The sequence below is a fragment of the Gadus chalcogrammus genome, chromosome 11 (genome assembly GCF_026213295.1).
Source record: "Gadus chalcogrammus isolate NIFS_2021 chromosome 11, NIFS_Gcha_1.0, whole genome shotgun sequence".
In the NCBI taxonomy this organism is placed as follows: Eukaryota; Metazoa; Chordata; class Actinopteri; order Gadiformes; family Gadidae; genus Gadus; species Gadus chalcogrammus.
This window is the reverse complement of record NC_079422.1, coordinates 163,155-235,243: the sequence shown is the minus strand read 5'-3', so window position 1 is coordinate 235,243 and position 72,089 is coordinate 163,155. Positions and strand designations below refer to the sequence as shown.

The 72,089-nt window shown below is 43.3% G+C and overlaps 2 protein-coding genes and 1 pseudogene across 3 annotated transcripts; 1 reads left to right on the top strand and 2 right to left on the bottom strand.

Annotated features, from left to right (window-relative positions):
* Positions 1–19,918: 19,918 nt before the first annotated feature.
* Positions 19,919–27,467, bottom strand: LOC130391397 (serum amyloid P-component-like). The gene is made up of 5 exons (XM_056601519.1): positions 26,591–27,467; positions 26,368–26,422; positions 26,029–26,131; positions 25,514–25,808; positions 19,919–25,384 (listed from the first exon to the last, which is right to left on the bottom strand). The coding sequence occupies exons 2-5, from the start codon at positions 26,420–26,422 to the stop codon at positions 25,115–25,117; spliced, it is 723 nt and encodes a 240-aa protein (XP_056457494.1). The 5' UTR covers positions 26,591–27,467; the 3' UTR covers positions 19,919–25,114.
* An 89-nt stretch (positions 27,468–27,556) lies between these two features.
* LOC130391391 (metalloreductase STEAP4-like) lies at positions 27,557–50,697 on the bottom strand (annotated as a pseudogene).
* Positions 50,698–54,125: 3,428 nt separating this feature from the next.
* On the top strand, positions 54,126–70,831 carry LOC130391398 (uncharacterized). 2 transcript variants are annotated; one of them, XM_056601520.1, is made up of 8 exons: positions 54,126–54,761; positions 60,595–62,110; positions 62,751–62,819; positions 63,490–63,558; positions 64,222–64,359; positions 64,449–64,610; positions 64,726–64,839; positions 69,116–69,347. In XM_056601520.1, the coding sequence occupies exons 2-8, from the start codon at positions 61,991–61,993 to the stop codon at positions 69,155–69,157; spliced, it is 714 nt and encodes a 237-aa protein (XP_056457495.1). In that variant the 5' UTR covers positions 54,126–54,761; positions 60,595–61,990; the 3' UTR covers positions 69,158–69,347. The 2 variants fall into 2 exon arrangements, 1 of the variants encoding a protein (XP_056457495.1); XR_008896888.1 differs by lacking the exon at positions 54,126–54,761 and adding exons at positions 69,468–69,539; positions 69,679–70,831 and having other exon boundaries at positions 60,001–60,663; positions 61,301–62,110; positions 62,751–69,208.
* The last annotated feature ends 1,258 nt before the right edge of the window (positions 70,832–72,089 follow it).

Sequence of the window (72,089 nt, the reverse complement as noted above, 5' to 3'; positions counted from 1 at the left end):
CGCAGCCGCAAGGGACGCCGCTGCCGCAGCCGCAAGGGACGCCGCTGCCGCAGCCGCAAGGGACGCCGCTGCCGCAGCAGGAGAGAAGGCCGCAGCGCGAGACCGGGACGTGACAGTGCCGTCGGCCTACGCAGACGTGGGGACGGGCCGGCCCTGCATGCTGGCGACATGTTGGGCAAAGGAAGCGTCCGGGTGCCCAACCGTACCTGCGAGGGTGATGTCCAAACAGACGCAGGCCATAGTGGACACTGGCAGCATGGTCACCCTCCTCCGGCCCGACCTGGCGGGGGGAAGGGAAGGGTCACCAATGGAGGTGACATGCGTACACGGGGACACACAAACATACAAGACCTGCCACGTGGTCGTCCGGACACCACAGGGGGTTTTCACGACTAGGGCAGGGGTCGTGCCACACCTCCCGGTGCCATTCCTAATTGGGAGGGACTGCCCGATTCTCCGTCGGCTTTGGGACCCGGCGCTGGAGTCCCGGGTCCGGAGAGATGCGGTCGCCACCGCGGCAGGAGGTGCAGTCGCCGCCGCGGCAGGAGGTGCAATCGCCGCCGCGGCAGGAGGTGCAGTCGCCGCCGCGGCAGGAGGTGCAGCCGCCGCCGGCGCGGCAGGAGGTGCAGCCGCCGCCGGCGCGGCAGGAGGTGCAGCCGCCGCCGGCGCGGCAGGAGGTGCAGCCGCCGCCGGCGCGGCAGGAGGTGCAGCCGCCGCCGGCGCGGCGAGAGATGCGGCCGCCGTCGCGGCAAGAGAAGCGGTTGCCGTCGCGGCGAGAGATGCGGTTGCCGTCGCGGCGAGAGATGCGGTTGCCGTCGCGGCGAGAGATGCGGCTGCCGTCGCGGCGAGAGATGCGGCTGCCGTCGCGGCGAGGGATGCGGCTGCCGTCGCGGCGAGGGATGCGGCGAGGGATGCGGCTGCCGTCGCGGCGAGAGATGCGGCTGCCGTCGCGGCGAGAGATGCGGCCGGCGCCGCGGCAAGGGATGCGGCCGGCGCCGCTGCGAGAGGAGCGGCCGCCACCGACACCCGGCCCCGGCGAGATACCATCCTGGGCGGGTCCCTCGGCTACCTGGGGCTTGGACAAAGGGTGGAGGAGTGTGGCATCCCGCCACGTGGTCCTCGGCCTGGACGGGCCCGGGGTACCGTGGAGGACGGGGTGTACCACCCCCACCCACCAGCCGGCGATGGAGAGCAGCGCTTTCGGCACCCCAGTCAGGGTGATTGGGGACACCTGGCCGAAAGCACGGGAGCCATTTTAAAAAGGAGGCACAGCACAGCACAGCACGGCTCGGGAGACCAGGAACAAGGACGTAGTAAGCGCTCTGGTCCACGAGCGGCTAGAGGCTCACGGAGACCCTAGAGACCGCGTCTTCATTGTATGATTTAAGTTGTCTGCAATAAATGCCTGCCATGGCTAAAAAACCTACGCCAAGCGAGTTTTGTCAGTGGAACCCGGCCCAACCTAGAACCGGGATACCACATATGGTGGAGAATGTAGGCACGAAGATCCCACTACGACCCCCCGCTAGAGACGCCGCCGCTGCCGCAAGGGACGCTGCCGCAAGGGACGCTGCCGCAGCCGCAGGGGACGTCGCCGCCGCCGCCAGAGACGTCACCGCTGCCGCAAGAGACGTTGCCGCTGCCGCCGCCGCAAGGGACGTCGCCGCTGCCGCCGCCGCAAGGGACGTCGCCGCTGCCGCCGCCGCAAGGGACGTCGCCGCCGCCGCCAGAGACGTCGCCGCTGCCGCAAGAGACGTTTGTCTTGGCAATTTCTGTATCAGATATTGCGTCTAGGCAGATGAGATATTTAGATGCAAAAAGCACACAATACTGTTGACAATTAGTGGTTATATATATTTGTATTAAAAGTATGAACAAAGATACATCACAACATGCATCAACAAACAACATAACAGGCATACATTACAATAATCTGGGGCCCCAGATGGGAGCTCCTCTTTGCGTGTTACTTCATTCTCTGAAGGTACGCTCAGACAAGTCCACTGAGTCTTCTAATCAATGAGTTCTTATTCGTTTGGGTTTATTAGGGGGTGGTCCCCCAATACCAAAAGCCTTTGTGTACCAGATGGTTATCTTTACAACTGCAGCTGTGGGGAATGCCATTGGAGGGGGTAGCGGCCGTGTCATCTAAACCCCTGGCTTGGTTGACGCTAGCCAGGGGGTCGAGAAAACAGGCCCACACATCAAAGGATTGCATGGAGGGTGATTTACATGACAAGAAACATAGGAAAGGGCAGGCAATAAAAATGCATCACTCTACCCTTGACGGTTTACACTTTAAATGACCCAAAAGGAGCCCAGAAGGCAGACACTATATAAAATTACACAGAATAGCAACAAAACTTAAATTCATATAGACCAAAACAATACAACATGTAGATTTTCCATCACACGTTGCCGCTGCCGCCGCCGCAAGAGACGTCGCCGCTGCCGCCGGTGCCGCAGCGGGAGACAAGGCCGCAGCGCGAGACCGGAACGGGACGGCGCCGCCGGCCGACGCGGACGTGGGGACGGGTCGGCCCTGTATGCTGGCAAACTGTTGGACGCAGGGTCCGTCCCGGAGCCCGACCATACCAGCGAGGGTTATGAACCAGGACACGCAGGCCATGGTGGCCCGACATGGCGGGAGGGAGGGGGGGAAACCCATCGAGGTGGCCTGCGTAAACGGGGACATACGGTCCTATAAGACCTGCCATGACCTATCGTGCTTTTATCGAATCGATTGTATCCTTTTCTTTGGTTTCATGGTTTGGAAGTCTCTCTATCACTCATACCACCCTGCCAACTATCTGTTTGAACTGCTGCCCTCAGGGAAACGTTACAGGTCCATCAGAACACGCACCACAAGATTCACAAACAGTTTCTATCCCAAAGCAGTCACCATACTTAACTCTGACCTGAAAATAAATCCACTAGTTCCGACAGTATTAATCCGTGACGTCCACATGTAATGCAATGCTCAGCACTTTACATATTTGTACTACTATTTTAAGGCATACTATTTTTAAAAAAAAATTTAGGCATACAATGGCACTAAGTTAACGGTATAGTGTATGACGACATGAATGTAGTGAGTGAACGAAATGTTGAATGTATTTTCTTTATTTATTTATTATTTATTATGTTACCTTTTTAAATGAGACCAGTACGTGAGTGCACTGAATTTCGTTGTACTTCTGTCCAATGACAAATAAATATATCCTATCCTATCCTAAGAACAGGAACTCTCTTAATAATAATAATAAATGAAATTTATATAGCGCTTAATATGGTACTCTAAGACGCTTAATCAGGTAGTGAAATGGTCCAGTAAGCTAATTGGTGAATCTCAGCCAAACCCGGCCTCCCTGTACACTAGACAGGTACAGCGGATAACCGAGTCTATTTTAAATCACCGTTTGCACCCTTAGCACAAGAGTTTCAGCTACTCCCTTCTGGAAAAAGGTTTTTCGTCCCAAGGTTTAAAACCAAGCGTTTTAAAAACAGCTTTGTTCCAGCTGCAATCACGCTGAAGAACAAGCTGTAGAAACTGCTAGATTTGCACAACATTAATTTTGTATGCGTTATTTATTTATTTGCTGATTTTTTAGATCAATTTATCAGGGTTTTATTATATTTTAATTATGTTGGTCAGTTTTAAGTGTCCAAATTTGGATTAGCACTGGAGCACTTTAATTGTTTTATCCACTGTATGTAACTGTCACATTTGTGTTTGTGTGTATGTGTTGTCCTAACTGTGTGACGGAAGCCAACTTTTAAACTGCAACACAAGTTCACCTACGGGTACGAATAAAATAACCTGAACCTGAACCTTCATTATTGGCCCTCATTTATCAAACAAGCGTACGACAGAAAACGTGCGTAAAATGGACGTACGCTCATTTCAACGTTGAGCTTGGCATTTATCAATTTGAACGTGAGCGCAGGCTGCGATGAAATCTCACGTCAGATCTGAGCTCGTGTACGCAAGTTTTTTTGGCGCAACATATGGGTATTTCACTGATGAATAGTGCAGCACAAGTAGCCCATGTTGCACATCTGTATTAATTACTAAATAAATTGGAATTAGCCCAGCCGTTCAAACAATTACAATCAAGTCAGGCCTAATTAAAAACAGTATTGCTATGAAAATAATTAGAATGTGACAGGTGAAATGTTTATTCAGCTGTCTATATAAACAGGAGCTTTGCCAAATAGGTGGTCGAGTCTCAGCGATGGCAGATCTGGCTCTGTTAGAGGACCTCAACGCACGTCTTAAGACGAGAGAGAGTTTTTCGGACCGCGCAGATTTTTTTATGGAGAGCGATGAATGGCTCTTGAGTCGTTTTCGTCTCCCAAGGCATCTCCTGATGGAGCTATGCAATGCTTTGGAGCCACAATTAAGGCGAGAAACTAGCCGATCAAATGCAATACCTGTGCCAGTGGAGGTGTGCTCTACCTTGGGTTTTTTGGCCACCAGGACCTTTCAGCGGGAGATCGGGGACAGGTCTGGTATTTCCCAGCCAAGTATTAGACGAACAATGCCAGCAGTTTTGGCAGCTATAATGTCCCTCTCCGAACGTTATATTAAATCCCCATATAATAACGATCAGCAAACTGGAATCAAACAGGATTTTTTTTGCTATTGCTAGGTTTCCAAATGTAATTGGTGCGGTTGAGTATACCCATGTGCGTATGAAGCCACCATCTATTAATGATTACGCGTACATCAACCGCAAAACTTACCATTCAGTTAATGTTCAGATTATTTGCGATGCCAGAATGTCAATCCTGAACATGGTAGCCCGATGGCCTGGGGGCACGCACGATTCTTTTATTTTCCAAAATAGCAACGTTGGGCATCGTCTACACCAGGGCGCACTACATGGTCAGAGTCATCTCGGTGAGTTACGCTGCAGTCGCACTGCACCGGCCTCCTCCCGTTTCTTACTTGGCCCGCTTCACAGCCGCAACACGTTTTTTGGTGCTCAGCTTCATGTCGGACCATTTTTTCTTCACCTTATTTGGAATAAAATAACTTTAACGCAATGCAAACAATAGCATATATGTGAAGCTGGATAACAGAAATTTTACATTTAATTTATTATTTAATTAACAAACCTCTTCCGTAGCCCGACGAACATTGGAAACACTATTCACTGCAACAGTTATTTCCTTCATATAGCATTCTTTTGCTTACCTTTAATGCCAGCTTTTAGGTTACCAAACAAAACCAGACGGTCCGCATCATGGTTCGCATCCACCAGTGACACGAGCGTCTCCATTTCGGTCTCGGAAAAATTCCTCTTTTTTTTTTACCGTTACCGGACGTTTCTCCATGTCGTAAAAGTTAGGGGCGAGACTTCTGAAGATGTGCTTTTATATGGGCGTGTTACGTTGATTACGATCGATCTCAGCCGCCGTATTTATCAACACCAAGATCCTTCGTACGCTGGGATTGGTGTGATACGAAAGTTTCGTGAATCTCACGTGGGTCCTATCGTAAGATGAATCAGGCGTTCAGATTTGCGCTCATTTCTACGTTCGTTTGATAAATGAGGGCCATTGTGTTCTTCTTAGTGTGATGTTTGAATATACTGGCCTGTTGCAATGTTGGTATAATCTTTGTATAATTACTGTTATAGAACTGTTACTGTTTCAATGTGACCCAGACCATATTTCTCATTCAACAAACATGTGTAGCTTATAATGTGTTGCAGGGCAGAGCAATTATATTCAATGGCTTAAAACAAACCCATCTGTAAAGATCAGTGAATGCATAGAAATCAATGACAAGTGATGTAGATGGTTTTCCCTCTGTGCAAGGTCATTAGCCCAAGTCCTACAAAAAAAATAACGACTGTAATAGCAGATGTTGAAGTTGTTAAATCGTTAACTAACAATTTGTATGAAACAATCGGTTAAGGTAAGTTAAGTGCTTGAGTCTAGACACTTTAGAGAACGTCTAGCGCGCAACTTGAATAAGCCATGTGCGATTTTACCCGGGCTCCAGCGCATCTTTCCTTACCAGGTACAGCCTCAGGTAGCCTAGGTCCATTCATACAGGAGCAAGCGAGAACGTTACCTTTTTCTGTCCTTGGGAAACGAAAAGACGGAACATCCGTTTCCACTGTTACTGCAGTTCATCTTTGCACATTTACAAGGCATTTCTTTTTTAAACTATCTTTATTTTCGAAAAATAAACAATGACAGATGAAATGATATTGAGCGGGACATTGACTGTATTATTTAAGGTGGTCATACCGTACCTACCATGTATAACACATTGAACACAAGAAATGGAAGAAATTCCATTTATGCCCATGTACTTTCACCATACATAACTATACAAAAAATAAAAGTGCCTGCAGGAAAATATAAATACAGTATGCAAAAATGAACTTCGACAGAAAGTCCTCCTTAAGATAATGTTTCTGATTGTGCTTCAGCTTCAGATGCCGTCAAGAGGGGTCTCTGGTCGTAATCAGTCGCAAGTCCGTCCCTGACCAATCAGCATTCATTAGCAGAATGCTAGCGTGTACGGCCAACAACGGCCCAAAGTGTATGAAATCGAAAGGACATAAGTACTCATTCATTTGACTTTTGACCTATAATCTATATTGAAGTTGCGGAATCTACAATAAAATTTGCGATATTTCAACCACAAGCAGGTGAAAGAGACATGTTTAGCCGTCTAGCCCCATAGACTCCCATTCAATCTGGACTCGCCCGCGATCACCCCCAGTGGATGTCTGATGGAACTACAACCAAGATCGGTACAATGGGGCGTATAGGAAGTGCCCAGGCTCTTCGTAGACGGGCTCTGGTAAAACCCTCCGTTTGTCGATGGCCATGCAAATTACCATGTGTTTTTCCATGCATGTGATTTTTTTACATTTATGTTAGTTTTGATGTGCCTTTCCCCGGACGTGATTGGTTGCTGCATCGGAAAGCCGAGGATCCAGGAAGACAAATTCCGGGGGGCTCAACATTCGCGGCAGCTTGTCTCGGATTTGCAGCTTGCCATTTAGGTCTTCAAATGCTTGTTAGCTACCAGGGAACTGGGCCAGGGTAAGGTTGTTAGAGGTTATCGAAAACCGACACGCAGTTACACCTTTGTTAAGAAACACTAGGCGCACGTGTATTTTGGGAGATTCTCTTTGGTTATATTCATTTCTTTGATTTGGACAGCACCCAATGGTCCTTTTCCTTTTGTAGTTTTGCCTCCTCTGTTAGTGTTTAATTGATTACCCCAAGCTCCGGGTTAAATAAACAACTTTAAGTTAACCAACGACATCTGGTTTTATGTTGCCACCCCTTCCCCTAGCGGGGGACGTAACAGTTTCCAAAGACTTCAAACTATCAGTGGCGAGTGTCGACCTTGACTCTCCAGAGTCCGCGCCACCAGTTGTTATTAGCGGCGGTGTCACGTTAAAATTGTACCGGGGGCGAAAATTGTACCGGCCTACGTCATCAGTTGTCAGGTTGCCAGGCAACAGTCACGCGGTGCTGTGTGTGTGTGTGTGTGTGTGTGTTGCGCTGGAGCGACGGCAGCAGAGAGAGCGCCTGAGAGCCTCTACGTCAGGGCTATTCAATTGGCGGCCCCAGGGCCGGGTCCGGCCCCTGAGGGATTTTGTACCGGCCCTTGGAGTGAAGTGTAGTTATTACATATGGGTAATGAAAAAAATAAAATAAAAAATTCTATGGTTAATTTTACATTCTTTTGTGCAGTAGGAGGCAGTATGCACCCAATTAAGCCGGTGGCAAAACAAGTAGAATATCAACCTGTTTCGGCCGGACATATATTTTGGGGGACCACACATGACCAATCAAAGAGGCCAATTCGCGCTCTAGTGCCGCTTTCTTTCAAGCCAAGCACGAAGTTTGATTTAAAATTGTCTCTCTCTACATTAAAAAAAAGAAAAGTTGACTCAGAGAACAGGCAGTTCAACAATGAATGGACAGAGAAATACGCGTTTATTGCCGTTGATGCGAATCCTGTGTGCTTAATCTGCAACGAGTGCCTCGCCGTGTGCAAAGAATATAATTTGAGAAGGCATCTCAAGACAACGCATGCTAATTTTGATGCTACTTTCCCACCGGGCTCTGCTGCTCGGAGGCAGAAGATAACGGGTGTGAGGGACCGGCGTGGTCGCCCCACGTATCTGGGATACGGCCAACTGGGAATTTCGAGTGTGGGCAAAAATGAGGGCAATGGACTGAGAACTAAGAAAAAGTGAAGTTTTAATGTCTCCAAAACATTCACAAAAAATTGAGCAACGTTTCAAATGAAAAGGAAATGACTGCATCCGTCAGCAAACATAAACTAAGAAAACATAACATAGCATAACCTAACCATACGTCTCTCGTACTGGCCTCACGTCAAGCCAGCACCACCTTCAGCCTCAAACACCAAATGAGGCGGCCCTTAAATAGGGAAATGCCAATTGGCCCAATCAAGGCCGTATGGGCCAGACCATTAGTTGGGGGGGAACATTCTTCACCTAAAGCTACATTACTATACTGCCCCCTACCGGGACGGAAGACTAACTTCCACCAGTCCAATCTAATATATATATATACACACACACACACACACACAATATAATAATAATAATAATAATAATAATAATAATAATAGCTCTAATGCGAGACAGTGAGAAGGGGGAGGATTTCACCTTCTCACAACGGGCCTTACATCTTGTTATGAGCAAAGACGTCGCATTTTGTTTCGGGCCTGTACGGATCAAGAGAGAGCAACTGCGGCATCATTACGAGTGGCATGGATATTGAGCAAAAAGAAAAAGCTGTTTACTGACTCAGAGATAGTCAAGGAGTGTATGCTGGCATCCATTGAGGAGGTGGTAACTGATGAGAAAACCCGAAAAAACATTATCGATTCGATCAAACAAATTCCAATTTCTGACACGTCAAATATGAGGAGAGTTGAGTCCCTTGCATCGGACGTTTCAGAGACGCTTTTGGACAAGCTGAGGATGGCAGAGGTGATGTCTTTGGCCGTGGATGAGTCGACTGATAACAGTGATGTTGCACAGCTGTGCCTCTATGTGTGGTTTTTTGATGGGGAATGTTTTCGTGAGGATCTGCTTGGACTAATTCCCATGGAGGGGCACACTACTGGTGAGATCCTGTTCACTAAATTGCTTGATTCTTTGAGGAGAATAACTTGGATTTGGCGCGTGTCAACATGTTGGTGACGGATGGTGCGCCCTCGATGGTGGGCAGGGATCAGGGGCTCGCCGGGAGGATGGCAGCAGCGGCTCCGCAGGTGAGATCGCAACATTGCCTCATCCACCAAAGCTTCCTGTGTGCCAAGCTCAGTGGTCAGTTAAAAGAGACCATGGACTCCGTCATGGCAATTATAAACTTCATCCGTTGTACCTCCAGTTTACAGCACCGCCTTTTCCGCAAGCTTTTGACTGACATGTCTGCTGAATATAAAGATTTGCTCATTCACAATGACATTAGATGGCTTAGCAAAGGAAACGCTTTTGTGAACTAAGAGAGGAGATTCTGGTGTTTCTCCGGTCTTCAAAACTGACAAAAGCTGGCAAGTTTCTGTCTCTGATGGAAAATTATGAGTTTAATGCCGCCGTTTGCTTTTTGAGCGACGTTTTCCATCATTTGAACCAAGTTGCAGGGCAGAGATAAAACAGTCGCAGAACTTGTGGAGAAACTTCATGCTTTTCAAAGAAAGCCCTCACTCTTCTCTGCTGATCTTTGACTTGCTCCACTCGCCTGCAAATTACCGAGGTGATGTCAGGGTTTATTGACTCATTGAAAAACAATTTTGCCACTAGGTTTGAGGATTTCAGCATCTCCAGTGAAGTGATTAGATTGGTGAAGGACCCTTTCTGTGTGAATGTTGAGGCAGACTTTGCATTGAAAGGAAAGGAGCTGGTATCGTCATTGGATGAGGGCTCTTTACAACTGGAACTCATTGACATTCAGTCGTCAGATGACTTGCGACAGTCATTGCAGCAGGCAGGTTTTGAAAAATACTGGACCCATGAGGTCAGCCGAGAGAAATTTCCACATTCAAGGGGTCTTTTTCTTCTGACAATGTTTGGCTCAACATACACTTGTGAGTCGTCATTCTCACACATGAATGCCATTAAAACTCACAATCGCATATCCCTCACTGACCAGCATCTGCAACAGTGCTTGCGCGTCCTGAAAGCATACACCTGACTTCACTGCTCTTGCCAAGTCAAAGAAATGCCATTTTTCTCATTAGATGGCAAATGTTGGCAAACTACATGCAAGGTATCAGGCATGTTAGTCAAGCAAGAAATGGGGATTGATTTTTGAACAGTATGATGCAATTAACATGTTATTCATCCCATATTATGCTCGTAATGTTTTTCTTGATGTGGTATTATTGTTGAATGCAGTTTGAAATGTTTTGCCTTGATAAAGTGCCATTCACTGTTATGTTGTTATAGTTCTATTCAACTTCCAACTTTCAACTTTATTGTCCCCAAGGGGAAATTTTTCTTCACGTCACAGTACATTACATATTTGGGCCGCACGCCGACAGACAATAGACAGAAACAAATAAACATCTACACAGATCTACATAAACATCTACACAGAGTAGGACTGGGGGTGATTTATCTTGGCCTTTTATTGAGTGCTGTTATGGCTGCAGGCACCAGGCTTTTGCCGTAGCGAGCCCTCCTGCACAACAGGGACCTATACCTGCGTCCAGAGGGCATGACAGTGAAGTGGCAGTTGAGAGGGTGAGTGTTGTCCAGTGCTATTGTGGATGCAATGCGTGAGATGGCCTTTATATTGAGCTCTGACAGTGTGGGTGTGAGGAGACCAATTCATTTGGCAGCTGTATTTGTGACACGTGTAAGTTTGACCCGGTTTTTGACAGTGAGCATGTTAAAGAAGCAGGTGGAACAGTAGAGCAGAATGGGTTGGAAAATACTTTGATATAACAGAAGGAGGAGATGGGGGGCAACATAGAGTCCTTTGAGTTTGCGGATGGCATACAGTCTTTGGTGGCTCCTTTTTTGAATGTCCGTTGTGTGCTGGTCGAAAGTGAGTTTGTTGTCCAGAGTGAGTCCAAGGTATTTAAAGCTGTCAACTGTTTCTACTGTGTCATTGTTGATGATAGTGGGGGGCTGGGGAGATGAGTTACCTATTGTTATTTCTTTTGTTTTGGCTACATTGAGATGGAGGAAGTTATGTGTGCACCATTGGGAGAAGTGAGTGACAGTGTTGTGGTAATCTGATACAGAGTTATTGTCTGATAGAAGGGCGAGGATGGCAGTGTCATCAGAGTATTTGAGGAAGGTGGTGGTGTGGGAGGGGCTGGTGCAGTCATTGCTGTACAGGGTGTAGAGGAAAGGGCTAAGCACACAGCCCTGAGGGGCTCCGGTGTTGGAGGTGAGTGTGGGTGATGTGGTTGTGCCTACCCAAACAGCTTGCCGTCTGTCACTGAGGAAGTTGTGCAGGAGATGGATCAGGATGGGTGGAGTGTTGAGGTGGTGAAGCTTCTGGATGAGCAGGTGTCTCTGGATGGTGTTGAAGGCGGAGCTGAAGTCCACGAATAGAATTTTGGCGAAATTGCCTGAGGAGTCCAGGTGCTGGAGGACAAGATGCAGCAGGCAGGCGACAGCGTCCTCTGTGCCCCTTTTTTCCCTGTATGCAAATTGAAGGGGATCCAGATGAGGTTTGACGGATGGAAGGATGGTCCTGAGCAGCAGTTTTTCGAAACATTTCATGATTATGGATGTGAGGGCGATGGGGCGGTAGTGACTTGGTTCGGTGGGTCGTGGTTTTTTGGGTACCGGGATTATGGTTGCACTTTTCCAGAGAGGGGTATTGTGGCTGTTAGGTATGATTGGCAGAAGAGGGAGTGGGCGATTGGAGCCAGTTCTGTGGCACAGGTCTTCAGCACCCTTGCTGGGATGCCGTCGGGTCCTGGGGCCTTGGATGGGTTGCACCGGCTGAGCTGGTGGCGAACTTCCTCCACTGTGAAGGGAGCAGGCTCATTGGGGTCTATTGGGGGGAGAGCCTGCAGTGCTTGCATGCAGTCATTTGTAAAATCCTGTGAGTCAAACCGGTTGAAAAATGTGTTCAGTTCAGTGGGGAGAGCTGTGGTGTGTAATTTTGTTTTGCTGTGAGTGGGTTTGTAACCGGTGAGTGTGTTGACCATCTGAAAGGCTTCTTTAGTGTTCGTGCTGCTAAACTTTTGCTCCAGGTTGTTTTTGAACTGAATTTTGGCCATGAGGATTTTATTTTTAATATTACGGTTTGCAGATTTGAGACCAGCTGAGTCCTTGAGCCTGAAGGCTGTGTGCTTCGCTTTCAGGCAATTTTTTATTTCAGAGGTAATCCAGGGTTTTGAGTTGGTGTATTTTTTTATTGCTTTCACTGGTATGGTGGTGTGTATGCAGAAGTTGATGTAATCGGATATGGCAGTGACTTTGGAATTCAAATCTCCGTCAAAGATAGTCCAGTCGGTGCATGCCAGGGAACCTTGGAGCTGTGCCGTGGAGTCCTCCGACCATTGTGGGGCGCTGTAGGACTGTGGGTGGAGGCGTTTCCAGGTCGGGTGAACAGACCTCCGGTGAGTTTTGATGTTGCTACACCACCTGTCGTTGATGTAAAGACAGAGCCCGCCGCCTCTCGTCTTCCCCGAGTTCCTGGTTCTGTCTGACCTGATGATGGTGAAGTTGTCCAGGCTGACCTCGTCATCGGATACCGAGTCGTCCAGCCAGGTCTCAGTCAGGGCGATGATGCAGATGTCTCTGAAGGCCCTTTCCATTCGGCACCGGGCGTGAAGGTGGTCCATTTTGTTCCGGAGGGAGCGGACATTGGAGAGGATGATGGAGGGGAGAGGAGGCCTGAAAGGCCGTCTCCGTAGTCTGCTTCGGACACCTCCGCGTCTCCCTCTTTTCCTTGGCAGAAGCTCTGGTGGGATAGCTACCGCCGGCTTGATGTAACACGGCGGTGAGCTGCAGTGGAGCAGGAGTTCATCGCGGCCATAGGTGAGTAACCCGTTGACAGTGACAGGTTTTAGTGCGAGGCTATCGCAGATCAGCCATACAATGGTCACAGGGATGATGAATGATTTGTAGAGGGTGGTCATGTTTAACCAGTCCAGGTAAACATACATACACAAACAGACAGAGAGACGAGACGTAGACAGACGTGGCGTGCAGCCGAGCGAGGTACAGTGAGTGATGTCGCAGCAGAGCATGCGCCAATTAGCTCACATAAAACCATACTATGCACTTTGGTTTTATTGTTGTTGGTGGATATACATTTGATGTTGCCTGTAACTCAATTGAGTGCAATCTTAAATATCTGTGATATGGCTGTACTAGACTGATTGTTAAGGTGTCTGATTTATTTTCAAAATGGACACAAGTGAGTACAGTAGCAGTCCATGCGTGGATCTATTGGGCAGTCTATTTTATTTTTTTAGAAGGAAAAAAGTGTGAGTTGGATTCAGTTACCATTTAGCTGCATTTCTGTTTTTAGCCAGTGGAGAAGGGGGACAGTTTGATTTTTCTGAGAATTATTTCCCTCTTTACTTGTAACACTGAAATTTATCTCCTCATTGTCAATTGAAGATAACAAGCTGTAAAGTTGGTACAGTTATTTGCTATTAAGTGGATGTTTTCTGTTAGTTAATTGCATTTCTCTAATTGTCTGTGTCTCCGATTTTTCAACATTGTATTGCCATTTGAATGTAACAATGCCTTGGGCCTCTGTGTCTTACTGCATCACAATGTTCATTTGTTGTTCTGCATTTACAAAATAGATTATATTGACTCCTTCAGTATGTTGTTGTAATTTCTTTGTTACCATAATTACTCATATTCTCCGGCCCCTTATTTTGCCTCAGTTTCATGAACTGGCCCCAATTCCAAATTAATTGAATAGCCCTGCTCTACGTTATCGCCAGAGAACCAAACCCACGGGGTGGTCCGATTAGCTCGAGCGTTAGAACGCGCTGTTTACGTCACGCACGTGGAGATGCGTCCGGTGATCACCCCGTAAAGCGCACAGTGATATTTTGTCTAGCGGTTGAAAGCCGTGTGTCAGTTTGTGCACCCCAGGGCCGTAGCTCCAAATTCTGGGCCCTGTATACAAGAGGTACTGATGCCCCCCCCCCCGAATTCCCCCTACCAGCCCCCTGCGAAAAGTTAGTTTTGGCAAAACCGGATGTAATTTCTTATTTTGAGGCGGCAGGGGGTGTTTTCTCAGCTAAATGTAACTAATAAAGTAACTTGTAATCTTAGTCACTTTTTAAATCAAGTAATCAGTAAAGTAACTAAGTTACTATTTTAAGGAGTAACTAGTAATCAGTAATCAAATTACTTTTTCAAGGTAACTGGCAACACTGATCGTGAGCATGTTTTTGCCGAGACAGGAGCAGGAAGTCTAGCGTCTTCGACAACAGGAAGTAACAAAAAAAGAGTGGTGCTCGTCAAATAAAAGTACAAAAAGTGAAGTGGCATAACTTCTAGACGAAATTAACTGCCATTTACACTCCCACCAAATCCTGCTACAATGTAGAGCTGAAACGATTCATCGATTGATTCGAATAATTCGATTACAAAAAAGGATAGATGAATTTTTCTTGCCTCAAGTCATCGTTTATTTAATTTTACAGCTGAGGTCACAGTTTTCCGCACGGACCATTTTTAGTGTGACACAACCGGCGCATTCGCCACCCACAGAACGGACAGACGCGGCATGTTTTGACTTGTTTAGGGGCTAACATTAGCACTTGCTAAAATGGAAGACATGAGCGAAAATAGTGAGGAGAGCCAAACGGGCAGGAGAAAGCGACAGCGAATGTCCAAGGTTTGGGATCATTTCACGTTGAACATTAATGAGAAGACCGTGGTGTGTGTCCACTGCAAGACCGAGCTGGCGTACCACAGCAGCACGACTTCCATGCTGCAGCATCTCAACAGAAAACACCCATTCTACTCGGCAGACCGCCGATCCTAGACAAGGTAATTTTAAAATCAATGCTGCTATAGTTTACGCTACATAAGTGCAGATGGAGGCTAAGTTGTTGTTTATTATGACTAACGTTATAAGTATAGCTAGTTAATTAATTGTGGCGGCTAATAATTATGCCCCCAAGACTAACGTCACCACAAAGTTTTTATTTTCAAAAAGAAATAAATACACGATAGCTTAAGCTGAACCATAGCTGGTCACTTCTAGTAGACAATAGGGTGTTTTGAAGCAGACGTGTGTGTCTTGATTGATGGATACAATATCTAAATAGCAGTTTAATGTGAATGAACTTACTCTATTATCATATTGATCCATAGTAATTTTAATATTTTTTTATTATTATTCAATAATCCATCACAGTCTCGGATTGACACATTTATGCTGAAAACCCCATCATGTACCCCTGAGCGTGCAGCTGAGTTGACAGACAGCATTTTAAACATGATTGTCGCTGACATGCGGCCGCTGAGCATGGTGGCAGATAGTGGCTTTAAAGCAATGATTTCCACTTTCCATCCAAAATACGAGCTTCCATCTAGAACCTTCTTCACAACACAGATGGAGAAGAAGTATGAAGGCATCAAGATGCAAGCCCTGCAAGAGACCAGCAGTGTTGCACTCACAACTGATATTTGGACCGGTTGCAACAGAGGCTTATATGGGGGTGACATGCCACTATCTTGGGAAGAACTGGAAAATGGTGTCCCACTGCTTGACAACAATGCCACTCGATGAGAGACACACAGCTGCAAATATTGCAGTGTGGATTGAGGAGGTAATTGCTAAATTTGAGATCCCACCAGAGAAAATCAAGGCTGTCGTCCATGACAACGGTTCTAATGTTGTAGCAGCAGCAAAGATTTTGCAAGAAAGGCATGGATGGGCCTCAGTGCGATGTGCAGGACAACCTCAACTTGGTCGTGCAAAGCTCTCTGAAGATCAACCAGGCTATCATCAAGTGTGTGGCTGCTGCCAGAAGCCTTGTTGAACACTTTAAGAAGAGTGAACTGGCATGCACCAAATTGAAGGCGAAGCAGAAGCAAATGGGTACCAAGGAGAACATGCTGGTGCAGGATGTCCGTACACGTTGGAACAGCACCTACGCCATGCTGTCCAGGCTGCAAGAACAAAGACGGCCGGTGACTGCTACACTCTCTGACCCAGCTGTGACCCAGAGAGGGAAACACTACCTCGATCTCAAGCCTGAACAGTGGAACCTGATTGAGGAGCTGAACCAGGTCCTTGAGCCCTTTGAATCGGGAACAGTGTTCCTGAGTGGACAACAATATGTCACACTCTCTGCACTTCCACATCTTGTGCACAAACTTAAGAAGAACATACAGAGTTCAGAAATTGAGACTGCACCTGTGAGGTTGTTCCAGACTCAAGCGACAGACCAGATCACAGAAAGATGGCAAGGACTAACTCAGTTTACACCTGACACTCCAAATATCACCCTGCTTGCTGCTGCACTGGATCCAAGGTTTCGAAAACTAAAGTTCTTGCCTGCTGATGAAGTCTTCAAGGTCCAAAGCACAGTACAAACCATGGCACTTGCTGCCAAACAGCATGCACAGCTGAACACTGTTTAAAGTGGAGCATCTACCACAGCACAGGACTCCCCACCAGAAGCACCTGCCAAGAGGGCCACATCATTCCTTGACTCAGACTCCACCACCAGTGATGATGAAGAACAAGATGAGGAGCAGCAGTCCAATTAAGCTGTACAGAAGGAGGCATGTTTTATTTATTTTTTCCCCATTTTGATTCAATAACATTTTCCACAAGCATTTTACACATAATTATAAATGTTCTACAGAAACTGGAAATTACTTTTTTAATACAATATTACAATATGTAATAAATAATAGTCTTTTGTCTTGAATATTCTACAGGTCTTGATGTATTTCGGAGAACAAGCAAGAGACATAAGGAGGTGTAGCCAAGTTATTCTTCACAGCTACACGTTTTTGCCTCCTAAATGCCAAAAAATGTTAAAAGAAGAAGATGGTTATGGCTATTTGAAATGTCGATTTTCAGATGTGAAGTTGCACAAATTTAAGAAAGTTTTTATGTTTTTATTACGTATTTTTATTTTATGCATAACTTATTTTTGATACTAGGAACAGACTCAATAATTGTATTTATCTTTCTTTACATCTCAGGATTTGTTTTTAAAGCCAGAATGTGTGAAACTATGCATGGGCTTGTTCCAAGTTTCCAAGCTTATGTTGTTCCTGAATTGCAAGAGGTAAAAACTTGTAGTTCTGAAAGTGAAGTAAATGCTTACTTAAACCCAAGAATGTATGGCACATAAATGCACTTAATTTATCTGTCAACATTGTTATTTTTCATGGTACAAGTACAGACTAATAAACAATGGGAAAGTAACTAAATTGGTACTTTTGGTAGAAAATATGGTTTGCTACTCCATGCATTTTTTTAATAAGAAATGTTGATTTTTAAAAAAAAAAGGAAACAAATTGGTTGTTCATTATTAATTGACCTGTGTTATTTTCTCATGTTTATTTATAATTACTTTTCAATTAAGCAATGTAAGTTTTATCCGATTACTCGATTAATCGATGGAATAATCGGTAGAATAATCGATTACTAAAATATTCGATAGCTGCAGCCCTACTACAATGAATGAGCAAATACACAAGAAGCAAATGAATTGTACAGGATTTCTTGGATTGGATAACTTTACATTGAACTGTCAGAGGTATACAAATGATTTGTATCACATCATGTCATTAAAAGCAGTGAGCACATAACTGTTGTGGTTTGTTCTAATCAATTTTCAAGGAGAAGCACTAAATTGCCAATGATTTCTCGTGAGGTTGTCGTCTTTGATGATGACAATATCATGGCTCGTCTGCATGGCTGGTAGAGCCATGCAGGCGGTGTTAAACATTTCTCTTCAAATGTTTAACAGTTGAAGAGAATTACACATTGCTTCTCAGACAGGAAAATTTCCAGTAGCTTGGTGTCGCATAAGTGCTTCCTTAAACTCATTTCTGGGGCCAACAAAGGTAGAACCTTGGTCGCAGTGTAGTTGTCGGACAGCTCCTCTGAAGCTGATACAGCATCTCAATGCGTTGATGAATGAACATGATCTCCGAGCATCTCTATATGGACAGCTCTTGAGTACAGACATGTGCGGGCATTCTTTGCGGGCTTTCTTTACAATGAACGGGCCAAAACAGTCCATGCCGCTATTTGTAAAAGGTGCTGAGGCTTCAAGACGTTCTTTAGGGAGTTCAGCCTTCCGCTGGTTCTCTGTCGGCCGACAAAGTTTCCTGCAAAGCAGACAGGTGTGTACCAGTTTAGCAACCAGCTTGCTGCCACCCATGACCCAGAATCAATTTGTCCTAAGCTCCATTTGTGTCTGGCTTCGACCCTGATGGCATGTCTTAGCGTGGCAGTGGGACACAATCAGCTTAGCTGTTTTGTAAAATGACTGGTTACTCGATTTTGTGGCAGACAGATGTCTGTTTTAATCTCCCATCAACACGGAAAAGTCCTTCAGACCAAATGGGATCAAGACTGAAGAGATAGCTCGAGGTTGGGAGGTCTTTTTCACCTTGAAGCGACTTTATCTCATGGGGGAAGGCTTGCTGCTGTACGATTTTAATCACTGCCTCAGCAGCCTTCTCACGCTCCTCCACAGTCACATGTTTACTATTTTGGTTTTGTTTAGCACTCAGTCTCTTGATTCTTGCAACCACCTTTACAAAAGTTGTCCATGAGGAAAACTGACTCAGACGCTGGAGGATGTCGTTGCAGTTATTGGCTTCGGTTGCAAGCACCTGAATTGTCTGGACTTCAGGATCACTGACAAGCAAATCTGCTGGGTGTTAGATGTAATTCACGCTCCCAGAGAAACTTCGGTCCTCGCAGCCAGTTCATTGAGTGAATGTCTGAAGCATAGACCGCGGAACCGGCCGGGCCAGGGGGGCCGTGGCCCGGGTAACTTTTTGAAATGATTATTAAAAAAATAAATGAATTTTGGCCTGCAAGTTTGTTTTTTTTTAACTCAAAACCTGTCGACAAGATCAAACTTAAACACAACCCATGCTGTAATAATTTAATCAAGCGTATTTCTAAACCAATATCGTTCACGTCACACGTCATGCATGAATGTTGCAAAATGTAGACCTATAACTGCGCAGCACTGAAAATCGCGCGAAAGAAGTAGAACTAGCAGAGCGTTCGTTTTCCACACTTCGTCGACTGAAATCATACCTCCGATCCACAATGACACAAAAAAGACTGAATGACTTGATGAACTGCCATATTCACCGTGACATTCTGGAGGACATCGACATGACAGCCATAGCTAAGGAGTTCGTGCAGGCCAATGACAGACGCAGGCAGGCCTTTGGGAAGTTTTAAGCGTAGGTCAATGGTTTTATTATGTCCAAGTTTTATTAGCACCGCCGTGTGCACTCTTCTTTGTTCAATGTTTTTATACTGCATTGTACTGATACAAGTGAGTTTATGTTGAGTTAACATCTTACTGTGGTGCTTTTGTTGTGTATTGTTGGCTGATTGAGCATTTTATTCTGCACAGTTATGTGCTGGCATGTTGTGGGCTTAAGTCATGACCATTGATTCATCTATGTAGGCTAGCCTTCTGTGCTGTGTTGACTGTTGTGGCAATTTGCGCACTTCTGTGCTGGCATATTTTGGACTTGGGTTATTAGTGTTGTTGGCTGTTTGGACATTTAAAGTAAAATCATCCTGGCAAAGTGATGTGCATCCGCATTCTCTCTCTCTCTCTCTCTCTCTCTCTCTCTCTCTCTCTCTCTCTCTCTCTCTCTCTCTCTCTCTCTCTCTCTCTCTCTCTTTACTTCTGGTACAAGCAAGCAGTTTCAGTTGCGTTACCACCGAGGTACCTTTCTTGTGCATTTTATTCTGCGCTGTTCTGTGCTGGCTGACGTGACTGATGGCATTACGTGCGTGTCCTCGTATGCCGTGCATAGCCTTGGCTATGGATAATGTCGGACCTAAAATGTTGGTGACCCCCTCTTGCGATTGTGGCCCCCCCTTGTTCAAACACGTTCCGCGGTCTATGGTCTGAAGCATTAAGACTTCGGGATGCCTGATATGCCGGGTTTCCTGAGGTATCCACATAATACCACTGACTGGGATTACTATTATTTCTAATCAGCTGAACACGGTTTGCAACAAATATGTGGAACCTACGGGCATCATTGTTGATGTACCCAAGCATAACTTGCGAATCAGTCCACAAAAATTCTTGATCAATTTTCATGTCAAGCTCACCCTTTAACATGACGCTTACTTTTGCAGAAACCACCGCTGCTGCGAGTTCAAGTCTTGAGATACTTGTGACCTTTGAGGATGCGACCCTTGCCTTTGCTATCACAAGACTGCAATGGACTTCATTCTTGTCATTTTTGTAACTGAGGTAAAAACATGCACCATATCCTACACAACTGGCGTCTGAAAAATGGTGTAGCTCTACACTGACAATGTTATGAAAGTCATGTGGGCGGTAACACCTTAGAATTGAGACCTCTTTCAACTTGAGAAGACCATTAATCTATTCTTCCCACCGTGGCTTTACATCTTCTGAGAGTGGGTCATCCCATCCGATGCCTCTGTGACAAAGCTCTTGAAGGATACGTTTTCCACCTAGGCTGAATGGAGCAATGAATCCGAGTGTATCGTAGAGAGAGGCGATGACAGACAAAAAACCATGACGAGTTGAAGGCTGATCTTTCAAGCTGATGTTAAAGCTGAAAGTGTCATCCTTTATCGACCATTGAATGCCGAGCACGTTCTGATGGGGTTGGATCAAAACCTAGAGGCTCAATGTCTGCTGCTCTTCCATAGGGATCTAGACAAGAGAGCACTGCTTCTTCATTTGAGTTGAATTTGTGAAGGCTTAGGCCTCCTCTTTTGCACAACTCTTGCGACTCAGTGGCTTCTTCCGACTGATGAAACGCTGACCTAACCATCATCAATGTAATCGTTTTTCTCCACGAATGTTGAAGCCATGGGATAGTCAGTTTTGTGTTGTCATGCTAGATGCTTTAAACCAAAATTGGCTCATCCTGGAGACGAAGCGTCTCCGAAGAGATTAACCGCCATCCTGTACTCCTGAGGTTCCTTCTCCAGATCACCACCTTTCACTAGAGGAATTTCAGATAATTTCTGGATTCTGGAGTAACAGAATTGATAAAACGTTCTTTCAATGTCACAGATGGTGGCTACAGCTTTCTTCCTGAATCTGCAAATTACTCCTACCAGAGGATTGATTAGATCAGAACCAGTTAGCATAGTGTCGTTTAGAGAAACACCATGTCATTTGGCCGAACAGTCAAAAACGACTCAACTTATCTGGTTTTCTGGGGTGATAGATGCCATGATGCGGCAGGTACCACTCTGTCTGTCCCTCTGATGTCCAAGGGGCAGGCTCTGCATCACCTTTGTTAATGGTTTCTTCCATGAATGTTTTGTATTGATCACAATATTGTTTGCTGGCCTTTATTTTTTTCTTGAGACACTGCAGGCGAACCGTGGCTAACCTTTTGTTGTTTGGCAGGTTGGGCGGACTGTTGCCTTTGGGGGAGAGGCATTTCATAATGCCCGTCCTCCTTCTGTGTGATTTTGTTACTGAGGAACTGTATGAAATGAACATCTTCTTGGGACACATATTTATCCTCATAAGTTCTCTCAATAAAGTCTGATTCCAGGGCCTTTGGAACATCTGTCGCCGATGGAAATGGCAGTTATTTTACTGTGAGTCGATGCACAAAGCTCTGACTTCCTTGTCTGTCTAAGTTGGGGTTTGATGAGCCTACTATACTCCATCCTAGTTCTGATCTCTGTGCAAATGGTTGGTTTTCATCACCTAAGATTACTTCACGAGGAGCTAGTGCTGCTTGTCAGTCGTATCCGATTAGGAGCCCTACATCACAGTCTTGGAGGGGTGGTCAATTATCTGCCAAGCTTCTGAGATGAGGCCACAGTAATGTGTATGTGTAAAATAAGTAATGAATGTGGGCGCGAGTGTGTGCATCCATCTGTTTAAACGCACGCAAACTAAACACGTAACGCATAATGCAGTCCATGGCAATGTTTACTAACGGGGGGACACATGCATATTAGGAACACAAGTCGATAACGATAATGCATACAATACTGATAAAAAACGATGTTTATAATGTATTGCGTATATCATTAAATAGAACCACAGTTACCGCATATCATGTGTGTGTTAAGTTTTCTTTGCCGAAATGTATTTAAGGACTCTGGAAGAAAACCTTATTCCATGTGTGACTTAGGCCATATTATTTGGCCATAAACTGAGCCATTTGAAGTTTGAAATTCTTGTGCATCTGTCTCATCGGAGACTGCAGACGTGCTGTCAAAATTAATTAATAGTGTCTAGACGGTTACTTATAAGACCACAGATTTCCTTTGTTAACGTAACACAGGCGTCCATTTTGTTGGCAATCTCAGCTGTGGTGTTACTGTTACGTAGGATAGGTTCATATTGCTGTCATACGGCGTTGCGCTTTGTTTCAATATCTTGCTGTCATTTTTTGAGGTCTTCTACTGAGCAGAGGGTTATGCTTCTCTTGGCCTTTTTCTGTTAGCTTTCTCTCAGGTGATCTAGACCTGAGTGGCGTGTCTGTGGGATTGTCTGTTTCTTCTGTAGCCTTTGATTGCCCTATGCTTGAATCCATACTTATAAGCTGTAGCTATCTTTTACCACAGAGTAATACTTGCATTTACAGATTATGGACATTCACCTGGATTTTTTTGCATAAAACAGTAACAAAAAATGTCATAAATGAGCACTGTAGACATCGATAGCTAAAGAGCTTCACCCTTTTAACCCTTTCATAAACAGACATATCATTAATTATTACTCCATAAACACATGTACCACTTGTCTTGAAATATATATCAATTTCAGAACTGTTAAGAATTGAAAATTAACTCACTTGTTATTTTGACCTCAAAATGTGATATGTAAGTATGTAAAGCGCTTTAGTTACGCTTTAAGCTTGTATGTAAATAATCCCATTTGGCTCTGTGACGCTTAATGTCTCTTTTTCAGCATCCGTAGTTGTACATTTAGTGTGCTGCCCTTTTTAATCTTGCCTGAGCAGAATGTGGGTGTGAGCGGAGTCAGCTGGCTGGTAACAGGTTGGTAGCTGGATCTCAGATGAGGTGGCATCAGCTTCTCTGTAGGGATGGCAGGTCTTTTGCAGCCTTGAAGTTTTCACTGTAACTGCACTCTTGGAATTACCACACAGGATGCAGAGAGCTTCGACTGGTGTTCGACTTTAATTCTCTCCTCCTTTCGCCACTGGCATTTTAACACCTTCTGACACTGTGAGAACTATGAAAATTGACAGAAATTAAAATGCCATAGTACCAGATTTCAGTAAATAATACATAGAAATGTTCACATTTTTTACTTAAACATTACATTTTTTAGTAAACTTAAGCAATGAATTTTACATGGAACTACAGTTTTTAAACCGCTGTGAGTTGCAGCTCGCTGTGAGTTGCAGCTCAATAAAATAATGACAGTTTCTCTCAGTTTTGAATAAATGAACCACTCTTTTTACAATAAATACACCATTAGGCTGCTACTACCTCCCTCTGCCTCCAAGGGCGCTAAGTTTAAGCTCAGCCTGCTAGCAGTCCGTCTTCCACACACACACCTCGCGGTAACAGTCCTTACACGAGAAATACAATGACCCAAAAAACACGAAGCAAACCACAATTAAATAACCTTTTACAAGTTTTAACACAGGATACGACATGTTTGTAAATAGTTCGTTTGCATGTTTTACCAACTCTGTAGCATCGTGAGCATTTGGTTTTTGCCGAGACGGGAGCAGGAAGTCTAACGTCTTCAATAACAGGAAGTAACAAAATAAGAGTGGTGCTCCTCAAATAAAAGTACAAAAAGTAAAGTGGCATAACTTCTAGATGAAATTAACTGCCATTTACAGGCGACCCTACTTCAGGTGATCAACACTGCATTAAGGAAATAAACAACAAAAAGTTAAGTCTTGCGGTGTAAGGAAGTCATTGCCAGAGGTATTGTGACAGTAGGTGGATTTTACAGAGCATGGATTATGGCTGGGTTTGTATTTTGACACTCTTTTTTAAGCTGAATTCTTTAATTGCAGGGATTGATCTGAATTATTTTTGTTAACTTAGTTTTAGCATGAAGCAGAATGTTCAAGTCGTACAATTAATTAATTCAATATGTATATAGGGTAAAATATAAATACTAGAAGAGGGGATTGAATGCAAGGACATACATGATGTGTTGCTGAGACCATTTGATTGAGAGGCTAAGGGAAGGGAGTTCAGATCCTACACTAAATGACAATTTAGAAAAACAGGTGAAGGCCAATTTCATACCACTAGGGGGCACAATAATTGTTATGGACAAACAATTTACAATAAATAACATTGGAACTATGATACCGAATTCCAAACTACCAAATTCACACCAAGTTGAAGAGCTGTCTCTCGCTTGACAGTTTCCACAGGGAAAGACTGGAACCAGACGTAAGGCAGACACTGATACACCTGGAGATGGGCTTCCACGAACCACTATGATGTTTAACGTAACCCCATCGGAAATATCTGTGCTCAGCCAGGACAAATGGCCTGCTTCTGTGCATAAAGTTGGCCCCGTAAGTCTGCATCTTTAAACTAGTACACCACCGTGGCAGAACAGACACTGGGTATAGTCCAAATAAAGTGCCTTGCCTAGATATCTAATATATTTTTACCAGATAAAAAAACACTGTTTTGGGAAAATCACCCTCAGAACATGGCCTAAAAGCAAGTTAATGCAGTTTTCTAAAAAGGCATTCTTCTAATTCCACCATAACAGTCTCAAAATCAATCAATGGTATAGTTGCATTCTTTGTTTTTCCTAATCAGTGAAAGTTTGTTAACATTTCGTATTTCCCTCCCGAACTCTGCGGGCTTGGTGACTGAATAGTTTACCCCTTATTTATATCAATACCATGTCATGAACAATCATTTTACATTGATTGCCGACACGTTTGGTTAATATCCCTCAAGCCTGACAGGACTGACCAAACATATTATACACCTTCTTTTTAATTAGACATGAACACGCGCCCTGTATGTTTTCCACAATAATTTCCCCTACAATCTGGTACTCAAGGGCTCTCCAGTTAATCACATTGCCTGGGGAGAAGTTAAGGTCACCCACGAAGCGCTGGATCTCACAGGGAGAGAGGACAAAGTCCCACATATGGACGTCCGTTGTCATGCCGACGAAGGACTGCTGAGGGTCAAATCCGCCGCCATAGGAATCCTGCTCCTGTAGGGAAGGATGAATACAGAAAAAGAAAGTCAATATCAACATGGATTCACTCTCTAATGTATGTAACATCTTAAACATAAAAAAAAGTGTTTCGTACAAGGAGGACAGGTAATTGATCGCAATTACCTGTCCTAACATGATCAAAGCGTGTCCCTTTATGGTTCCATGAGAACAGTATCTTCTGGCACTAGGCTTTCCATCGATCCAAATCTGTACCAGGCCATTAGCTCCATCCCAGGACGTACAGACAGACTGCCAGGTGTTCAGCTTGTATTCCTCTCCGAAGAAGCTTATGCCTTTATTCCTGATGTTCATCTCTATCTGATCTGAGGCACTCTCCTTAAAGATCAGGAAGGCATTGGAAAAGGCGGGAGTTGCCAGAGAGAACAGGCCGTGGTTTCTGCTGAGGTTTGTGAAGGACCTTAAGAGAAGCACAACAATGACATCAAATATGATGGATATAATAATGGACATAAAAAGAAACATAAAAAATATATATTATATAAAATAAATAAAATCATTATCTTATCATTCTTCCTCTTCTTCTTCTTCTTCTTCTTATTATTACTATTAGGGGGCCAAGCAAAGTGCGAGGCACTCAATTGTAATTGCTATTATTATAATTATTATTATTGTTCTACCTGAGACAGAGAGTAATGGCTTTGAATTCTTCTCTTGGTGTGATCAGCTTTACATGGTCCGTTTTAGTCTCCTGTGGAAAGGTGAACATTTTGCCGATGAGATCTGAAAAGAAAAGCATAAAATCTCGTTCCAAACTCAAATTTATGTTTGAAAGACTTCTTAAGCAACAGAGTAGCAAGTTAGTTTGGAGTTAATGCACAAGATTTAACCCTCACTTCAATTAGCATTTTTTATTGTACACCGCAAATTCACACACCCGAGGGACATCCGATGACTAAGTGTTGAAGAATGTCTGCATGTTGGAATAAGGAAGCTGTAAGGTAAAACGATGAGCCTACCTTCAGGTGCTGCAGCACACACGGTCAGCAGAACCACTGTGAGTAGACGCTTCATCTGGTACAAATTAAACACACTAATTAAACTTTTTGGAAATTAAGCATGGTATATTTAATACTATTATGTCCAAGTCAACACTTTGCAAGTAGTTAAAACATTCATCTCTGGAGCCTAAAGGGCATTCAAGTCCCTTTGTTGAATGTGTTGGATATGGTTGGAACGTACCTTGTGTTCTCTGCCAGGGTTTCAGACGTTGTGTAAGACGGCAGAGGAAACGTTGAAGCTTTTATTTTCAGTTCCTGCAACTGCTGAGTTTTTTTTGTTCAATCACATTTGTCAGCACTTTTGCAGGAATTCTTTCTACTGGGATTTTTTTTTACAATTACAGTTTTAAATCTCAAAACAACGTCATTTATATTTAATGACTGATCGATTTTTGCTTCATCCCTTCTTTTTTAGTAAAAAATAAATAAACACAGAAACAAAAGTTGATCACTGATGCCCATAACCATTGATGTTAGGCCAACATCAAAACATCAACCAAACTAGTTAGCAGCAGTCTTCCGCCCTGGATCAGGGCCTGGGTGTCGAAACAGCCTTGGCTCATTCAGTGCTGACTCAGTTCCCTTTCAACCTCATTTATTGAGGAACTCCATTATGAAAATAATATGTTTGATCTTTCCAATACTCTTAACTCTTTTGTCCTTTCCTTATCATTTATAATGGTTTTGTGTTGCCGTATAATTTTTTTTGCCATAATTTGGTGTCAACCGTTTAGGAAGCATTTTTATCAACAAAAATTTTAACATTTTAAAAACAATCCCAGTTTTTTTGAAAGTAGCCTTAACAGCACAACATTATCAATTCTGCAGACATGAGCTGTGCTGAGCCAGTGTGATGGGGTCTCCTGAACACTCGGATTTTAGCTAAGCTCTAAGACAGGCTGAGGGATAGTTATAGTTCTCCAGCAGGACAGAGAGACCATGAGGGATAAATAAAGAGAGAAATACCACAAGAGAGATAGAGAGAGAGGCACAGACAATGAATGAGAGACAGCAAAAAGTAGAGTGCCTTAAAGTAAGAAAATAAAGATTGTTGAATAATACTATAAGACACAAACATACGATATTGTCAAATGCAATAATGAATATTTAAAGAGCACACAGCAGCGAGGAATGGAAACAAAATCAATTAATTGGGATAATGTAGTGTAAGGTTTATTAAAATAGCAGCAAAAAATTAAGAATTCAATCATACATTATGTGGACAACCAAAGGAAGGAAATTTATATCACAGAAGCATGTATTCGCAGTAGGAAGTAAAGTATAACCATGCACATGATGTCCTCATTGATGGATATTTTACATATGTAGAAGGCAAAACAATCCCTCAATCTCCAATCACTGTAGAGTTCAGACCATTTTCAGAAATGAAAAGCGAAATTGCATGGCACTGACAATAATGTGCTCAAGCTAATGTCTTCCAGTGCCAACATAAAGAGTAAACAATCGGATGATAGAGTTGTGAGTATGTAGGCAGGAAGTAGTACAATGTGGTTGCAGTTAACTGAAGTTAAGAACAACCACAATGCACAGAGAGGGATGGCCTGTTGTTCACTATGACCTCCTCTGATAGTGATCGGTGGGTTACACAACTGGCACTGATGCTGGAGGAATTGCACACAACCCTGTGTGCATGTTATAGAATGGGTGGTAATCCATGTGTGTGCGCTGGCGTGCATACGTTGTAGGGAGGGCTGTATCTGTGCTCCTCCTATGCCATTAGTGGCTTTGTGCCCTCGCCCTCCGGCCCCGTCCGCTCCCAGCCCTTCCGTATGCGGCCCAGGCTCCGGTCCACGCAGGGCAGCACCATCAGCAGCTTGAGGACCAGGACCACGGAAGGCACCACCAGACACAGCATGTAGCCCGGTGGGGTCCACCACTTGTAGGTGGAGGGCCTCAGGAACTTGTTCCAGCCATACAGGTAGGTGTGGAGCGTGCAGAGCAACAACGTGAGGTGGCCCAGCTTGGACTAGGAGACAAGAAAGGAGAAGTGTGATGGGAGAAATGTGGCAGCATGGACACACACTCCTGTCCCTGCAGATAGCACAGAGCTAATGTCTCTGTAGTGGGGCTAATGCGTGGATGTGTTAGAGTCTGACCTTTAGAGGGAGAGGAGCCAGCAACCTCCTTGCAGGCACGTCAGTCTTACACACACTCAACAATAACTGTAACCGTAAGCATATGTGCAAATATGTGAATGCACACGCCAGGGATGGAAATTAACACCCGCCACACGACATTTGCGGGTGGATTTGTAAGGTGGCGGGTGAATTGTGTCACTTCACCCGCCACTGTGTCGGGTAATACTTTCCAGTCAGGTCAGATCAAATTTGCATATTTAAGACATTTGTCATATGGCGCTGCAGTTCTACAACCATTACTGTCAACATCCGACCCCCTTCTTCTTCTACGCCCCTTTTGCTGAACTGCAACTGTCAACATCCGGGATAATATACCGGTAACAAGTCTCACGCATTCGGCGTGAGACCATAGCTGTGTTCGAAATCGTTCCCTATCACGGATATAGTGCACTATATAGGGTGCTCGCCATTTTGTAGTGGTGTTCGAATTCTCAGTGGTTAATTTCATGCACTATATAGTGCACTTAAAATACCCCAAATTTGAGTGTACATACGATGTGCCCTACATGTCAATCCTGTGCGGCCGTGTTTTTCCGGAGGCGAAGAAGAAGCTGAATAAGCGCGAAAACAAATACATTTAATGATGGAGTCTCCGGCTTTCGTATAGAAATGTCAACAATGTATTTGGGATTTAACATAGAAAATTTAACATTCAAAATTAATTTAAAAAAACTTGAACAATGAAATGTAACATTCAACATCAATACAACCTCCAGCTTTCCTCATGAGTGCCCGGTTTGTTTACATGATGTGGGCGCATCTGTCTGCGTCACACAAATACCCGGCGCATTTACTGCAAATGACGTTTAGAAATGTTCAGCGTAGTGTCCGAATTCTAGTTTGTTCGTTCCCTATATAGTGCACTATATCGGGAATAGTGAGTGAGTGTATAGGGAACGATTTCCAACACAGCTCTTATGTCCATGCGTGAGACACAAGCAATTCGGAAGAAGACGATGGGTGTGTCGAATAGACGTCGTCATCGTCTTGCCGTCCCTCCCCGTTCTGTGATTGGTTCCCCATCTCAGGCGAAAATCAGATCCATGGAATCCAGGCTGCCTCGCAGCGCGAAACGAAATCGCGCCCAAGGCAGCAGGGCTATAGCCAGGCTATTTCGGAGGCGAGACACGTTCAGAATTCCATTCATAAATTAAAAGACGTGAATTGTCTGGCTGGTTCTGGGAGTGTCCATGGTAAGATTTGTGTAACCAACGAGAGAGGTATGATCAGTTAAGCATGACGAAGGAGAAGTGTATGGAAGTAAATCCATACACTTCGTATCTGGATTTGAATTGAACTCCTATTCAGCTTTATTTTTCAATGTTAAAAATTCAAAATCAAATATTCTGCGTTAAAAAGTTCAACGTGAGGACGTTGATTACGTTGAAATTCAAATCCAGATAAGTTATTTCAATGCATAATTATTCAGTGCTTAGAATTCGATGGCTTTTTATTTTAAAACTCAGATGGCACAGATTTAAGTGACTCAAACATTTTGTGGTTGAGAGGGCGTATCGGTTTCCAGCATATAGGTTTCTACAGGACAAAATCTGCGTGGGGGTGGGGGAATCTAATGGGGGATATGTTCAACAAAAGAACAAGGAATTGAAAGCTACTTACAATAGGCCTAGGCTACATTAATTTCCCATGATGGCAGCAATGTTCCACTTTCAAGTTTTTTTTTTAGTAGTTCACTAGCGTGCAATAATTTGCAGTGTCAGAATTCTGAGAATTTAGTCAGCATTCAGATTTCTCAGAATTCTCTGACACTGCAAATTAAAGCGCTACTACTAGCGAACTACTTTCAGCGTGACTGGAGAGAACTTCCTTAAATTAACCTTTAATGCTAGATTTGCATGAACGCTTTTGTGTGAATTAGTTTGGTTCTCTTTCATGGAAGCTGGAAGTGGGAGATTCCTGGGGCTTGCCCCATGAATTCAACCCTTGCACACGCTCACACGCCATACTTATTTCTCACGCAGAGAAATTACCAGGATAGCGCCCACCAATTTGGGCCGCTATTTAACAGTGTTACAGGAAGGAATCAAATGTGTTTCCCGTACGTAGGGTTACCAGACGTCCTCTTTTGCCCGGACATGCCCTCTTTTTGAGACACTTTTAAAAAATGTTTTGCGGAATTTAAAATCGTCCAGGATTTTATTAAAGCCTCATACATATTCACATTGAATTTGCGTTGCGTTCCTCTGGGTCGTTCACACCCTACTACGCCCTCCCCTACTCAGTTCTGTTCTTTTTGCAATGGTGGAAGTGAGTAGGGGGAGTGGTTAAAGGTTGGGTACGCGATTTGCGAAACGCCAGCAGATTTTGAAAATACACAACTCAAATGGTCCTACCCCCTCTCCTTCAACGCTGACTCTGACTCCACCCATTCCAAGTACCTGGACGCGCAATCATGCACGAGCGCGAACAGAGATGCGCGAGAGCGAGCCAGGCTAGAGTAGGTTTTCGTTTAACAACATGGCACTACATTCAGCTGTAAGTTGCACCCAGTACCACGGGAAGTAGGGTTTTTGGGGGTGCTGCAACACCCCCTGTCCGAGGCCCTGTCTTATCACAGAAAACGATCATTTCTAAAAACTCCGGCCAAAGTGGAGATTTCTGAAAACGCCGGTTATGTGTTGTCGTGTCAACGGGGAGAAACGGAATTTTAGGTTCTGAAGCGTCACATTATGTACCAGGAAATGCTTAACGTCATGTGAGCGCCCGCTGTACCGTATTGGTCCGAATATAAACACAAACCCCATTGTAAGACGACCTATATTTGGAAAAAAGATTTGAAGACCAGATCTTGTTTTTATGAATAAATAAATTGTATTCATTGAAATAATATACGAAAATAAAAAGGCATAGAATAAAACACTGCATTGCCACTAAACAGTAGTGAAAATAGGCCGTACTGATGTGTACACCAAAGACTATTCCTGACACTCCTCTGCCCCGCTGTGTTCGCTCTGGCTGTGGTCGCTCCGAACTGTTTTGGCCCGTGGCAAAGCGAGTCATCCTCGCTGCTGTCCAAGGCATTTTGAGACGCAGCATTTATTTAATGCTCATATGACCTAGTGCTGAAAAAAGGTTATATGAAAAAGTGTGAGGGTAGCGGTGGTGCGCTAAACTTGTTCTGTGAGCAGCTGGATGTGAACCATGGTGTGAAGGAAGTGAACACAACGATCGATTTTCAACTGTGCGCGCATGCACTGGTGTAATTGAGCTGCGCTGCTATATATCTTTTTTTATCAATGTAACGAGTTGCGAGTCTAGTGCAGGCTGAGTTTTTTTTTTCCTGAGAATACGTTCTCGTGGCTATGGTTGCACCAGATGTTATAAACATTAAACGGTCACATAAATCATTACTATTTTTAGAAAATGTATGTTTGTTTCATATAATTGTATTGGAAGTCCTGGTTTTCACTAGGGTTGCTGCGGTGTGGACATTTTCACAACGAGTAATACACTCGTCTCAACACCAGTATTACCGAGTATAAACGGTATCAACTTTGAAACTAGGTCAACCGCCACACAAGCATCGGTTTTTAGACCCTTCTCGTCCTTCAGTGGCTGCCAACGTTCGAAAGCAGCGCCTAGGATTATTCTTGATTTCAGTTTTTCTCTTTCAGCGTTTTTATTATCAATTACTCTCTGAAAAATAGTTTTCCTTCTCTTTGCTGGTGGTGGGGATGGTGGCGTCTTGTCTGCCATGGAAATTGTCTTCTACTGCTAGGTCCAAATGTGGATTAACTAGTTCCAGTAGCTACCGCAGGATAACAACAAACAGGAGCTTGCTCTGGGTCACGAGCTCTGGGTCACGAGTACTGCACGAAGGGGTCGCGCGCGGGGCGCGGGGGAGGGGGAGTGCAGTACGACCGTTGATTGACGTACTTACTGTCCAATGCAACGAGGTGGCAATCCAAATGATTGGCTGGAGTTTTTCGAGCCCTGCCCGTTCCACAGATGATTGACTTGTTTAATTTTCATGTCAGTACTTCTAACTCAGTGGCTGTAAGCGGGTTATGATAAGGATTTCAAGTAATTTTGCAAAAATGGCCAAAAAAGCGAATTCCGTACCCAACCTTTAAGTAGAGCCTTCAGATTGGACGGTTTGACTTACTCAGCTACCGTCGTGTTTTGTATTTATGTTTTTACCATTATTGTTTTATAGGGACAAACATTAACAAATTTCTCCTACAGGGGATTGATAAAGTTCTATCTAGACTATTGAACAGAAAGAAACACTTGGTCATACTTTACACACATTACCACAGCATTGGCCTAATGCCACAGATATATTTTCAGCATTGGACTGAATGCCACATATATATAATTATGTTTTTGCACGTTTGCAACGTTTAAAAGTTCAGGGTATAAAGTTCAAGTATATGCCTCTACTTGTATTGCTTAAGCCAATAGCCTTTTGAGGCAGTGTTTTTTCTGAATATTAGTGTTAAGGGCCAATAATGCTTACTATCATACGTTAGTTACCTGGGGTCTCATTTATAAAACTGTGCGTGGGATCGTTACTAAAAGTGAACGTACGCCCAAAAGCCAAGTTTGCATGCGCCAAAAAATATTCAGATTTATAAAACCCTGCGTACGCACACCGTACGCAATCTTTGCTTTATAAATCACAGAGTGCCTACAAGTGTGCGCAGCTGAATCAGCTTCACGTTCCGCCATGTACACGCCCATTTTTAACCATAAATGGTCAATGCAAATGACCTCATGAATGCGATCTGCATATAAAAGAGACTCAGATGCAAGTGTTATGTCTTGTCGGAAACAATGGCAGAAGTACTGAGAAAAGCAAAAAAGCGAAATTTCACTGAGGTTGAAGTGGAGACACTTGTGGGTGAGATGGAGGCCTGAAAAGTAGGTTTGTTTAGGGGTCACGGGATTGGGATCGCCAACAACAAAAAGCAGAGTGAGTGGCAACATGTTGCTGCAGCAGTGAACTCTGTCAGTAGCACGGAGCGCACAGTCCCAGAATTAAAAAAGATGTGGTCAGATGTGGTCTAACCCTACAAAGGTAGGTATGTAGCCTACCAATAAATCGTTATGGTCCCTAAAGACCCTCTCCCTCCGAATCCTGCCATTTTCATGGTCCGCCAGAAGTGCCATATGGTGCAGCATTACCACGGCGCTCACCTCTGTATTTATAGGGTTACGGTAATAAGACCGAGAACACCTATCAGTTTGTAATCACTCAAATCAAGTAAAATGTTCTTGAACATAACCCCTTTTTAATGCCTGATTTGCATGGGTCAGAGTTTGCTTAGGGCTGCGCACATTCTCCCGTCAAGTTGTTTTTTTATAGATCACAACCTTGGCGTGGAAAGTCACGTACGCCAATTTCAGCCCCGTTTTGTGCGTACGCAACGGTTATAAATGAGACCCCAGGTCTGTGGACACATTTGTATGCAGTCACATGTAAATAACATGTTATGATGGTGTAGCCATGCATGTTGTTTTATTGTTAATATGTCAAAAAAAAAAATATTGAAAATACTTTGTATAGATGAATTATCCCCAAACTTGTCATTGTAACACCTTTGAAATAAACATGACTGAACATGGCAGATACCTGTGTATTGTTTATCATATGCGGTAAGAGTGTAAAGTTTTCAACTCAGTTCCTTGGTAGAACCTACTTACAGTAAAAATCACGTCTGATGGAAAAAAAAAGATGTATGAAAAACACTTTTCTTATCTATTGTTACTATTATATTGTTTAAAATGTACGCATATATTAGAAATAGTGCTGTCAAGCGATTAAAATATTTAATCGCGATTAAATCGCATTAATGTAATAGTTAACTCGCGATTAATCACAAATCTTTTTTCTATGCTAAATATCCCTTGATTTCTTTGTCCCATTAATTGTTCTCATTTTAATGTTCTTATCAACATGGTGGGGTGCATCGGCTTGCCTTGGGCAAATGTTTTTTTATTGATTACAACATTGGCCTATACTGATCAAAACAGGACGATACAAAAAAAAAGCCTATAGTGCAATTAAACAAAGAACATACAAACATACTGCCTTGAACATAGCAGTCAGGCTACTGCTTCTTTGTTTTGAGCCCAAAAAAAAATAATTGGTTTGCGTTAACGCCGTTAATAACGCGTTTAACTGACAGCACTAATTAAAAATATATATAGCGTATAAAAAGTGGCTGGTAAAAAAGATGAGTGGCTGGTCGATTTTTAAATCTACCTGCCACAGTGGCTGGTAGAAAAAGAAAAAAGTTAATATCCATCCCTGGCACACACGCACACACACGCACGCACGCCGTTTCCCCCCCCCACACACAGACACAAACACACACACAATTTTATGGCTAAGGATAATGTATGCCCTCTGTATTCAATTTGATGAATAACTTAAAATTGAAAGTACTGCTCTAATTTGGGCTGGAGTAAAGGGGAGGATGGCTGATGGAATTAGAGAACGAGCTTGACATGACCCAGTTACATTTATGAATGAGTGCGTCCCCTCAGGAGAAGTTGATTTCATATTCAATTGGCCAAAACAGAAACATTTTTATAAAACAAATCTAGAAAACGATCTTTATAGTTTGAGGGCACTAAGAAATGGAAAATGTACCACCGATCATTTGCAATGTTTGTAATTTGTAATGAACGTATATAATTGTATTTTATATAATATAGTTATGTGTTCAAAGCACTGGTAGATTGTAGGTATAAATGAATGAATGAATCAGATCAGTTAAATAATATATCCAAATAAATACATGTTTATTATCACTTTCTTTGTCTTTTTCCCCCTGCATAATAGCAATCAACCATACTGTAAATGTGATGCATGAATTAAGTTCTCAGACAATTTCACTTAGTTTTATAAAAATTGAATGGATTTTTTTTTTTATAAAGACGATTCGATCAACCGCAAAAAAAGTTTTTGTGACTTCCTCAAAGTGGCTCCATGCGAAGGAGACATGACCGCATTTATAACAGACAAAAGTCAAATAAATATCGATCAGCTAGATTGCTTCCATGTTTTATTTATAATCGCACATGTGTTTATAAGCGGAAACGCAGTATTAAAAAGCGGAAGCGAAAGCGCTTCCACACTAGCAAGTAGTTCAAAAGTCTGAACGTTACAAACCCTAGGAAGCACTGGAGCTAGCACTCTAGTCTCATCTCCATAGGACGCGACTAGCAAGGACGCGTCCTAGCAAGCTGCAGCCTTCACATTGGGAAACAGCCTCGGCACCGGTTCTGAACAAGAACCGTTTCTCGATTCCCATCCCTACACATAGCAGACACACAAAACATAAGAAAAATAGAACAACTAAAACAGTCGCAAGATATATCGGGAGGCTCAAGGAAGGGAGTAATATTAAGTTTGAGAAAAAAAGTGTGAAGACATTTCGGGAGGCTCAAGGAGGAGAGTAAAGTGTAGTCTTGTGGTGGATTCTATAGACATAATTCACCATAGCCTACTGTGTTATTGACTTGTTTTCATTGTGTTATAGGGACAATGTCTCTGTAAGATCACGGCACTTGTTTGTTGAAATGCCGGTCGGTACGATGTTTGAATTTAAAGGTTGTTATATGACAAAATTAAAGACCTGCCGTTGCTTGTCGAGGTGAGAAATTGTCTCTTCCCTTATTTTATCGCAATTTATATAGTCTATAGACAGAACGTCTTACCTGAGAGAGTTTGTCGACGGCGGAACTGTTAAGTTTTTAAACATATTGGCTCCGCCGTCGACAAACCTCTCCACCGTTGACAAACGTCTTACCTGGGCGAGTGTCGCTGCGGTGTGTGCACGTTACACCGGGATTCCACCGGACGCGTACGCGCCGTGGAACGGCTGTGTCCTCTGCCCTGCGTCCATTCCTACCGGGCGCGTAACGGCAGCGTAGCGCTGCCTTGCGAGCCAGCCGTATTCACGCGAGATCACGAGATCACGCGATAATCCTAAACCTAATGTATTCACCTTCCACTCCCAAAACTATTGCAATTAAATGCCACGCTTTGTCCTTTCTGACATTTTCCAAAAGGATGATTTGGAACATAAAAGACTTCATGTTGCTGAACTTCGACAATGAGTCTCTCGTTATCCATGTTGCCGACCCTTTGATTGATTTACTGCTGACCTGGTGCCACCGGTCATGACGTAATAATGTTGATGTGAAGTTACATGAGCTGAGTATTGTGTTTTATTTTGAAAATTGACCGGATGCTCTATGGCTATTACTTTTTCACTTCCTGCCCTGCTCGATCTGCTCTGTTGAAATTGACACGGTCTAGCAGCGGCTCGCGGCAAAAATAGAAGTGCGACGGAAAGATAGCGCCGCGGCGCAGCACTCCGCGGCGCAGCACGCCACTCCTGGGACGCTCCACGGCGCGCCCGGTGGAAATGGTCTCATTGATTCGATTGGAAGCGATCAGCAGCGGTGACCGCGGCGCAGCCGTGCCGCGGCGCGTACGCCTCCGGTGGAATCGAGCCTTTAAGGCCTAAACACACCGGCGCCGAAGCGGCGCGTCAAAAAGTCAGCCCCCATTATTCCGGATGTACTAGCCCACACCGGTGCCGACTAGCCGCGCGGCAGCGTTCCGCGCCGCGCCGCCCAACTAGTCTTAGAGCCAATGTTCTATCCCCTAGCGTCGCCGCCCCTGAAAAAGCGCTTTGTAAAAGCTGGTTTGTACATCCCGGGTCCCGTAGGCACCGCCATATCTACCCCTCACCACTGGATGTCGCCCTCTTTCGTTTGTGAGAAACAATTACAAGAATGGACGATGAGAGACTGGTCGTCGAGGTGGAAAAATATGTTGAATTGTATGACCAAAGTTCCCGTCATTACAAAGACAACTCCAAAAAGGACATTGCCTTGCAAGCCATAGCTCTGGAGATTGGCTCTTCAGGTGAGAAATCAACAATGGTGGACTAAGTACCCAAATCATTAACCATAATGGGAAATAGACAAAATCAAGTCACATACAGTATAATCACACCATGTAGGTAGAAACCAGATTACTTGTAATATATATATTTTTATTTAAGGCAATGCAACTTCATTTATATAGCACTTTTCATACATGAAGACATGAAGTGCTTCACATAGAAATACAATAAATATACAATACAATCAAATAGATAGGCTAAGTAAAAGAAAACACAGGCAAAGTTCAAAAATGCAATTTCATGTATAAACTGTCTCTCTGGTATCAGATCATGTATTAACTGTCTCTCTGGGTTCAAGGAAAAATAACATTAAGTGTCTCGAGCACTCAAATAAAATAGAATAATAAAATAGTCCAGCACAGCAATAACATCACTGTATTTATCCCGAGGGATACAATATCTGTATATATATATATATATATATATATATCTCATCTCATCTCATCTTCGTCCGCTTATCCGGGGTCGGGTCACGGGGGGAGCAGCTCAAGCAGGGGGCCCCAGACTTCCCTTTCCCGGGCCACATTGACCAGCTCTGACGGGGGGATCCCGAGGCGTTCCCAGGCCAGTGTTGAGATATAATCTCTCCACCTAGTCCTGGGTCTTCCCCGAGGTCTCCTCCCCACTGGACGTGCCTGAAACACCTCCCAAGGAAGGCGCCCAGTGGGCATCCTTACCAGATGCCCGAACCACCTCAGCTGACTCCTTTCTAAGTAAAGGAGCAGCGGCTCTAATCCGAGTTCCTCACGGATGGCTGAGCTTCTCACCCTATCCCTAAGGGAGACGCCAGCCACCCTTCTGAGAAAACTCATCTCGGCCGCTTGTACCCGCGAATCTCGTCCTTTCGGTCATCACCCAGCCCTCATGACCATAGGTGAGGATAGGAACGAAGATCGACCGGTAGATCGAGAGCTTTGCCTTGCGGCTCAGCTCTCTTTTCGTTACAACGGTGCGGTAAAGCGAACGCAATACCGCCCCCGCTGCTCCGATTCTCCGGCCAATCTCACGCTCCATAGTACCCTCACTCGCGAACAAGACCCCGAGGTACTTGAACTCCTTCACTTGGGCTAAGGACTCATTTCCTACCCGGAGTAAGCAATCCACCGGTTTCCTGCTAAGAGTCATGGCCTCAGATTTAGCGGTGCTGATCCTCATCCCAGCCGCTTCACACTCGGCCGCCAGCCGATCCAGTGAGTGCTGAAGGTCACAGGCCGATGATCCAATGAGGACCACATCATCTGCAAAAAGCAGTGACGAGATCCTCAGACCACCGAACTGCAACCCCTCCCCACCACGACTACGCCTCGATATCCTGTCCATGTATATCACAAACAGGATTGGTGACAAGGCGCAGCCCTGGCGGAGACCAGCACCCACTGAGAACGAAACTGACTGGCTGCCGAGGAACAGCGAACACGCTCTCGCTTTGGGAGTACAGAGATTGGATGGCCCTGAGGATAGACCCCCTTACCCCATACTCCCGCAGCACCTCCCACAGTTTCTCCCGGGGGACCCGGTCATACGCCTTCTCCAGATCCACAAAACACATGTAGACCGGATGGGCATACTCCCAGGCCCCCTCCAGGATCCTTGCGAGAGTGAAGAGCTGGTCCGTAGTTCCACGTCCGGGGCGAAAACCGCATTGTTCCTCTTCAATCTGAGGTTCGACGATCGGCCGAACCCTCCTTTCCAGCACCTTGGAGTAGACTTTACCAGGGAGGCTGAGAAGTGTGATACCCCGGTAATTGGCACACACTCTCTGGTCCCCCTTTTTGAACAGGGGAACCACCACCCCGGTTTGCCACTCCTTTGGCACTGTACCCGACTCCCACGCGATGTTGAATAGGCGTGTCAACCATGACAGCCCCTCAACACCCAGAGCCTTTAGCATTTCTGGCTGGATCTCATCAATCCCTGGGGCTTTGCCACTGCGGAGATGTTTGACTACCTCAGTGACCTCCACCAGGGAAATTGACGACGAAACACCATCAACCTCGAGCTCTGCCTCCAACATAGAGGGCGTGTTATTCGGATTCAGGAGTTCCTCAAAGTGTTCCTTCCAACGTCCGACGACCTCCTCAGTTGAGGTCAACAGAGTCCCATCCTTACTGTACACAGCTTGGATGGTTCCCCGTTTCCCCCTCCTGAGGTGCCGGATAGTCTTCCAGAAACACTTTGGTGCCGACCGAAAGTCCTTCTCCATGGCCTCTCCGAACTTCTCCCACACCCGCTGCTTAGCCTCCGACACGGCAGCAGCTGCAGCCCTTCGAGCCTGTCGGTACCCTGCAACCCGAGACAGGAGTCCTCCAGGATATCATATCCCGGAAGGCCTCCTTCTTCAATCGGACGGCTTCCCTGACCACCGGTGTCCACCACGGTGTCCGAGGGTTACCGCCCCTTGAGGAGCCTAAGACCCTGAGGCCACAGCTAGCCACCGCAGCTTCAGCAATGGAGGCTTTGAACACCGCCCACTCCGGCTCAATGCCCCAACCTCCACAGGAATGCCAGAAAAACTCCGCCGGAGGTGTGAGTTGAAGATACCTAGGACGGGGGCCTCCTCCAGACGTTCCCAATTCACCCGCACTACTCGTTTGGGCTTACCAGGTCTATCCGGAAATTTCCCCCATTCCCTGATCCAACTCACCACCAGATGGTGGTCGGTTGACAGTTCCGCCCCTCTCTTTACCCGAGTGTCCAAAACATGCGGCCTCAGATCAGATGACACGATCACGAAAATCGATCATCGATCTTCGGCCTAGGGTACTCTGGTACCAGGTACACTTAGAGCACCCTTATGTTCGAACATGGTGTTTGTTATGGATAATCCATGACTAGCACAGAAGTCCAATAACACACGACCGCTCGGGTTTAGATCAGGGAGGCCAGTTCCTCCCCACCACGCCTCTCCAGGTGTCTCCATCGTTGCCCACGTGGGCGTTGAAGTCTCCCAGCAGAACTACGGAGTCCCCTACTGGAGCCCCATACAGGACTCCATTCAGGGTCTCCAAGAAGGCCTGAGTACTCTGAGCTGCTGTTGGTGCATACGCACAAACAACAGTCAGAGTTTCCCCCCTACACCCTTAGGCGCAGGGAGGCGACCCTCTCGTCTACCGGGGTAAACTCCAACACCGCGGCGCTCAGCCGGGGATTTATGAGTATCCCCACACCCGCCCGGCGCCTCACGCCCTCGGCAACTCCGGAGAAGAATAGAGTCCAACCCCTATCCAGGAGTACGGTACCAGAGCTGAGACTGTGCGTGGAGGTAAGCCCAACCAGATCTAATTGATAGCGCTCCACCTCCTCACAAGCTCCGGTTCCTTTCCCCACAGCGAGGTGACGTTCCACGTCCCCAGAGCCAGCTTCTGCCGCCCGGGTCTGGTCCGTCGAGACCCCTGACCTTCGCTGCCACCCATGTGGCTGCGCACCCGACCCCAACGGGTCTTCCCACAGGTGGTGGGCCCATGGGATGAAGAGAGGGGGGGTGCCACGTAGTTTGTTCGGCTGGCCCGACCGGGCTCCGTGGCAACCCGGCCACAGGCGCTCGCCATCGCGCCCTCCGTCTGGGCCTGGCTCCAGACGGGGGCCCCGGGCTTCCCTCCGGGCCCGGGCTCACATCTCCTCCTTCTTACGTTAGTCATTGAGGTTTTTTAACCATTCTTAGTCTGGCCCCTCCACCGAGACACACTCTCTGCCATGAGAGACCCTACCAGGAGCACAGGGCTCCAGACAACACAGCCCTCAGGTTCACAGGGACACGCAAACCTCTCCACCACGATAAGGGGACGGTTCCAGGAGAGGATATATATATATATGTATATATATATGTATGTATATATATATTTGTGTACACACAAAAGAGTATTTATACCAGAGAGTGATAAGAACTAAATTATAGGTCATCATGACTAGGTTACACCATACGGTTCTGCCATTGCACACTTCCTAGTGGCGAATTGAAATATTGGCGGTGCCTCTCTGCACGGAGCTCCTGGACCAGATTGTGGTATACCCCCTGTTCTTGTCTCCATTCATTGATGGGATCGTCTTATCCTTGCCCGCCTACCATCAACCTCCTGCTCCTACGGCGCAGCAGAAGAAGGGCAGCCACCCTCTGTCTGGCGACAATTGTTCTGTTGAAATAAAAAAAACTCAATCAAATGTAAAATAGCTAGTGTTCAATTAAAATTGATAACTACTGGCTGACTCATGTAATTGTGGCTACCCGTAAGGCTAAGCAGATGGATAGATAGATAGCTACTTATTGGTCCCAATGGGGACCAATCAGCCATCCAGTCGCCTCAATACCCCATACTTACACCAATAACATTGGCCTTAAAAGGTTGACTTCACTATTGCTAAAAAGGCTTAATAGACACCGGTCCTGCAAATTATTGAGATAGTTGGATTGCAGTAGATGAATAATTGCAAACATTAAAATAAACAGAATTGACCAGTAAATAACAACGATAAAGTGCCCTACAAACTAAGTTGAATCTGCTCGACTTGAAAACATACTTTCAATGCGCCGGATCACATTTTTCAAATTATTCAGCCAAAAAGATTTGGCAAAATAAATAAAACTAGACCTACAATAGGCACTCACACCTTGCAGTTTCGTCTCTTTGCTGCCGGTTGTTGACAGGTGACTTCTGATTTATACTGCAGCGCGACCGTCGCGCCACTTCCAGTTGGTGCTAGGGGCGGCTTTTGACGCGTGTGAAATGCGCGCCGTTGCGCCGGTGTGTTTAGGCCTTTAGTGTATGTTCTTACCTGCGCTTGTGCCGATGGCGGAGCCGTTAAACGTCTTACCTGTGCGTGTGTGTGTGTGCGCATGTGTGCGCTTCTGTGCATGTGTCGCTGCCTTTGTGTTGACGCGTGGTGTGTGTGCGCGTGCTTGTGTGTGTGTGCTTACGTGTAGTGTGTGCGCGTTTCCGTGTATGTTCGTGCGCATGCGCGTGCTTGCGTTAGTGTACTTACCTGCGCGTGTGCCGATGGCGGAGCCGTTAAACGTGTGTGTGTGTGTGTGTGTGTGTGTGTGTGTGTGTGTGTGTGTGTGTGTGTGTGTGTGCGCTTCCGAGTATGTGTCGATGCCTTTGTTGACGTGCGGTGTGTGAGCGTGCTTGTGTGTGTGTGTGTGTAGTGTGTGCGCGCATGTGTGTGCGTTTGTGACTTTTAAGACACATGACATTTTCTAGGATGCCAACTTTCTATTAAAAGTCAACCTATTCCACACAACATTTTCTCTCCAATAGTGTTTCCCCCTGGCTGAGACACACTGGCCTACACAGAAACACACAATAAAATAGGAGAGTGTGTCCTGGAAAGGTTTAGGAAATGGTTCACCTCAAGAAAAAAACAACAACACGCACGCATGCACACCAATATCCATACACGCACAGAAAAAGCTTTACCTGTACGAAGCTGAACTCCCTCCAGCTGAGTGCTTGCTGACAGAGGGAAGGGAGGTAATTCCCAGCAGAACGTACAATGCGAATCCCAGAATCCCAACGGAATAGTAGGAATCAGTACGCCAGGCGGAGGTCGTATCGAACACCGCTGTCTTGTTCTCCCGGATCTGACAGAGAAAAAGAGGTGGTAGAAATACAAATCAGGTGGCTTATCGGCACCTGTTTAGAAATGCTTTATTGATGGTTTTGCCTTACCTGCAGCACTGTGTGTGCTGTAATTCTGTATCTCACGTAGTATCTGGAGGCCATATGTAAACAAGAATATCATATATTATTTACCATGATGTTCCTAAACATTCATAGCTTTATAATGGTCTCACCTAAACTAAAGGTGAACATTGGTCTTAAAGTGGTTATCCAGGGATAGGTATACGTGAACAAGGTTGTGCATTTTCTCCTGCAGGTGTGTGGAGGCTATAGAGGGGTGCTGTACAGCATACCTTATGGGGGAGGAGCAGAGTATAGAGCACATTGCAGGAAGGCAAAGCCCAGCGCAACAGGCCAGCTGCTTCCTGCACAGCCATCCAGTGTTCCAGCCAATCAGGGAAGCGCCTGCCAGTCAATAGTTGATCATGATCAATTATTATTTAAGAAATGTACATTGCCCGAAACATAATGGCTTCGTTGAAACATTTAGATTCTGTAATCAAATTGCAAATTCAGAATAGATGTGAAATGGTCAAAGAGAGAGGTTTGTTGGTTTGTTTTGTTTGTTATGTTATAAGGGGTGAAGGCAGCCGTTTCCCAAACCAACTCTGGAGGTGTAAACACTATATCACATCTAGATTCATGAGAGGTAGGGGTGAGTTCCCCTAATGTGGGACACTTTTTGCAATTTCAATTTATGTATGATATTACCAAACTAAGCCACTACATTTGACCCACACCGGAAACCATTCTGAAATCCCCAAGATGTTGGCTACTGAAAACAGAAAAAAATATTCAGGTATCATACTCAGAGAAGAAATTTCACATATATTAGTGCTCCATGTGCAAAATTGCTCAAGAAAATGCGTTTGCTCTAATCTGGGACAGGGTGTGCCCTAATCTGGGACCAGGGTATCTGCAGGTTTCAGCAAGTCAAATTTAAGACTTTTTAAGACCTTTTTAATACCACCTTCAATGAAATTTAAGACCTTAAACCCGCGATGGTGGGGGGGATCCAGCTGTATTACAACCCAAGCAAGTGTGTCACTCAATGAGACTCATTCAAGTTTACTTTCTGTCTGTTTATTGAACATACTCACACTCCAGGGCTCCAGACTAACTTTTTCCTTGGGTGCACTGGTGCGCCTACATTTTTAAGTTGGGTGCACCAGCACGTATTTATGGTGCACCTAAGTTGTGAGTTGTTGAGAGGGAGGGGGGGGGCAGCTGCACCGGTTGCACCGTCGATATTTACGCCACTGGTTAATAATATTTTCACCATTAAATAAATGCCTTCAGTAAGACCTGGGGGGTATACCACGAACCTCGTTGAACATACCCAGGCTTTCTTGGGAAAACCTGGCTCGACAGAGCCGCAACTCAAAATCACAGTTAAATTGTACCACGACGCTCACTTTAGATTCAATTAGTTGAACTAGGTTTTCCGCTTTAGGTTCAATGCGCGTTCACATAAAAGGGGCGTTTCTCGCGTCATTTGACTCACCCTTATGCAAAATAAATCGCGCAAGAGCGGTGTATTTCATCCAAGTTGAGCAATGTATTATTATGAACTCCTACGAGGAATTCAAAGTTCAAATCACAGCCAAGGGGAACACGGTTGCCCATAATATGGCTAGGGTGGCGTGCTGGCAAAAATAGCCGACCGTGTTAATTCGTAAGGGAAAAGATTCTGCATATTGTCTAAAAAATATATGCATCATCATCCCTTTTACCCCCATATATGTGGGGCCCCATGAATTGCGAGCCCAAGTACCGGGAATGCACTTGATCTCCGACCCAATATCGGACGTGCACGTCAAGTTGCTTGCTTTTAGTGGCGTGGTTCAACGTCTCAAACATCAAAACAAAATCAGCCTTGTGACGCTGCAGATTAGCTCGTTTTGGATGAAAGGCACTAGTCCGAAGCGAGTTATATACGCCGTTTGTCCCTTCCAGCAGTAAAGGTGCTCGCGATTTGAGAGTCAGGGAACATCAAACCGAAGAGATCTCCTATCCCCTCATTCGAGTTGTAGGACTGGTGCTTGACACTGTGTTTAGAATCCACAACACCTCCGCTTTCAGTGTTGGTGTCGCACCAAATGCTACCCTCAGGTCAGTGCTAGCAGCGCGGGACCGTCTGCGGCGGTGGCGCCGGATCAGAGATGCAAAACGTAGAAATGGCTGGGGTCTGTGTGTGGCTCCTGGCGGAGGTTTTATGTTTTTGGCTCTGCATATGGCTGACGACAGCCTTAATCCCCATGGTGCCGAGCTTGAATGTAGGCTACTTTTGCACGGAATGCATCTGGCCTGTTCTGGGTTGGCAACAGACGTCTTCCAGCCAACTGACGTTGAACTTGCATTTACCTATTGTTGCAGACTAGCTAGCAAGCGCGCAGACATCGGTTTATATATGCAGCTAGCAAGAAAGTAGCCTCTCGTACATCTCCTTCCCGAAAAGTCCCGCGAGAAAAAAATAAAATTAAATAGCCCGGCCCCGACAAATTTAAGACCTCCGAGTTATAAATTTAAGACCAGCATATGACATTTTTGACGAATTTAAGACTTTTTAAGGCCTTAAATTTAGAAAAATGAATTTAAGACTTTTTAAGACTTTTAAGACCTCCGCGGACACCCTGTGGGACAGTCAATATGAGGGATAAAAAAGACAATATCACCTTAATTTAAATGTATCTGCTCATGAATATTCATGTCAAATGTACAGACCTATGCTTTGTGATACCAATTACTACAATACATTCATATATATGTAGATAAATTAATAATGCGTGCGTGTGGTTGATGCGTGAGTGACTAAAAGCCTTTGTCCTTGCTAGCTAGTCTAGCTAGCTTGATTTTAGTGTGACTAAAAGCTAGTGCTTTAACATAGCTAGTCCACTAAACTAGATTAAATGGCCCATCGAGACTGGGTTCTGATCCTATTGTACTAATAAACCCTGAATTTAATACATATTACACATTTCAATGCTTATTTTCACAATTAACATGACTGTCCCAGATTAGGCAAAACATGCTGTCCCACATTCGGAAACACATTTTCATTATATTTTTGCCTAATTTGCAGCATAATTATATCATAAACACAATCTGATATCAAATATGAGTTTGTTTTTGTTTATTACAAATTTATAACCTTAGAATACATTTTCTCTAAAACCTATCTCTGACTTTTTCGGGACTTCACACTGTGCACTTACGGTTTGGCTGTAGCCCCTCCCCTATCTTTATAGCCAAAATCGTGAAGACATGTGATTTCAATCACAGGGCATCCCTGCTTGCATTTGACAATATAATTAATTTGCATGTTTCAGAATAAGAGATAAATGCTCTAGACTTTAGGTGTCCCAGATTAGGCAGTGTCCCACATTAGGGCAACTCACCCTATGTTGTCATCCGAATCTCTCACAGAGGTGTTGAGCGTTATAACGTGCTGAGCTCAGACGTCCAAGGTCATCAAGAAGAATAAAGCTATTGGGACTCGCATGCAAATATATCTGAAACATTGTCAGGCTGTATCACATTTTCTAAAGAATCTGTAGGTCGTAGAAGATGCAATTCTAGAATTAAAAAGCATTAGCCAGCTTTAGCCAAAGCAAAGTAAACTTGTACACCTTAATGGCTGCATTCAAACACGTTTTCTGTGACTCTGTGTGAGTGTGCGCCCATTGTGCCTCTGTGTTAACAGATTCGTTTTAAAGTGGTTGTAGGGTCTAGATATTTATCTCATGAACACCAGAAGAATGTGAATGACTAAACTAAGCTCACTGTGGCTCAGCTATTGAAGGTTCTCTTCAGTCTGTGCTCGCTGACCTGTACTTGGTTCCTCTATACAGCTGAAGGATGGCAGCCATTACGCCTGGCAGGTAGCACAGAGACAACATGATCAGAGATACGATGGGGAACACCTGCATGAACACACAGGTTATAGAATTGTAACACATGGAGCTGGAGTAGAAGCAACATATTAGCTACTACGGAGGGCCATCTGGTCCAGATGGCGTTTGGATGTGTCTACCTTGTTGGCCAGGGACACCATGATCCTAAAGGAGATGTCCTTGTCCTGCTCCACATAGGCATAGATAATGTCTCTGATGAGCAGGTAGAAGAAGAAGAAGGCGGTGAGGCCGGTGGCGATGCAGAGAGGTAGCCTCCACTCGGGGAACAGCTGCAGGGGGAAGTCCTCCACCTCCCTGGCGGCTGACAGACTGCCTCTGTCCAGGACGCTGAGGCCCAGCCTGGTAGCCAGCTCTCTGACCTTCTGCTTGGCCTCAGCCTTGTCCCCACACAGGAACACCTGGAGATGGGAGGACGACTACAGACTGCACTTTCAGCCTGCTAGACTCAAGGTGTGGCTTATATAAGGCTTCCTCACTTATGCATACTACTCATTATTATAATTACACAGATGAAGACTAAAGGAGGTATTTGACTCCAGAGGATATAGCGCACGTTACCACCTGCAGTGCCATGGCTTTCTACAGAACATACACCTAATTTTAGACTTTGCTGAAAGAGGTAATAGCAGAAGAAAAATATTGTATATTCACATACATGCTCCGTCAAACAGAAATACACACATTCCATGTCACACCCCGACACACAATATTTGGTACATCTACACATACACACACACAGACACAAAAATACAGATTGTGTGGTTAAGGGTCCCCAGGGTCTTCCCTACCAGGTCAAACTCACACGGAAAATTCCACACAGACAGTTCTGGTCAGCTGGAGAGGAAAGCTTTGGTTGGAGCTCAAAGGGACTGAGGGCTAATCCGTCAAAGACCCATGGCTGATACACTTGAGTCGTGATCGTTCTACAAATCAGCGAGCCTTAATGTGTTGATGTCTACAGTTTAAGTCTAACTAAAGCGTTGTGAGCAGTTGCATTTCAAATCCAGTTTCTTGTCCTGATTATTTTGGTAAGTTCTGCTACTGATAATGAAACAAGAAACATTGATTCATTCACTTGTCACATTTTTACTTATTTATCTTCTTTTTTAACACATATACTTATACAACTACACCCCACCACACTAACTTCAAAATACAAAAAAAACACTCAAACACAGACAAGACATACAGATGGACAAACACAGTACCTGTCTGTGAGCATCTGAAGGTCCGTTCTGTAAAGACCAGGCTGAGACTGTATTGAAGGCTTTAACAACAGACGCTGCAGGGATCAGGCTGAAGAAAATAAAGCAACACACACACTTACACACAAAGCAATCACCATTTTTATTTGCATACTTTGCATCCGAGAAGTGTGAAGCAGTTGAGTTAATTAGTTTCCCACCTCTGCAAAAACTCAGCATTGGATTCTGGGTAGAGGCCCTTCTTGCTGTTGTTACTGACGTCCACCAATACCTAATGATCAATGGGAATGGGTGAGCAGGTTCACTTGACGTCACTGTAGCTTTGCGCCGCCATCTTGACGACCGATCCCACCCACTGACCCACTGATTTCAGTGGTAACTCAGCACCAACAACAACACCTACAACCACAATCAAACAATGAGGATGCGCTCTTTAGTGCAGGTAATGAAAGGTTCTGAAAGTTGGCATATCCATGTAGCTTACTAATGAATAAAATGCATACAAAAAACGTTGACATATGTCCCACTATGTTCTGCTCCAAATACCCAATGATGACATCGTCCCAGCCAAAGAGTATTGGGTACTAATACCTCACTCATTGTCCAAAATAATCCATAATAATTCAAATCAGGTTTTGTTATGGGTACAAAATTAATCTTGAGGAAAACTCGTCCTAAGCGTCCCCGGCGAATTAACGTCTATGATTTGATGACTGATTTCAACGATCAATGATAGTAACCCACCACAAACTGTTCACAAGAAGTCACAAATATATAGTACTTATCAGATAAAGATTATTGGTGGCCAAGTGCCTCACTTTAGCGTCCTTCACACAGGTAGGCATCAGTGCTCTTGAACGTTTTCAAGATATCTCCACTGTATTGGGAGGGGTTGTGGACTAAATAAATATATATGTTGTGAAGATTGATTTGAGGCAAGCATACTAATAGACAAAAAAAAAACTAGGGATAACAAATAAGGATCGGAGCCTAAAATCGATAATATCTCTGTCTCTCTCTAACATTCAGATGAGCGGTGTGGGCGGCCATACTTGGCGAGATCGGTCGTGCAAATGGCGGCGTTCCAGAAAACGTGACGTAGATGAACCGTATGAATAGTCATTGGTGAGGTGTAGTAGATTGTGAGTGGAAGCACCTTTCCCTTCAGTTGAGGCGCTACTTCTTCCATGAAATCGTAGTGTTCTCTATGAACGCAGACGATAACTACAGCGGCTAGCTGTGCGGCTTCTGTATGGCTCATAACCTGAAGAAAGACCAGCAGACAAACAGACATGAGCACCCTCCATACACACACACACACACACACACACACACACACACACACACACACATAAACAAACACACACAGCGATTGGATCATACATTTTACATGTGACAACTCAGCTCATTGATTTGTCAAGGACGCTACTCTTCAAACACAGTTCTGTATCACTATTTACTCCAAGGAATATATTTGCACAAATATACATTCGTACAGCTATATCATTAGTACTTTGCATGGAGTTGTTACACATACTGTGAATTTTTTTTAGCAAAAAGGCAGGTTTTCTTCTCTACTGGCAAAAGTGAACTTGGCTATTTGGCCATGTTTTTAATTAACTTCATGTTGAGAACGTGCCAGACTTTTCCTGGAATCCGTAGAGCTGTGAGTCAAAACAAAGCCCAACAGAGAGGGAGGAAGACAGCGGATAGAGGCATATATATATATATATATATATATATATATATATATATATATATATATATATATAGAGAGAGAGAGAGAGAGAGAGAGAGAGAGAGAGAGAGAGAGAGAGAGAGAGAGAGAGAGAGAGAGAGAGAGAGAGAGAGAGAGAGAGAGAGAGAGACGTTTCCACCAAAGGACCACCAAAGCGTTATGTTGCTCTGACCCATTGCGTACCTGAGCCCCCGGGGGCAGGGGGCCACAGCTGTGGGGCCTGCGGCTGCCGTAGACCACCCTGTAGCCCGTCTGGAGCAGCCGCTGGCCCAGAGAGCGACCCAGGTCCCCCGTCCCAAAGATACACAACAGCTCTCGCTCCGGGGGTGGCTCCAGGCCCAGAGGACGCAGAGACATGTCTGGTTTCACCTCAGTTGACATGGCGCAATGTGTGTGCGGCTGCATACCCAGACACACACATAAACCCACATCACACACAGTGTCACATGCTGGAGAGATATCTTGTTGTCAAAAAAGCGAACACAATAAAAAAATAACAGCAATCTGTCACTGCCTCACAATAGCTTCGGATCCAACAGTTCAGAGCAAATAGTTCATGTAATAATAAGATCTTCAGCAGACAAGCAGCAGTCGTCCTTACCTCTCCGTTGCCCTGACTGACTGACTGACTGACGTTTGTTTTATAGCCGACGTTCTGCCCCCACACCATGTAGGGCATGGGGGCAGTCTTCCCAGGCAAAACCTCCCCGGGAAACTCCAAGGCAAAAGGAAGAAGGAAACACAAATGTTGGGGGTGGAGCAATACATGTGTGTTTTGTTTTTTATTGTACTGGAAAGTCAAGCGTGAGTTTAGTATTACGTAATAATGGAATTTCTCACTGCCATGCACTGCCAGGACACTGTGTCCTTCTCTTCTTTTCGTTCTCTCTCCCTCACTCACCCCCACATCCCATCTTCACACATCAACACACACACACACACACACACACCAAATTTTCATAAACAGAGTGCACATGTTAAGATAGTTAAACAGACTTTCCCTACTTTCCATCAGACCCTACTTAGTGGGGAGAGAATTCCAAGAGCCCTCTCTTCCCAATCATCTGATACCATGCACCCTCTCAGACGTTGTCCTTAGGAGGAGGTGGAGCCCCGCACAGTGGGGCTGCAAATATGTGAGTTCCCTGTGGTCACCGGCAGCAACTCTCTGTTGACCTTGTGGAGGTCGCTACGGTCCAAGGGGTGAGGGGAGGAGGTTCTTCAAACACAGGCAGAGATATCTCCCTGCCTGGGTAGATACTGGAGGTTGACCATGGAGTGCATGTGGTTCTGGGTCGCTGGGTTTGAGGTTAGAACCAGCACAAAATGTCTTGCCACAAATTCAGTGACATCTGGTGGCTATTATAGGATGAAGATGACATGTCATATAATCTAATATATTTTAACAATTTCCAAACTGCTTCATGTTGCTTTTCAGTGTTGACAGAATTATGAACCAGTAAAACGTAACAGATAGAAGGAAACATAGGGGGCCTATCAAAGCCATAGGACCACCCCTAGCCCAGATGTGTCCTATAATTTTTGATCGGGTGCCACAGTTGGCAACGCAGGGGAAGCAGAGGGACCCCAAGTATAAATTACACTGCCTGCATCTGTGAATAATAGTGTTCTTTTGACTGCAGTATGTCACCGACATGGGGGCCCGCCAGGTGCATTCATGGAGTGTGCAGACAAACCCAGCAACTACAGACTAATCTGAGATTTGGGTAGCTGGCTCTGCCCCCTGGCTCAGCCCTTCCTGTTTTCCCAGAGATCTAGAATAGCTCCTGTGTGAGGAGTTGAGGTCAACCACACACCTACTATCTGTCCAACACTATAATTGCTTGTGGTGGGGGGGTGTTTGTGTATGTGTGTGTGTGTGTGTGTGTGTGTGTGTGTGTGTGTGTGTGTGTTCTCCCAGATGTGGGTTTGTGGGGCCCAGTCACCGGTAGCACACCAACGTTATGGGGCCCTCAGACATAGTGGGGCCCAAAACCCTGGGCCCCGCACCGTTTTTCATTTGTAATGGGCTCAGGAGGCTGCCCTGACATGCCCCCCACTCTTCTTTTACTTGGCCCACAAGGTAGCAAAGTTGAGTTCTGTGTGTATAATTTTTAGGCTCGTGATCGCCCCCTAGGTGGTACTGCACCCTTAAGCACACTTCCTGAAGTGTGTAACGTTCAGCCAATCACATGTGGCCAATTGATCAGCTGCTTGACGCATGCTACTCATGCACATGGGCCACATATTGTGAGAAGGCAAGATTTCACTTGGAGAATGTCAGAAGGTAAGTCTATCTTGACAATTATTTTATAAATATATTTTATATTAATACTATTTTATATATATATCAGTAATTCCGGTTTCTAGAGTACTATTTTATGCACATAACTAGATATATTTAATTAGAAACCGTTTTTTCTAACATAGCCTAGGCTATATTGTTAGCCACTAGCTGTAGAATGAATTGTGTTCAAAGTGATACGGTTTAGTCACATAAATTACTTTCATAAAGTATATTTTGCAATACATTTGACATTGTTCCTTGTGGGGGAATTCCCTATTGTGGGCTAATTAGCAGTAGGCTATTTCATGGCCTACATCTAGTTTAGCTAGATCCAGTGCTACTAATATTGACAAGTAGGCTAATTAGCCTGTGTTACTAATGCTACTGATGAGGTGACCTGTGTTTTAGGCAATGCTTTATGCTTTATTATACTACTGGTATATACTTTAGACTGCTTTATTTGTGTTGTCGCTGAATTGCTTTGTGGTGCAAAAAAGTGTCCATGTTTTTGAAACTTTGAAACTCCTCGTGTGGTTAGTGGTGTTCGCTGATGTTCCTGTGCAGTGGCGTCTTTGCATTAGGGGCCAGTGGGGCACGGCCCCACCAGAGAACGCTGCCGTGCAGGGCACGATTATACTTTTCTTTTTCTTTTCAAAAATGTCATTGAGCATAAGTTAATAATACAATAATTGTTAATAATTAATTACATGTCCGCAGTTTTAATTTGATGAACGCAATTGTTGTAGTGTAGTAGTTGTGTGTGAAATAGTTCGTTGCTCCGTCTCGTCTGTTCCGCTCGGTGGTGCCCAGCCGAGATGGCCCTGTCTGCTGCAGTGTAGAAAACTGGTGCTGTTGCGCGAGCAAGCGCGTGCGCAGCGCCCGCTTCTGTTTCGGCGGTGGGGCCAGAAGTTTAGGGCCCCAAAGCTCTTCTCATTGGCTGATTTGTAGAAAGGGCGGGGTTTACGGCGGGAGCCGATCAGATCTTGCTAGCTAGCTAACGTAGTTACTGTTACAGTTACAGTTACTGTTACAGTAAATAACAACAAATGGACGTTTCATTCATTAAATGATGAATCGTGTTGAGTATCTGTCTCATGTGAGATTTAGCACTTGAACAGAAGTTGGAGATAAAACGTTTGGGACCACATCGCCCGACGGATTTAATCATTATTCAAGAGGGAAAGGACAAGAATAGATCGTTCAACCAGGAGTGGTTCAAGCGGAAAAAAATGCTTGTGTTTCACCTCAGCCACACAAAGGAGACCAGACAGCACTGTCCTTAAAGCACAGGTAATTACCATCTTAGCCCAAACTTATTTAAATTTTCACCCAGGATTATCCAGGTCTGAATAGGCAACCACTCTATCAGGCTAGATTCATTGTTAATTGTACAGTATGGTGGCCTGCAAACTTAATACAACTTAAACCATACTTCTTCTTTTTTTGGTATATTGTGAGTGGTGGCTTTGTATATTGATTGCTGTGTGCGTCGTTGTGTTTTTATTGTTGCCACGTTGTTGTTTTCTTGAGTTTTGATATTGTGAGATCTTGAACGCTGCCATTTGGTGGTGCTATTGCTATAATAGCCTAATATATGTCGTCAGATTCGCGTTTGAGTGATGGCATTATTCAGCTGCAATTTTGGTCCCCTCTGTCACTTGCTACTGTTTTTGTTGTGATGGTAGTAATATGTGGTATTTCTGGATTGCGTTATAATATTTTCCTGCATGGGCCCCACCAGAGTTTCCAAACCAAAATCGCCACTGTTCCTGTGTTTCGCTACGATCAAGTATCGTAGCGAAATACAGTTTCTGTCGTGTTTTATCTGGCATTTTGTAAATGAAACGGAAACCGGAACGAAACCGGAACCGGAATTGATTGAAATGATTGTAGTCTTTTCGCTTGGTTCTAGCCATACTGTTGATACGGAGAACCGAGAAAAAAGACTACAACCAATACTTTCATATACATCCGTTTCCGGTTTTTGTCCAAATACTCGCGAGAGGACTAATATTAAAACGATATCCTCCAGAATGTTGATAAAATGCAGTTGCTTGATGGAATTGTCCCAGGATTAACCAAGGATTCAGGTTATTGTTAGTTATGAAGACTCAGTTTTAACCCGTAGGCCTACATGTCTTGAAAATTAGCAACAGCCAACTGGCTACACAGCACATTCACGTCATACTGGTTATAATCTCAGTAAATAGAAATACTTCACAACACATCAGTTAGGCCTAGAGACTAATAATGCAAAGGGCTGCTACATTGTTCATAGTTGTTTATCCTATCAAAGAGAGACTGTTATAGTATGTCTGCAATGTGATTGCCCATATGTGCAGTGATTCATTTTTTTAATGGTTTTCACAGAGCCATAATGCGAAGAAGGAAGCCAAGAATCCGGCCTGTTGATGATGCAACATCACACATTCTTTCTTCGGGAGATAAGCAGGGGCTTACTCAAAATGTCATTGATGATTACAAAGGTTTGTTGGGTACTTTCGAGTGGCAGCATGTTACTCCCAAAACATTTCTTAGTACTTTAAATACCTACAGTGTAGAATAAAATTATGCAACGACTACATTTCAGAAATGGTAAAAATGCTTGTGCTTCTAACAACATTTGTTAAAGCCATTTATTGGTCAATCAACATAAATGTGTCAAGATAAACTAAAGTTCTCCACATTTACACACCTCAACACATACATTGCTTGTTACATCATTTATATCCAGTTTGAACCTCTGTATCATTAAAAAGGCTAGGGGTGTAGCGATTCACCGATACAAATCGGTACCCGGTTGGATTAACACAGATGCAACTACATCAATACGTGGGCCCTAGACAAATGAATCTGTCTATGCACCGAATGCACGTTGCGATCGGTTGAGTGAAGCTTTAGCCTGATGTCAAGATAGCATTGTCAACTCATTTCATTCCGTATCCATACGGATCCGAAAAATGGAATTTAAGGAAGCGGGCGGATCCGTGTGTGTGTTTGTGTATGTTTACACTCGCGTCTCTGCTCGCAACCTGCATCTCGCGAGCAGGGAACAACCAGAGTTGTGAGTGCACGAAAAACAGCCATACAATATGTCCAAAAACAGTGAAGTGATTTTCAGTGCACCAGCGAATCTGAAATCAAACGGGTGGTGGTCCTCTGGGTCCACCACCCGGAGGGGAATATTTACAAAAGCTTCTCTATTTTCTTAATTGTGTAGAACAGCGATCAAATCGATAAATAAACAAATAAATAGAAGACATGTAGTTCTAAATTTATAAATGTGTCTTCCATATTTCCCCCATGCCATTAAGAAATACATATAAAGAAGGCAATGGCTTTTTTATAGAAGGCTTATTTTAATGAATAGAAAATGAATGCGTTAACGTTAAATTAATATTAACTGTATCTATCAGATTGATTCATATCTCATCAAATCGCAACAGATCGTTAGAACATTGAATCGAATCCCATCAAATCGTTCCATATTAAATTGTATCGTCCCTGAATCATATCGTAGCACATATCTTTTCTTACAAAGGCGAGATGCACACCACTAGCTGGTAGGCATCTACTGATACAGCTTGTTGTCCATCATCCATTGCTTAATTTACATGCCGTGGTCATGGTGTATGTGAAATTAAGACGGTGCAATTATTCCAATTTATATGCATCTTTGTATTCATAGGACGGGGAGTGTTTGCTACCAAGAGATTTGAAAAAGGGGATTTTGTCGTGGAGTACAGGGGTGAAATAATCTCTTTCGAAGAATGCCAGTCAAAAAAGTACTCCACTACAGAGAGTACATATCTTTATGATTTGAATGGAAGAATCATAGATGGTGGTAAGCAGCAGATTTATTTTCGAAGATTTCAAATATCTTATTAAAAGAGTAAAAAAGGACTGGAGTAATTAAAGTAGAAGTTTAATGTGTTGTATTCCCTCCTTTTAGCATTGATGCATCCAGAGAAGATGGGTCACTTGGACGATTAGCGAATGACGACCACAAATCACCAAACTGTGTCATGAAAAAAGTTACTGTAAATGACTGAGTACATTTGTGCCTGTTTGCTCTGAGAAACATAGAACCAGGAACTGAAATTGTCTACAACTATGGGGACTCAAAAAATGTAACAAGGTCTGACATGGGGAAAAACAGAATTGCTATTGTGACCAATATATGCAGTAACAATAGAGATTGGGTTTTTTAAAATGTCTGTCTTTACTATGATCAATTGGCCGCTCCTTACATATAATCAGGGCTGTAGTGGAGGCTAAACGCAAGTAAACGCCGTTTACGCACCTCTGGAATTTAGGAAATAGCGTTTACGCACCTCTAAATAGCGTTTACGCACCTCAAAGTTCCCTGTGACTTGTATTCTGCCGTTGGAATAATCGGAAATAAATTTGGTATAATTTTAATACAACTAAGACAAAGTTTCATTTAGTTGAACAAATAAACGCTGTAATCTGAATCATTTTCATCTGCGCTGTAGGCCTATACTATTATGGTCTTTGACCCTCCAATCAGTGCCTTGCGGCTGCGGCGTCGACACCAATCAGGATCCAGGAAAATATGTAAACAGGAAGTATGTAAACACATGGCCCTATGCGTTGTGGATGATCATGCCTACCTACCGGTCATTAATTAGCCATGAACATTAGGCGATTTTTGAAGAGACCTTCGAGTGCTCCCACTCCAACGGATGCCCGAAAAAGGGCTCAAGTACAAAGTAAGACTGAAGATGATCAATTCACATGAGTTGTTTTGTGATTTATAAATTAATTTTACTTGACGAACTATTAAATGACTACGAGCATTCAGATTGGCCAATGCGTAGTCATGATGCGTTTGTGCTGCGGTTGCGGATGAAATAATAGCCCATCCGTGCATCTCTAGTTGGCAGTGTAATTGGCTGTTTAACAGGTGTTCTCAGTGCCTGGCTATCGCCAGACCAAGTTCAATCGTTCGATTGCACGTTGTAGCAGGGCAAATTTAATTAGAATTTGAACGCGGAAAGGGGCGAGGGATACCTAGCCTAGTGTTCTCAGCCCCACAAATCTTAAATTCAACATCATTTTTTCAGGCAGTGATGGGACAGGCAATGGTGCAGAGAGCACAGGGAGAAAAGAAACACCAGGAGGTCAAATAGAGAGAGAAGATAGAGTGAGGAGGCTGGTGAGAGAACAAAACCATGACAGTGGAGAGGGGGAAAGAGGAGGAAATGAAAGAAGACCAACAGAGAATGAGGGAACAGAGAAAGGGGAGACAGAAAAAGATGAACTAGAGGGAGGAGTTGAAGAAACAGGTAGTACGAGAGAAGTAAGAGAAGAAACAGGGACAGGAGAGATGGAGAGTGGAGAATCTGAATTAGAATCTGAAGTAGAGGGAGACACAGAGAAAGAAGAATTTGAGACTGAAGACACAGTGAGAGGAGAAATAGAGAGCAGATGCCACCCACATATCTGGACAGAAAAACAACACACACAGTTAATTTTTTTTACACATGGCTTATTGTCAATGGTGAATATCTTGGATGCAAAATTTGCAAAAAAATTAAAGGCCTTGGAGTGTTTAAAGAAACAGGAATGTGTCTCTCAAATGAATGGGCAGCAACTAACGTCACATACAGTCGCAATGGTGATCACCAATATCAGCTGTCATGCTTGAGAAGCAAAATTTACAAACACACAACATCAAAGAGCCACAAGGCAGCCAATGACATAGTTAACACAAAACACACAATAGATGTTTCCATACAAAAACAAGTGGAGAGTGAAGCACAGAAGACAGCCTCACTGTTTCGAACAGCATACTTCATGGCAAAGAAGAACAGGCCTTTCACAGACTACCAAGATCTTGTGGTGCTCCAGCAAGAAAATGGTCTTGACATGGGTATCACTCTTCATTCCAGATATACTGCAAAAAATATAATAGACCACACAACTGATGAAATGAGAAAGAAAGTTCTGAATCACATAGTAGCTGAAGACCAAAGGTTTAGTGTTTTGATTGACGAATCCACAACTCTAAGCAAGAAATCAGCCCTGGTTGTTTATTTAAAATCCATTATAAGTGGAGTACCCAGGGTAATATTTCTTGATTTGGTGGAGCTGGAAAGCCAGTCGGCTGAGGATATAACTAAGAGTTTACTACAGTGCCTCCAGACTTGGGGAATGAATGAAGATTTCATCAAAGAAAATTTCATTGCGTTTGCCAGTGATGGAGCAAGTGCCATGCTGGGCAGGAAGTCAGGGGTAGCTGCACGTCTACAACTCCTGTATCCACAACTCATTGTGTGGCACTGCCTAAACCATAGGCTGGAACTGGCTGTTGGAGACACAGTCAAGCATACTAGCAATGTCAATCATTTCAAGTCTTTTTTAGACAAAATTTACACACCGTACCACAGGTCACCAAAAAACTGCCGGGAACTGGCTGAGCATGCAAAACAACTTGAAGTAAATCTGCAAAAGATTGGGAGGGTCCTTGATGTCAGATGGGCAGCCAGCAGTTTCAGAACTGTGAAAGCTGTATGGAATTCCTACAAAGCCCTGCATCACCACTTCAATGCTGCTTCATTGGATGTCACAAGAGATGAAAATGACAAGGCCATGTACAGGGGTCTTATGACCAAAATGGAGCAAGAGGAATTCCTATGTGATCTAGCCCTCATGTATGACACATTAGAGGAGATCTCCCACCTCTCTCTAAACTTGCAAGAAAGAGGAATGACCCTCACAAGAGCAGACACATTAATGAGACGAACAATTCGTATGGTTTCATCAATGATTACCTGTCCAGGTGATAGAAGGCAGGAAGCCCTTCAAGCTGCAGAAAAACACGAGTTCAACGGAATTCAACTAAGAACCACCCCGAGGGCAAGGCAGATTAACTCATCAGAGTTCCTTCACTCACTCATGGAGAACCTGGAGGAGAGATTGTTCACTACAGGTTCATCTAGGCAACAGAGTGTGTCAGCTGAAAACAAAGCCCAGTACAGTGAATTACTGGACCACTTTAAAGTTATTTTCCCAGCAAACTGGCCTGTTCCCCTAGAGGAACCGTATGGGGAATCCAAGGTGAAACAACTTGCCCAAAGGTTCAGACTTGATGGAAGAAAAATTCTTGAAGGCTATATTTCAAGGATAACTCCAGCTTCATCCCAGAAAACCTTGCACCACTCATCAATATCCACCATCTCATTCCAGTCAGCACTGCTGAGTGTGAGAGGGGGTTCAGCTTAATGAACATAATAGTGTGCCCCCTGAGATGCAGTCTGCACATGGTCACAGTGTCGTCCTTGATGTTCATTCAATTGAATGGCCCACCACTAACAAAGTTCGATCCAACACTGTATGCGAAGTCCTGGCTGGTGAAGCACAGGGGAGCCATGGACCCCAGAACACGCCCCTGCAAGGCAGGACCTGACGTAGAAGACAAGGAGGCCCTCTGGGCACTACTGTGAATAGCATCCTACTAATACACACACATACACACATGCCATATATAGATAGTTCTTAATATACACACTTTTCTTTACTGTTGACATTTTTTGTCTTTGTTTTGTTTTTGTTTTTCTTGCTGTTGTTGTTGTTGTTTTTCTTGCTGTTCCTGTTTGTTATCTTTGTTGTTCATTATGTAAAATAAAAAATATATATTAAAAAAAAAAGAAATTTGAATAAATTGAATAAACTACAAACGCATTCATTGACTGTCATTGATTGATTTAATTTGACTTTAATTGATAACATAATGGAATATAGCCAGGCTAGCCTTACAGAGTCGCAACACTTTGCGTTGTGTCGAGGTCGGTCTGATCACAAAATTCATAGTTTACCCACCTCTAATTTGACCACTACAGCCCTGCATATAATGTCAGGTTGGGACCTATAAAAGCCCTTGCCATTTGCTTACATTTGTTATATGATTGTGATATTCATTTGTAAATTAATCCACAATTGTGATAACTCATCTTTGGAAATGCTTGTCAGTTTCCAAACTGTTATTGCATGCACACTTTTACATATTATTAGGCATTGTAAGTCTGAATAATTGAATCAAACGTATTACCAATTGGCAGCCGCTAACAGTATGTTCGGATACTTGTTGGAAGTCATGGTCATCCTCTTGGGATTATTATTTGCTGTTTGGCAATGCTTTTCCTTTATGGTACTTGAGTATCTATTAATATCTTTCAGTTTTTGCTGTCTAATTTATTAATTTCCTTTGAGCAAAGGTTTAACCTTTATCACCTCTCTGCATTCATGCGTAACACCTGCTCTAAATGTTTCTACTTTTTTATCTTTTGTTTACAGGAGAACCTTGAGAATGCCAATGTTGTGTCAGACAAAGCCAAGCTGTTCCCTGATCATGTTACTACTCAGGTAATTTAATGTTATACAATCTATAGTTACTCTCCATTTTATGTGGCATATTTTCTAGCATGTTTGCCAAGTAAGGATGCAACTAATATTCCACCTCTGAAACATCCTGTCAATCATTTAGTAGTAGAGTTCACCTGACCGCACACCTTTCGAGCCTAACCCTCTGGATATCTTTTTAACACATTCATTTACCCTCATGGGGTCCATTCAATTAGATGGTTACATTTTTGTTGTTGAAGCTCACATCACACACACTTGTTTCCGTTCTTGACATAGTGGGGCCCTCCCGTTTTGATTATATTTGAGGTGATTTTAAATACCTTTAGAAATGCTTGTCAGTTTCCAAACTGATGTTATTGAATGCACACTTTTACACATTATTAGGCATTGTCAGTCTAGATACTTGAATCAAACGTATTACCAATTGGCAGCCTCTAACAGGTTGTTGGGAGACTTGTTGGTAGTCATGTTTATCCTCTTGGGATTATTATTTGCTGTTTTGGCAATGCTTTTCCTTTATGGTACTTGAGTATCTATTAATATCTTTCAGTTTTCTCTGTCTAATTTATTAAATTCCTTTGAGCAAAGTTCTGACCTTTTTCTCATCTCTGCATTCATGCGTAACACCTGTGTACAGGAGAACCTTGAGAATGCCAACGTTGGGTCAGATGAACCCAAGCTGTTCCCTGATCATGTTACTACTCAGGTAATTGAATATTATAGAACCTGTAGTTACTCTCCATTTTATGTGGTATCTTTTCTAGCATGTTTGCCAAGTAAGGATGCAACTAATATTCCACCTCAGAAACATCCTGTCCATCATTTAGTAGTAGAGTTCACCTGACCGCACACCTTTCTAGCCTAACCCTCTGGATATCTTATAACCCATTCATTTACCCTTATGGGGTCCATTCAATTTGATGGTTCAATTTTTGTTGTTGAAATTCACATCACACACACACACACTTGTTTCCAGTCTTGACATAGTAGGGCCCTCCCGTTTTGATTATATTTGAGGTGATTTTAAATACCTTTAGAAATGCTTGTCAGTTTCCAAACTGATGTTATTACATGCACACTTTTACACATTATTAGGCATTGTAAGTCTGAATACTTGAATCAAACGTATTACCAATTGGCAGCCTCTAACAGGTTGTTGGGAGACTTGTTGGAAATCATGGTCATCCTCTTGGGATTATTATTTGCTGTTTTGGCAATGCTTTTCCTTTATGGTACTTAAGTATCTATTAATATCTTTCAGTTTTCGCTGTCTAATTTATTAATTTCCTTTGAGCAAAGTTTTGACCTTTTTCACATCCCTGCATTCATGCGTAACACCTGCTCTAAATGTTTCTACTTTTTTATCTTTTGTTTACAGGAGAACCTTGAGAATGCCAACGTTGGGTCAGATGAACCCAAGCTGTTCCCTGATCATGTTACTACTCAGGTAATTGAATATTATAGAACCTGTAGTTACTCTCCATTTTATGTGGTATCTTTTCTAGCATGTTTGCCAAGTAAGGATGCAACTAATATTCCACCTCAGAAACATCCTGTCCATCATTTAGTAGTAGAGTTCACCTGACCGCACACCTTTCTAGCCTAACCCTCTGGATATCTTATAACACATTAATTTACCCTTATGGGGTCCATTCAATTTGATGGTTCAATTTTTGTTGTTGAAATTCACATCACACACACACACTTGTTTCCAGTCTTGACATAGTGGGGCCCTCCCGTTTTGATTATATTTGAGGTGATTTTAAATACCTTTAGAAATGCTTGTCAGTTTCCAAACTGATGTTATTGAATGCACACTTTTACACATTATTAGGCATTGTCAGTCTAGATACTTGAATCAAACGTATTACCAATTGGCAGCCTCTAACAGGTTGTTGGGAGACTTGTTGGTAGTCATGGTCATCCTCTTGGGATTATTATTTGCTGTTTTGGCAATGCTTTTCCTTTATGGTACTTGAGTATCTATTAATATCTTTCAGTTTTCGCTGTTTAATTTATTAAATTCCTTTGAGCAAAGTTCTGACCTTTTTCTCATCTCTGCATTCATGCGTAACACCTGTGTACAGGAGAACCTTGAGAATGCCAACGTTGGGTCAGATGAACCCAAGCTGTTTCCTGATCATGTTACTACTCAGGTAATTGAATATTATAGAACCTGTAGTTACTCTCCATTTTATGTGGTATCTTTTCTAGCATGTTTGCCAAGTAAGGATGCAACTAATATTCCACCTCAGAAACATCCTGTCCATCATTTAGTAGTAGAGTTCACCTGACCGCACACCTTTCTAGCCTAACCCTCTGGATATCTTATAACACATTCATTTACCCTTATGGGGTCCATTCAATTTGATGGTTCAATTTTTGTTGTTGAAATTCACATCACACACACACACTTGTTTCCAGTCTTGACATAGTGGGGCCCTCCCGTTTTGATTATATTTGAGGTGATTTTAAATACCTTTAGAAATGCTTGTCAGTTTCCAAACTGATGTTATTACATGCACACTTTTACACATTATTAGGCATTGTAAGTCTGAATACTTGAATCAAACGTATTACCAATTGGCAGCCTCTAACAGGTTGTTAGGAGTCTTGTTGGAAGTCATGGTCATCCTCTTGGGATTATTATTTGCTGTTTTGGCAATGCTTTTCCTTTATGGTACTTAAGTATCTATTAATATCTTTCAGTTTTCGCTGTCTAATTTATTAATTTCCTTTGAGCAAAGTTTTGACCTTTTTCACATCTCTGTATTCATGCGTAACACCTGCTCTAAATGTTTCTACTTTTTTATCTTTTGTGTACAGGAGAACCTTGAGAATGCCAATGTTGGGTCAGATAAACCCAAGCTGTTCCCTGATCATGTTACTACTCAGGTAATTGAATGTTATAGAACCTGTAGTTACTCTCCATTGTATGTAATATATTTTCTAGCATGTTTGCCAAGTAAGAAAGCAACTAATATTCCACCTCTAAAAAAAAACCTGTCAATCATTTAGTAGCAGAGTTCACCTGACTGCACACCTTTCTAGCCTAACCCTCTGGATATCTTTTGAACACTTTAATTTACCCTTATGGGGTCCATTCAATTAGATGGTTAAATTGTTGTTGTTGAAGCTGACATCACACACACACACTTGTTTCAAGTCTTGACATAGTGGGGCCCTCCCGTTTTGATTATATTTGAGGTGATTTTATTTACCTTTAGAAATGCTTGTCAGTTTTCAAACTGATGTCATTGCATGCACACTTTTACACATTATTAGGCATTGTAAGTCTGAATACTTGAATCCAACGTATTACCAATTGGCAGCCTCTAACAGGTTGTTGGGAGTTATAGCCATGCTCTTGGGATTATTATTTGCTGTTTTGGCAATGTTTTTCCTTAATGGTACTTAACTATCTATTAATATCTTTCATTTTATGCTTTCTATTTGATTCAATTCATTTGAGCAATGTTTTTTTTGTTTTAGGTTTATATATCTTCATGGTTGACATAATAATGAAACGTATATTATTTTGTATTTAATCATATTTAGGTGTTTTCTGTCAGAGGAATTTCACTTGTGGATTATTCTGACTCTGATGAAACCAGTTCAGATTGTTGGAAAGACCAGCCTATGACTCCTCATATTGATGAAGTTAAGGAAAAGCTCAACGACACAAGAAAAATTCCGGTATGCCTCATTTTAAAGGAGAATAAAATGTTGATGGTCCACTTGTCTAAAACAAATTCTCTTGTGTTCCTCTCATTGTCATTTTAAAGATGGAAAGCGTTTCAGACCATTGGTCTCCTCTGCATGATTCCTGTGAAAGTGTAGTGGAGGAAAGTGAAGCCATTGAAGAATCCAGTGATGTCGACTCTTTCAAAGACAATTCCAAGGATGAGGATGTTGTTCCCAAACTGAGGAGGACCGAAAGCTCTCTGGTATGCCTCTGACATAGTTTATAAATAGCTATTTAAAAGACCATTTCCCCTGAAATTGATTCAAGAAATTATCAATAATCAATAACCATTGCATTATGCACTTCTCTTTTTGTAGAAAGAAGTACCTGATTTCTATAATAATATCTATGACACAAGTGATGACAGTGCCCCAGACTCCACTTTTAAGGCTGCACAGAGGCAGAGGCCAAGAAGAGCCTGTCGCCATCCAGTGAGATTCATTTTACATCATGTTACATCATGTTAATACTTAGTTTTGGGTAGTGGTAGAAAACACAATGTTCAGAGTTGGACTTGGAGTGCTAGATATTCTGATTATACAGGAATACATATGTGAAACTTATTGTCATGTTGATTTTAAGGCTACCTTTAAAGGTAAAAAGCCAAATATTTTTGTGTTGAATTTCGAAATTATTTTAGACAGTAAAACCCAGTATTGTGGGTGACTAATTTGTTTTAATAATTGTTTTCGTTTAAGATTCAGAAGAGTCTTCTAGAATCAGATGACTCTAGTGGAGACAGTGGTGAAGAGTATCTTCCAAATCCCAAAGATGAAGGAACAGATAGTGACAGAAGCTCAGAGTTATCTTTGGAAAGGAAAGAAATGAACAAAACTACTAAGGGCAGCTCCAGGTCGCCCAGCAAGGGCAGCTCCAAATCAAGCCAGAGCAGCTTCAAGTCTTTCAGCAAGAATGGCCTAAAATCATCAAGACAGGGCAGCTCCAGGTCTTCTTTTCAGAGCAGCTTACAGACATCCAAGCACAGCAAAGTGAAGTCGTCGAAGCAGAACAGGGTCATGTTTTCCAGTCAGAGAAGTTTTGCGTCTTCCAGAAAAAACAGCTTCAGATCTTCTAGTAATAGTCAGTCTGAGCAGTCTGAGGCCAGTCAGAGCCAATTTGAGTCCAGACACACCCAGTTCAGGTCCACTGAGAACAACAGAGGCTTTGAAATCAGTCATGAGTCCTCTCAAAGTGTTGATGATGACAAAGGTGATGTAAATGATGATGTGGTTCATACTAACAATGAAGTGAGTATTTCAGTACCCCTTGAAGAAGTCTTTGTTGAACCTGTTTTGAAGAAAGCGAGTGGAAAAATATGTTATAACAAGAAACATCACTGCTTGTTTTGCGGGCAAGAAGTTCAGAAAATGTCACGACACTTGCTGCGTAAACACAAGGATAATGTTGAAGTGGCCAAAGCATTTATCTTCCCAAAAAAATCCAAAGAGAGGCGACTACAACTTGATCATATCCGAAATAAGGGGAACTATGAGCATAACATGGAAGTTATGGAGAGCCAAAAAAGGAAAACTAATCCCATAAAAGCAACCAACGGAAAAAACTGAAGGAGCAGATTTCCTGCATTGTGTACACTGCTATGGTTTGTTTAAACGAAAAGCAATGTGGCGACATTTTAAGGTCTGCAAATTCCAACCTGAAACATCAAAACCTGGACGAAAAAGAGTCCAAGCTTTATGTGCATTCGCTGAAACTACTCAAACAAGATTTCCCAGTGGATATTGGACGCTTCTAAAAGGGATGAATCAAGACACAATTGCAATGGCTGTCAAGCAAGATAATTTCATTCTTGAGTTTGGTTACAGACTCTTCAAGAAGAATGGTAAAGCAAAGAGCCAACACCAGTACATTCGACAAAGACTGAGAGAGCTTGGCAGACTGGCACTGGAAACTAAAAAAAGTGCAACAGCGAAGACTATTAAAGATCTCATTAAACCGGAAATGTATGATCATTTGGTCACTGTGGCAAAATGCATTGCCGGATTTAGTGATGACACTATATCGATGTGCATCTATTGCTCGGAAACTTGGCCACACCTTGCATGGCTTTGCCATGTTTGTTAAATCTCAAGGATTGAAGATGAAGGAAGAAATTACTGTAAAAAATGCTGAGGAATTCATACAGCTATACCAAGATAGCTGGAAATATGACATAGGAAGCCAAGCCCTAACCCAGCTCAACCAGGCCAAATGGAATGCACCTCAACTGCTACCGCTAACACAAGATGTTCAAACCCTTCATTTTCACTTGTCTGTAGGGATGGGAATTGATAAGAATTTCACGATTCCGATTCTGCTTATCGATCCGATTCCTTATCGATTCTCTTATCGATTCTCATTGGGTGAGAAAATAAGTATAAATGTGTTTGTTTGCATTACATCTCTTTAATATCTGATCAGAAGTGCTTCTAGTATTAGGAAATTGTACATTTTCAAATCAATTGGTCTAGACGAAAAGATATATGTTTCGCTTTTTAAGCCCAAATGCCATCATTATGTGCCATACAACTAAAAACAAAGACTGAAAACAGCCAAGTAAGAGCTTGTGCCTTTTGGAATTCTAACAGTGCTCATTTGCATTCAACTTGTAACAAAATTAAACTGACATAAACAAAATGAAGCATTGATTAGACAGAGATTTATTAGATGGGCCTACCTAATAAACCGTTGGAACACACAAGACCGGAAACCATAGCAATGCCGGTAAACAAACCCCGAGAAGCCCAATCCCTATGAGAGCTCCCCACGCTACGGCCATCCGGAGGCGACAGAGCTGTTGGCCGTGATATTATATATACAATTATAATATAGTATATAATATATTATATACTATTATATATAGAGCTCCGGGAGTCGCAAACTGCAACAATCACTTTCTCCTCCATTCCGCGGTTCACCCGGACTGCACTGCACTGAGTTTGACGGCTGAACGCGGATTGGCTGTTACGTTACACATGTCACTCAGTTATCAAGCTGTTGAACGCTGATTGGCTGTCATCACGACAAAAACTTGTCATCGGTTTTCTCCCGCGAAAAACTCGCCCTTATACGCGTCTCTACGTTCACTTTGTATGGGATCTTGTCGCCCCGTCGCGTTTGGTGTGAACGCACAATGCGATTCTTCCTCGGCGGCGACATGTTTGCTGCGTTCTGAACCAAATCAAAGCAGCGTGTGTGTGACGTCACGACGCATTTGCCGCGACCGGAACCGATAAGCGGAATCGTTAAGCAGGCTTGCTAACGATTCCAAGGAATCGGTTGACTCGGAACCGGTTCTGAACAAGAACCGGTTCTCGATTCCCATCCCTACTTGTCTGAGAAACAGCAACAACTTTTGAATGCCCTAAAAGAAGAGACTTCGTCCTCAAACTGGAAAGACCTTGCTAAAGTGACATTGGCACAATTGATCATTTTTAACCGCCGTAGAGAAGGAGAGGTGTCAAGGACGCCGCTATCTGCATATTTGTTGATGGATGTATCTGAAACACATGAAGATATTAACTTGGCTCTCACACCACTTGAGCAGAAGCTCTGCAAACATTTTTCCAGGATGACCATAGTTGGAAAGAGAGGAAGAAAAGTTCCTCTTCTGCTCACCCCGATCATAAGGGAATCACTTGATCTACTGGTTGAAAAGCGAGAGGAGTGTGGGGTGCTGAATGAAAATGTGTTTTTATTTGCATTGCCTCAATCTGAAAACAGCCTCAGGGGTTACAGCTGCCTCAAAGAGTTAGTGGAAGATTGTGATGGTATCAACAATCCCACAGCATTAACCTCAACAAAACTCAGGAAACACATTGCAACCATGTCGACTGTCCTGAATTTACAAAATACCGAACTTGACCAGTTAGCAGATTTCCTTGGGCACAACATTGATGTCCACAGAAAGCACTACAGACTCCCAGAAGGCACTCTTCAAATAGCCAAAATTAGTAAAATTCTTCTGGCATTGGAACAAGGACGGCTAGGGGAATACAAAGGAAAAAATCGGGATGAAATTCATATTGATGTTAATGGTATTACACATGAATGGATTTGAATGCAACAATAATTATAATGTTCTGTATCAGTAAGAGGTTGATTTCAACAGTTATACATTTTATACCAAGTTGATTCATATTGTACCAATTACCTTTTTTGAAACCGTTGACTCACAAGATTGTCCCCAAGAGAACAGTGAAGGTATGTGTCAGCGATTGATTGATTGGTTTGGTTGTTGGTTGAATTATTTAATAATGACCACTGCATGCATTCTGTCTCATGCCCATGGGTGTCCCTGGTTACTAATGAACATCTTTTTCGAGTACACTAAGGCACAAGTACTATATAGTTACATACCCATATGTGCATCTTCAGGTATGCTGGAAGGAGTCAGAAGATGCAACTTTTTTGTCAGAAGGTACCACCACACTAAATGCCAGTAAGATGAGTTACAATTATGAGGACAGTTAGGCATGGAACTTTTCAGTGCGTGCAATGCATGCTTTGGTACAAGTTCCTTTCATTTTTTTGGTATTTGTGGCATAGTGGTGCATCGGTTTCCCCATGAAACAGTGAGAACAACTTTACACTGTTGGTAGAAGTGAGGTCTACATAAAGTATTGCAGTACATGTGTGTTTTTTCATATTTTGAGTCAATATGTCTGTCTGATCCATTTGTGCCATTTTTTATTTGTACCAAACTATCAGAAGTACAGGGATCAGAGGATGAGACTACATCAACCCTGCTAGAAGGTACCGCCTCTGTGAACTCCAAAAAGAAGAGATTGGCAAGAAAGAGAGGTAAAATTAGAAGACTAAAGCAGAATAATTTTTGGTATGCCCCATCCATTTTGAGAAGAGATGCAATATTATACATTTTAATACCTTAAATCAAAACATCTGAGTGCATCTGAATTAGTGCCAAAGTAACAAGAAAAACATGGAAATTATTCTAATCCAGACAACATTTGTAATGTTTCCTTTATTTTTCCTTAACATTTAACAGTTAACATTTCTGTATCATGTATTTGTGTAAACTACTATGTGTATACAACTACAGGAATATCAGAAGACGAAGCCACACCTCTCACAACATCCGGCACAAAGAAAAGCAAGCCGTCAAGAAAGAAAGGTGAGTTTACATTGAATTATGTAAATCTGACTTCATATGATTTATTGAAAAATTATATGATGTGATCAATCCTAGTGTTTATTTTACCATTAAGACTACGTTTTAAAATTCACTAACATTTTCTACTTTGCCAATTTAGGTACAAAACCTGCCATCAGAAGACCATGGACGCCAGAGGAGTGTGCAGCAATTAAGCGGCAATTGAGAAGGTTTTTAATAATGAATATGACACCGGGTAAGTCATATTGTGAAAAATGCCTTTCCGAAGAACCCGAGGCACTCAAAAACAGAAGTTATGAACAGAGAAAGAAATTGATGTAAGAAAAAATAGGAAAGGTTTTTCTCATCTCTTGGATTGTTGGATTGATGCAAAAGTCAGGTTTTATTACCATGCAAAATGGTAGAAATGTTCACAATACAGTTCACAAAGGTTCAACCTATGCCTGCCATCGGCATTCAAGCTATAGCTTAAAAAATGTTAAGTTGTTGCTGTTTGATTTCGATATTCATATTCACGTCATAAGAACTGAAACTACCGATGGCATTATGGTCTTTTTTTGTCACTGTACCATACCAAGTAATACTCAAAGATGAATTAAAGTGAGAAATGTGAGTAAACTCTGATTATTTAATTACTCATGGATAGAAATCAGACAAATGGGAGAGGGAGGTCGATGTTCAAGCTGGAAAGTTAAAAACAAAATCATGCCTTGCTAATGCCTAATCCTGCCCAGGAGGACAAACCAAAGATTTCTCTCGATGTTTGGTCATATTGTAAGTGGCACTTGTAGGCATGCTGTATAGGCTGTTTCCTTAAGCCTCTATGGTGGCTGGGGTGGGTATATTTGACCCCTGTGTTCAAGAAAGTGATGCAAATCCAGAAGCGTGTAGGGTTCAAACTCCAAAGGGGTTTATTGGGACAAAACTAAAATAAAAAATCGAAAGGTTATCTAGGAATAACAGAATAAAAGGTGGCAAAGATAACATGAATTCAGATTGAGCACTCCTTGGCTTATTGTTGAAAACTTTCCCTTACCTCTCCAGCCACACACCAAAGGTAACATCACCTGCTGAAGTAGAGGTGTCACAGTCCAACCACTAAGCAGAGTCATGCAGGTCTTCCACTACAGAAGAATCTTGACACTATATTTAAATACGGTAGCATTACATTGTAATCCAATAATTAGCTACTTTGGGCCCCATTATGTGGTAAGAATAAGAAATATCTGTGTTTGACCGTGGACCTTACAAGGTAGCAAAGTTAAAAACGGGGCCCCAATATGATGGTAAAAAACGTTTTCTTAAAAAGTTTACAATTTTGCTTAATTGAAGTGATAGTTCTGATCAGGATTTTTTGCTTATGTTGCCTGATTTTTTGTGTAGCTGTAGAAGCACTGGAAAGGGTGGACCCCATAATGGTGGTAGTGTTAGGTGGACCCCGAATAGTAGTAAATGTGAGTGTGTGTGTGTGTGTGAGAGTGTGTGAGAAGTGATGTAACGTTAAAATAAGTATGATTGTTTAGTGAACGTTAACATTATGACAATGTTTTCATCTGTCATTAGTGAAGCTGTAATGTTAACGTTAGCATGAGATTATCAGGTGATGACATTTTATGTGGCTCTGTTTTGGAAGAGGGGGAGGTGGAAGACAGCTTTGGTAGCATATGATTTTCCTGTAGGCATAGGGACCTGAGACTATTAAAATAATAATAATGATGATATTATTAATTAATAATAAATTAATTAATAATAAGTCAATGGTTGATAGTTGTGTGTTTTAGGCTGTTTTTTGTGTCGGGCTGTGTGGGTAACCAATGACTGTAGTAGTTATAAAACCATTTGATTAGCTGATGCCCTGAGTCACTGTTTTATGTGTCACTATTTTTCGTAAAGTTATAATAAAGAAATAAAGAAGTAAACCACAGAGTGAAGGAGAGAGGAGGAAAAGAGCAGGAGAATAGTGTGGAAAGGCAGAAATAAAGAAGTAAACAACAGAGTGAAGGAGAGAAGAGGAAAAGAGCAGGAGAATAGTGTGGAAAGGCAGAAATAAAGAAGTAAACAACAGAGTGAAGGAGAGAAGAGGGAAAGAGCAGGAGAATAGTGTGGAAAGGCAGAAATAAATAAGTAAACCCCAGAGGGAAGCTAAGGAGAGAAGAAAGAAGGGTGAAGAAAAGAAAAGCATTGAAGGAGAAGAGAACAGACGAGAGGAAAAAAGAGTAGAGGAGAAGATGGCTCTTTCAAAGAAGCGCAAATGCCATTTTACCGAAAGAATCCAGCAAGAATTCCCATTTATACGCCCCTGTCGCCCAGGCCAAGACTACACAGTGGTCCACTGCACCGTTTACCAGTTTTTCTTTTCAATTGCCAGTGGGGGGAGATATTCTGTGGTGGAGCATCAGCAGACAAAAAAACATAAAAAAGGTCTGACTGCCCATGCTGTTACGCCCTCTATCACCACATTCTATAAGAAGACAGAGCCTTCCCAAAAGGATTTTGAGTTAGCTGCGCAGGACTGCATCTTGGCGTACCACACTCTGAAACACAATCATA

What these genes read in the sequence shown, in the direction of transcription:
- LOC130391397 (XM_056601519.1), bottom strand. Translation starts at nt 26,422, where the DNA reads ATGAAGCGTCTACTCACAGTGGTTCTGCTGACCGTGTGTGCTGCAGCA. An exon ending in GCCATTACTCTCTGTCTCAG is followed by an intron (nt 25,809 to 26,028) that starts GTAGAACAATAA and finishes GCTTCTCTTAAG; the next exon opens with GTCCTTCACAAACCTCAGCA. An exon ending in CTTTGATCATGTTAGGACAG is followed by an intron (nt 25,385 to 25,513) that starts GTAATTGCGATC and finishes CCTTCCCTACAG; the next exon opens with GAGCAGGATTCCTATGGCGG.
- LOC130391398 (XM_056601520.1), top strand. Translation starts at nt 61,991, where the DNA reads ATGCGTAACACCTGCTCTAAATGTTTCTACTTTTTTATCTTTTGTTTA. An exon ending in CTGATCATGTTACTACTCAG is followed by an intron (nt 62,111 to 62,750) that starts GTAATTGAATAT and finishes ACCTGTGTACAG; the next exon opens with GAGAACCTTGAGAATGCCAA. An exon ending in CTGATCATGTTACTACTCAG is followed by an intron (nt 63,559 to 64,221) that starts GTAATTGAATGT and finishes AATCATATTTAG; the next exon opens with GTGTTTTCTGTCAGAGGAAT.